This window comes from Sinocyclocheilus grahami, unplaced genomic scaffold (assembly GCF_001515645.1).
Source record: "Sinocyclocheilus grahami isolate Dianchi unplaced genomic scaffold, SAMN03320097.WGS_v1.1 scaffold153.1, whole genome shotgun sequence".
Lineage (NCBI taxonomy): Eukaryota > Metazoa > Chordata > Actinopteri > Cypriniformes > Cyprinidae > Sinocyclocheilus > Sinocyclocheilus grahami.
Genome location: NW_015505332.1, coordinates 412,262 through 475,457, shown reverse-complemented (window position 1 = coordinate 475,457; position 63,196 = coordinate 412,262). Strand labels below are relative to the sequence as shown.

Genomic DNA, 63,196 nt, shown 5'->3' with positions numbered 1-63,196 from the left:
ATATACATGGTTATCGTAACTGAGTACAACTTAAACTAAGCTCAAGCGGTTAGTCAGAAACCCATAATCTCACCTGATGTGCCCATGCTCCATCTAACCTGAGATCTAATGTGCACTTAACCCTGGACACAGATTTGCGGAAACATACGCCTTCACTTAATCTACTTGAGAAAATAACTTCAGAGTGAGTCAGAATAAATCAAATGTAACAATTTATTATCAGTCAGGTAAATATGTATTGTGCCAATTATCTCCACAGCCAATTCAACGATATCAAATCAATACAAGACATCAAATTCTCAAAGACGAATCTAAGAGTAAAATGCATACCTGAGATTAAATGTATTAGATGTATTAGAAAAATACATAGTACAGAGTATGTGGAGATACTCTGTACTACGGGCATTCTCGTTACAGAATCGCGCTGACCCTTTTGCTGCAGTTCTTTAAATACCAAACCTAAGAAAAACATCCTCCAAATGGAGGGCTGTACAAACAATTGGAATTTGCATTAAGCCAGGTCCCAGACCTGGGTGGTAACAAAAGGTAATTTGCATGGGATTGTTCTCTACGGGGATCAAAGTTTCTCTTAACTCTGAGGATCTGTATTATCTTTTAGTACGATTAAGACCATTGTACCACTTGCCCTGAAACTATTCAAATGAAACCAAACATGACTGTAAATCTTATTTGCATTCATTTAGAACATTATATTCTTGACCAGTTTGAGTGAATGAAAAGATGAAAAGGCACAGATGCATATGTGAGAGTGGTGTTTCCCGCACTACCCCTCTGTGGGGTGTCCTGAAGATGCCAGTGCATTGTTTGCCTCTCAGGAGATCAAAGTATTCTAGGCACAGATGCATATGTGAGAGAGGTGTTTCCCGCACCACCCCTCTGTGGGGTGTCCTGAAGATGCCAGTGCATTGTTTGCCTCTCAGGAGATCAAAGTATTCTAGTTTCTTTTATCCTTACAATACTTACACAGACAGAAGGCCGATCGGCCCACTGATGCATTCTCCGCCAAGCTTGAAATAGTGGAAACAGGCTTTTCTCAACTGATGCAGTGAATCTGAAAATAAACAGATGTTTTCGATATAATAAGCTACTTTAGTTGTGAACTTTATGATTTTTTTTAAACTGTGACACCGAAATATTTAAGAATGTGTTTTGACACTTACTGTCAGTCGCAGCAAACAGCTCGTACAGAGCTTGAGCCAAGATGTTCACCACAAACGAGTGAGATGATTTACGCTCCCAGTGGAATTTCTTCTTTGCCTGACAACAAAAACAAAATTTCTCCGATCTGCTATGATGATCACAGTGGCATTTAAACATTCATCCAATGCAATCTGTTCAAAAACAGATTTGTGCATTTGAGGTGCCTTACATTGCAAGTGCCTAATCTAATAAGCATAAATGTATATATAAACCACAAATACTGGGTTAAATCGTTTTCCATTTAGCAATATAAAGACATTTTACTGTGCATCTTATGCTACCTATAGTATGTAGGCAACTATGTTTTGCAACAAAGTTGATGTTAAATATGTTGTTTTGATTTAGTGTGCAGTGAAGAACCGCAATTACTGGCACTAGAAAGGTACCTAATTTTACACTCTCAGATTATTGTAACTGCATGTCTTACCTGGAGCACAGCTGTATTGTCATAGAGATCAGGGATGTTCTTGAGCAGGTCTCTCCAGATGCAGACGTCATTCAGTACCACACTCATGCCGCCACCGGTCAGAGGATGACGCATGTTATATGCATCGCCTAACAGCAGAACCCCTAATGGAGAAGACAGGTGGGTCAGCACTCGCAACAAAGTGGTTTTTACACGGAGAACTGCACCATTTCACTCTGTGCATCTGGTCAGGGTTTTTAAGGTTCAAACCTTATTTAATTTTTACTGTTCCACATTTTTGTAACGTCTACATTTGAGAGTTCTAATGCTTTAAAACTGAATTATTCCAACATTAAATTTTTCTGATTAAGTCTCTTATGCTAACCAAGACTGCATTTATTTGATCAGAGATGCAATAATATTATTACAAATTTAAAAGGCTGTTTTCTATTTTAATATATTTAAAAATGTAATTTATTCCTGTGATGCAAAGCTGTATTTTCAGCATCATTACTCCAATCTTCAGTGTCACATGTTCCTTCAGAAATCATTCTAAAATGCTGATTTGCTGCTCAGGAAACATTTCTGATTATCATCAATGTTGAAAACGGTTGTGCTGCTTAATATTGTTTGTGGAAACCATGATACACTACCATTCAAAAGTTTGGGTTAAGTAAGTAATAAACAAGACTTGCCTTCTTTATTGACTGGTGCGGGTGGCAGGAAGCTGGCAGGCATCGTTCTCAAGCGATCGTTCTGCAGTGCCAACATGAACGGCTCTTTTAAGTGCTCTGTTTAAGCAAGATACACATATTTGTGAGCATTTTGACATCTAAATGCCTAAATTGCATTGTTGTGATCTGTAAAAAAAGAAAACTGAAATAACTGTGACTGTAAAAATGGACTCGTATTAGCAATTTGGTCATTTTAAAGTCTAAATCTGTTACCTGGTAGTTGTGGATAGATTTTTTCCGTCATGTACCGCATAAGGTCTCGAGGCATCTCTCCTCTGATGTCCACCAGAACCCGAGTTTCATTGGAGGAGATCTGATAGATCAACACTGGACTGGGATTAGCTAGAACCAGCTCTGCGTGGTTGGGCTTGAACTGAGGAGAGTCCTGGAAGAGAACATCATAACACAATCAATCACTGTGTTACACTCTTAAAAATAAAGTTGCTTCACGATGCCATAGAAGAAACTTTTTTGTCTAAATGGTTCCATAAAGAACCTTTCTGTTTCACAAAAGGTTCTTTGTGGCGAAAGAAGATTCTTCAGATTATAAAAAGCTAAGAAAGAGATGGTTCTTTATTAAAGAACCATTGACTCTTTGTGGAACCAAAAATGGTTCTTCTATGGCATCGCTGTGAAGAGCCTTTTAAGCACCTTTATTTTTAAGAGTACACTTGGGAATTTTTAACAGAGATATGCAATTGTCACCCTAATATTTACCTTCATTATGCATCCAACAAAATGAGAAGACACTTTAGCTTTCCCAGAAATCAGATTATTACGGAACTTGGAGAAACATCCGTCAGCAACTACAGTCAGAGGAGCATGGACCTCCTGAGAAAGAGAGAAAGAGTATAATTGCAGCATGGAAAATCTGACTGCCAGAGCAAATCTAAATACCTGTGATCCATATACAATCATAACCAAACTTTTACAAATATTACAACCAAGTATCAGTGTGTCACTACCTTGATTATCCCTGAGTCCTTCTCTCTGTACTGAATTCCTGTCACACAACCATCTTTTTCCTCCAGGCTGGTCACCGTTCCCTCCACGAACTTCACACTGTGCAAATATGACATGTTATTAGACCCATCAGTCTCCAAATCCTTCACAAAAGCCCATACAGAAACACCACAAGAGCATCTGCCTAAACCAACAGGGGCTGTATATTCTCACCTTATATAAGGTCTACTACAGTCAAACATTTTCTCTAGCAGTGGTTTCCAAAGTTCAAACACATTCAAATTCTAATCAGAATTTTTCTGAACCACATAAGCAATGATGAGCATAACATTCGTCATCGGTTTCATTATATTCATATATTAGTAACTGTGTCAGGTATTTACTTGGGCTCAGCTAGAACAGCTCGACGCAGTCCCATGATGAAGCGTCCATGATGGAAAGCACGTCCACCCTGAATGCTGTTCTCCTGCTGGGGATACGGGATCTCCACCTCCATTCGGCTCTCCAGGTCATGAATTACGTAACCATTCACCACATGGGCATCCAGACCTTCAACAGCATCTGAGAGAAGATAAAAAGAAATGAAATAAATACTGTGAGTTTGTGAATATAAAATGCAATGCTTAAAAGTGCAATTTAATATATTACAGATCTATGCAATAAAAGCCTGCTTAGTCTATGTATTCGATATTTGAAAATATCTAAAAATATGCAAGGAGGATTTGAACGAGCATGCATTTAAAGGGGTCATATGATGCGATTTCAATTTTTCCTTTCTCTTTGGAGTGTTACAAGCTCTTGGTGCATAAAGAAGATCTGTAAAGTTGCAAAGACTAAAGTCTCAAATCCAAAGAGATATTCTTTATAAAAGTTAAGAGTCAGCCACACCTACCTAAAACAGCTCGTTCTAACACGCCCCCACATATCTACGTCACGATGTGGGAAGATTTGCATAACGCTGCCCAAATGTTCACACAAAGAAAGAAGGCGTAACTTTTATTCTCGCTGTAGTATTGTTGTTGCCGCCGCCGCCATGTCGTGAAGGCTCTGTGTGATTCGTTGTGAAAGCGAAACTACTTTGTTTGGTCTTCCAAAAGAGGACGATATCTGCTTCGTCATGCCTGGAGCTGATCCGTGCTGGTCGCTGAGGAAATACATCAACTTCAGATCGGCATTCACCGTGGACGAAGCGGAGTCCAGCCCGGGGTCGTCACATGTAGTTGCCGCAAGCCCGCCGGTTTTAATGTTTTTGTCTCGTCGCTCCGGCCGGGACACAGGGCATCACAGTATGGTAAGGGGTGTAACATTTCCATCACATGCTTCAGGTATTCAGCCAATCACAACGCACTGGATAGCTGGCCAATCAGAGCACACCTCGCTTTTCAGACCGATGAGCTTTGTAAAAATCGATGCGTTTCAGAAGGCAGGGTGTAGAGGAGAAACAATAATGTACAGTATGTGGAAAATAATGTGTTTTTTGAACCTTAAACAGCATAAACTCATTTCATTACACCAAATACACAAAATAAAGTTATTTTTAGCAACATCATATGACCCCTTTAATAGAAAGATCAGATGAAGTGTGACGGGATATGTGTACCCTCCAGGCCAAGTTCTCTGAGTGCTCGATATCCTCCCGGCTGCAGAAGTTCTCCCACTATCCGATCTGGCTCTTTCATGTCCCTCTCCACCACTGTGACCCTCCGGCCGTCCCGGGCCAGAACGGCAGCCATGGCTGACCCCAGCACACCAGCGCCCACTATGATGACCTCTGGATCCTCTGCCTGACCGGACTGACTGTCTGTCGCCCTCTTTCGCTTTACATCTCTCTAGTTAGAAAGAGTAAAGACAGAAAAGTGAGTATTATACATTTTTTTTATTCTTTAAGTATAATAGTAATGAAAATAATCATTTTTAACATAATCAAATATAACAATTTGACAGGTTTATTTCGGTGACAGCCAGGTGATCACAAATGAAATATTTAATTTTGAAAAAAAAAAAAAAAAAAAACTTATGATTTACATCATGGTTATTTTAGTTAACTACAACTTAAACTATAATAAAATGACATTGACTAAATGTAAATGTAAATGTTTAAGATTTCAAATGACGGCAGGAAATGAAAAACATTCAAATTAGTACTAAACCAAATGTAAAAGTGTCTCAGTGATACGAACAACACTTAATGAAAAAAGTAACACTGTTTTAGGCTACATATGTTCTCTGTGGGCCTCTTGATGTAGCTTGTATTATAATGTAGTAAATGTCCGGGGTTTTTGTGTTAAAATAAAATATTCTGTAATAATAATAATATGCAATATGTTTCTCATATACCCAACCCAATAAACAAACAAATCAATCTGAGAAAAAAAGATTGCACAATCCAGTTGTTTCGGTTTTTTGTAACATAGCTCCGAGTAATGACTCGTTATTAGTGGTGAAATATTTCCAGTAATATTAATAGCTCGAAATAGATTTCATGGAAATTAATTAACATCTATAAAAGCACAAAGACAATGTATGATCAAAAACACTATCTCACCTTCTTAGAAGTGCGACTACAACTGTCTGTACTGGACTTGGAGAAGAGTTTTTTGGTCGGCGGGAATGTAACGTTAGTCAAGAGTTTGAGAGGCATCAGGAGAAACTGAGGCGCTTTGAGCGTCTGGCGAAAGCCGAGACACGTGATCATCAGACCCACAGACACGCACAGCACCGCGGCCACTGACAGCGCACTGGGCGCGCGACTCACCAGGGCATCGCATTTCTTATAGATATACGTAAAACTTGCAATTCCAAGAAAGGTCCACATGTTGAAAATCAATTCAAATATCAAAACAAAAAACTTTTAAATAAAAGACAGCTTTATGTCGTTCAAAAATGTCAATAACAGTCTCAAATGACAAGCACAGGTGATCAGAAAATAGATTTTAGAGTTATTTGTCCATGTAAAAACTGTGGGGGAAAATAGTATCCTTTTTTCAAAATAATTTAGGTCATGAATTCAGTGAAAATCCTCTTATTATAAAAATTATAAATAAAAAGTAAGTATAATATCCAGCACATGCGTCCACTCGAGCTGGTGCGATGCTTCTAGGTGAAGCTGAATAATTTATGATAATGAGGGCGCGGATCCTCTTACAGTTTGTAGACAGCAGCGTCCCGCCTCCTCTGTTTAGAACGAACCAATCAGCTGCGCGTGTTCGATGAGCAGAGCTCACGCTATCTGGCCATTGGCCAATCCAAGGCTGCTGGTTGGCGAATGGACTGCAGTATGATGTGACGTCACAGAGAGGTTGCGTTTGGCAGATGTTACGAGCGTCTTAAAAGTGCAAGTTGTTTTAAAAAGGGCTAAAACACATTTATTAACTAGAAAAAATAGTTAAATGCTTTCCCAGTTATAATAAACGCAAATAATGTAATTATTATATAAAATAGTGTTATTTCTACAATCCAATATGAAAAAATAGGCTAGTTCTACAGGTTTAGCAATAACAAGTTGAGTGGTGCAGAAATTACATCAAATAAATGATAAAATACATTGATGGTTCCAAATGTCGTTATAGCAGCCTACACGCAGAACAGAACAGTAGACACACTTATGTAGTCTATCTAAAGTAGCTTATTTATTTCTGGCAAAAGCATATATAGTGTCATTTCCATTGTGGTATCAACGAGAAAAACTAATTTAGCATACATAATCTACTCAAGATCACACACTGAAGTAAACAAGGAAGACCAGAAAACTCATGATTAATAAAAACAAATGACACTATGTAAAATGACAGCTTATAATGATGAAAAAAAGAAAACCTTGACCTCACACCATAAAACAAGGGTTTTATAGGTAAGTTAGGCCTATTTTTTAGTCATGCTTGCAGAGTTGTGTATACATTCTGTTGTATTAGCTTTAATTTATGATTATTTAAATGGAGAATACAGCAAATATAATCTAAAGAGAATCAACACTGAAAATAATAACATTTTAAATAGGCTACAACAAAAACTCTGGACGCATTAAAAGTAATAACAGTCATTTAATTTTATCTAAAATTGACTTTTTTTTCTTCTTTTTTTTAAGGATGAAATGACACGGACATGTTTTCAAGAAATGTTCACCCTAAAATCTTCACAAACACAGTATTTATTTTCAACTCCTTGCAAAGGGCAGTTCCACCCCCGTCTAATGACTGTAATCATGTTTGATGCTGGCCAGCTGTGTTGTGCATTTCAAGCGTCTGTGTGTTTGAATGAGTTTGGTACGGTGGCCGAGAAGTGCAAAACAAATCACAATTCTGAAAACAAAATAACAAATTACAAACGCAAATGCAAGTCTAAAAAACAAAATAACAATTCAGAAAGCACAACAACAATTCAGAAAACATTATAACAAGTCAGAAAATACAATGACAAATCCGAAAACAAATTAACAAGCCAGAAAACTCAACGACAAATCAGACAAACCGGAAGAGGTAGGTATAGTTTGAGACAGCGCCATTGGTTTGGGATTACTCACCGCTGACTGGACGAGACATCTGTCAATCAACATATGCAGGGAAGAACCAGACGAAGAACGGCAGAGTCGTGGTAGAAAGTTCGGAGATGGTATTAAAGTAGCTCAGTTTAAATGTATTGTGTGAATTGCCCTTACTATGGAATATAAAATACGGAGTGTATATTTTCATTTAGTTAAAATCACCTGTAAATCATCAGCTCCAGTGGCGCAGATGGCTAAACACGGGTTGTTGGTATTTTGACGCGATCGACCCGGGTTCGATCCCGCCTTTTGCCGAACTTTTCTTTTCTCCCTTTTCAAATCTCGTATCACATCGTAAAGGCAGTTATTTTCAATAAAAATTAAGCAAATAATCAAAAAGTCGAAAATAAAGTATCGGGTAGGGTTAGGGTAGGTGTAGGGAGGGCTTTATTGTACCAATAAGGTGGCATCCATTTAATAATTAAAATTAAAATTATAATTTACACTCAATACGTTATTATTGCATACTGTTTTATAATGTACTACAATACTAAAGTGCAGATAATTGCCACTATTTGTAACAAGTATTATACTTGATAGTAGAAATCCTGCTATTTTAACATAGTGTAAATAGCATATTGCTAAAAATACTGCTATCTTCCCTTAGTGTAAATATAATCCATTGCTAATACGAGATTTGAAAAGGGAGGAAAAAAAAGTTCGGTAAAAGACGGGATCGAACACGGGTTGATCGCGTCAAAAAACCTACAACCCGTGTTTAGCCATCTATTAGCCATACAATACATTTAAACTGAGCTACTTTAATACCATCTCCGAACTTTCTACCACGACTCTGCTGTTCTTCGGCTGGTTCTTCCCTGCATATGTTGATTGACAGATGTCTCGTCCAGTCAGCGGTGAGTAATCCCAAACCAATGGCGCTGTCTCAAACTATACCTACCTCTTCTGATTTGTCCTTGTGTTTTCTGACTTGTTAATTTGTTTTCGGATTTGTCTTTGTGTTTTCTGACTTATTTTGTTTTCAGAATTGTGATTGGTTTAGCACTTCTCTGCCACCGTAGTTTGGCCTTTTCATTTGGTCTTCTTCACAGTCGAGTGAGTCGTCAAGAAGATGCTCTCACAATCAGAATTACTCACTGACACTGAACGTTTTCTGAGGATGTTTGGAAGCCATAGCAGCTCTGCAGCAGGAGGGACGTTCTTGTGCTGCTCAAATGAATCAGCATAGTGAAAAAAAACATTGCAAAAATATTTATTTCAACATTAAAAAGAGCTAGGCAAATTATTTGACAATTTTTGTATCTGACTTCGTCTTAATATGCAAGCTTCATTTGACCAGTGGCGGCTCGTCAGGGGAGGCACAGCTTCCCCATCATTTTGAGGTGAAAACGATTTAATGTTAATAAAATTCACAATTCATTTCAGTTCATGTCTCAGAATGTGTATTTTTTGTTTGTAATTTCACAGTTGTAATAGCATAACGTGAAAACGAGGCTTTTCTATCGCGAATGTGCCGAATCTGCTGATGTAATTACAACCGCTAGTTGATATAGAAGTTTACAGCAGTCGGCTTAATTAAATGGCGCCACAGGCAGCTCTTTTAACACAGACTTTTAAGAAGGGATGGATGTTTGCTTCAAATGATAGGCCAGGTAAGTGAAATTATATTATCTTGCTGTATGTATGTCGTTTTCTGACTAAAAGCAACCAAAAAGCCATCGGCAGGGATCCCAGACCAATACAATTAGTGTGCCTCCTCTATTTTAAAACCCACGAGCCGCCACTGCATTAGACGTGCCTTCATTTCTTACAAAAACGTGTTGTGTGGTTGTATGATTAACTGAACTATTAACTTATATGCCAGGGTGTTCACTTGCTACATGGTATTAGCCTACTGTTACTTTTTATTAAAAAAAATAAAATAAAAAAAAACTTAAATCAATTATTTAGTTCATCACTGTGTTTTTTTTTTTTTTAAATATCCAGCGTTCTTTAAAACTCGTGTTTCTCTAACTCACATACTTCTTATCATACTTCATACTTCACATAATTCTTGTTTCGTAGAAACCATAGACTGTGGTAGAAACAAATCAATGTCTGCAGTTCAACCTGTGACCACACGGTGTCTCTATTGCTTTTTACCCAATAATGTCTCAATAACAGCAGCATTTCAGACTAACGACATTTTTATTTTGTTGCAAATGAATGATAATTCCAAGTTAAATCTAACTCAGAACAAAATTATAAACCAGAATAAAGACCCATACGAAGAAGTGTAATTACATTCTAATATGGAAAAATAATTATGATACCTTTTTCTTAGTACTGTACATGCTCATTAGGAGATTTCACTCTTCTTGACTTTCCCTTAGTCATCATACTGAAAAATTAAGATTAATGCTTCAAAATATCTACAATGATGATCCACAGGAACAGACAGGCCATGAACTCTACATCAAGTGACTACACTCTCAAAGGCCTTGTCACACTGTTTTCAATCTTATCCACCTTTTCTCGTCTTCAAGAGGCATTTAAAAAGTTAACTAGACCTCAAATATAAAAAGAACGCATTATTTAAATGAAAATGAAAGCATGAAACCAGGAAAACAAAAATGAAACCGAAAGAAGCAGGAATATTCACGGACTCACTTAAGCAGAAACTCTTTTGTAAATTTCCCCAGCTGGGTATGAAATACAATACAATACAACAACTGTTTTCTGTGCGAGAAATGCTTTCGTTTTCATGCTGTTTCTCTAGAGTATGAGCCCTAAAACTAAAATAATTTAAAAAAACTGCCTCTATTGTTAAATATTACTATGTGTGTGTATATGTTTCATAACTTGAAATGTTTATGTTAATGTTACAAAATTATGTTTTCTAACCATTTTAGCATAAGAACACAAAGAAACTGGCCACTTTCACTGCTCAGGTGTTTAGTTTATTGTAATGAAGTTATAAAATATCTGATGCCGAAAAATCAACAAATGTAAAAAGAACACAGGACAGTTCCCAGACTCATAAATACAGTATTTACATATTACAGTACACAAGAAAAAAACAGCAGGGCCTTTGGTCTGGAAGGCTACATGGAAATTAAAAGAGTTTAACTCATTGCTACAGTTAATCATTTTTTTTTAATATAACCTCTATAGCTCACATAAACAAATGTTTTGGCTTAGTGGAGTAAGGGCCATTCCTTTACAGATGCTGTTTATTCAATAAACAACAAGCTTCTTTTTCCCATAATGCACCTGAAGGCAAAATGAATCCACTGAATTTACCAGGCACTGAGAGTGAGGCACTTGTGCGCCTGGCTAGCGAGACTGAGGAGTGGCACGTGGAGGATGCTACACATGTTGATTATTAGGAGTTCTCCTATGCGGTGGAATCTGATGGCTTCTTGTCTTTCTTCTTTTTCTTGGTCTTCTTGGCCTGGCAGGGTTTGCACACGCAGCACAGGATGCAGGGAGAGGCCAGCAGCAGCAGTGGTGACGTCACTAGCACGATGATGCTGACGCCCAACAGTATACCGACCACCTGAACACATCACAACGACACAAAACACACAAACTCAACTGGGATCTCACTGCATGTGAGTAGTTTTCATCTAACGTCATGATAGTAACGGTCTAAGCTTGCTGATTAAAAAAAATTGTCAACTGAAAAAGCTGCAAAGATGGGTGCTTTCTAAAACTAGACATCAAGGACATTTGGAAATTGGTAAATGTCTGACATAATGAAAAACAGTGCAAATTGGCATTCCAGCTAACCTGTATCCTGTTCCAAATGACGGAAGCTCTGGAGTGCCCCAGCTTGTTTCGGCATGGTCCTTTATCATAATGTCTCAGAAATATATCGCCCTGTAACCACAGGGATATTACTCATTTAGCAGACACATTTATCCAAAAAGGCTTACAAATGATAAATGGCAAAACAAACAAAAATGTAAAATATTATTAAAATTGAAAATTAATATTATATTAAAAATGAATAAATTTTGTTACATTATTATTATATATTATTATAAATATTTATTTAAATATATTAATATATTATCATGCATATTATCAAGAAATATTTATAAATATTTTATTAAATGTTTACATTTTTAATTATTGTAATAATAATACTTTTTTTATTTTTATCATTATTACAATTGAAAAAATAATATTATATTCAAATTGAATTAATTTGTTATATTATTCTTGAAATGTAATTAAATATTTAAATATGTCCATATATTATTATTCATATTATTATCAGTAGATAGTTATAATTTTTTTAATTAATTTTCATTTTCAATTATAATAATAAATGTGTTTTCATTTTAAACGATGTAATAATAATAATAATAATAAATGACTATTAAAATGGAAAGTTGTTGTTATTATTAGTAAAATTGTTACAAATATAAAAATTTATACAAAAATTATATATTAAAATTTAATTAATAGAAAAAAATCATCACATTTTATGGTTATTATTATTATTATATTAAAATTGAATTTAAATAAAATATTTAATGAAATATTTATCTATAATTATTCTTCTTTTAATAATACTTTCAATTTTATTAATTTTCATTTTTAATTATAATATTTAAATGTTTTAATTTTAAATTATTGTAATAATAATAATAACTATTATTGTTGTTGTTGTTATTATTATACGCATGTCCAAAAATCAAGGTGTGCCCATAGTGTATTGCTTTTAATATCATGGTTTAATCATGGTACTTAGTCCCAAAAAATATACATTAATGTGGTACTGTGATTGATCATTCATTGTAAAAACCATGGTACTTTTATAATACCATGGTATTTCTATTGTCGTAGTGTCCAAAATCTGTGATGTTGGTGGCAGAACATTTGTAAACCCCTAGAATCACTTACATCCAGATTCTGTAGGCAGTACCAGCAGAACGTGTGTTTGCAGCTCTTGCAGAGCATCTGCGCGCAGCCCTGATTGCGCTCTATATAGACGCCACACATTGGACACTGTTTAATGGCTGCATCAGTATCAGCGCTGCTCAGTGCACTGCAGAGACGACACACAGAGCACGTTTACAGGGCCGTGTTATGGAACTGAATGATGAACAGTTGTTCGTTCAGTGGTAAATCGCTCACACTGACCTGTCTGCTGATAGTGCCATCAGCGGCTGGTGCTGGGAGCAGGAGTGACCATCTATCCAGGGGCTTCTGCAGCCGCAGCAGAAGGCGGCATGGCACGCGGGGCAGGGCACAGGAAGCGGTTTGCCTTCGGTTCCGGGCGTCACACTGCACACGGCTTGACAGTCCAGCATGGGACACCAAGCCTTACTGGGGTCTAACTGAACTCCTGAAAGAGACCGAAAGAAAAACCTGAGGTTAAAAAAAAAACATTCGAAGCCAAAAAAAAAAAAAGGAATGTGGCAAAGCCAATTCACTTGCTTGCAAAATTCACTGACAATTTTTCATTGAGGTTTACTGTTCTTGCGGTCTCAGGAAGACTTCTGCAAATACTGTCACAGTTTACTCTGACACCACAGACAGTCTAGACGATTCCTAGCATTTTGGGGGCAGCTGAGATGCAGACAGAGGCAGTGGAAGAAGAAAATCCCACAGCTTCTTCTGTCTGAATAAGCTCATTGTTTACGCTTCTATAAACGCTGAGCTGGACCCTGGCGGACACAAACCAGCAACCAGCAGCACACTCACACTTGAGCCGTAGGATAAAACCGTTTCTGATTCTAAAATATACAACTATTGCCCATAAGCTCATTTTTGTGTCCGAAACTTCAAAATATTGGCATTTGTGGACAGTATAGACCAGGGGTGCCCAAACTCGGTCCTGGAGGGCCGATGTCCAGCAGAGTTTAGCTCCAACCTGACTCAACACACCTGCCTGGAGGTTTCTAGTATGCCTAGTAAGAGCTTGATTAGCTGGTTCAGGTGTGTCTAATTGTGGATGGATCTAAACTCTGCAGGACACTGGCCCTCCAGGACCGAGTTTGGGCACCCCTGGTATAGACGGACATAGGAAGCTATCAAGTCATGTTGAGTAATATCTTGTGTAAGATGACTGTTTTTTTTTTGAAGGCAGCAAAAATGCCGCCTTCTCTTGCTGTGATATCCCACAATCCAAAGATATTTCAGTTTTTATGTTTTTAGCGTTTATATTAAATCACCAAGGTACCAAGTTGTGCCAAGTTAATGTGCCAAGAAGCTGCTGCTGTGGTAAAATTACTGACTGTACTGTCCTACAAAACTATGCCAACATTGGAACTGAGGAAAATGTTTTTTGATCGAATATTGATTTCAAATCAGTTTTCACACTCTGAACAAACGGCATGTTTCACACTACAGATCACAGTCTTAAGAGATCTGATTTTTGTCATAACTTAGTTTTGATTGATTTTCAATTGCTATAATTTTAAACTAGAGATGGAAACAACACACTATATCACTAAAATCAGCAATAATCACTGACTGACATAAATAGTCTAGTAAGCATAAAATTATGCTTCTTTATAACTCACATTGCTTGTCTAGAACTGTTTGTTCCTGCCTATCATAGTCCCTCTAGGATTTTCAGTGATGGTTACAGTAACACTATGGAAAGCGGCACATAAATGCGTGCATACATACATGGACAAGCACATACCTCTTTCAAATCGGAGCCGCTGATAGAGCTCAACCTGATCGCTGGGGGCAAACAAGGCGAGCTGTACAAAGAAGGATATGAATTTATATTCAGGTCATGTCGGAACGCGTCATGTTTGAGCTACAGAACTGCATATGAATATGTAAGACATAATATACAGTCAGCTGGTCAATTTCGTGAAATGATCCTGCTTATCACACATCTACATAGTAAATAAATTAGATGTTGATTTGAGTAGAAATTATTATTATTGACTGTGAAATAAGACAAAAGAGGTCAAAAAAGTGCCATGTAGACAGTTTAGCATGTATATAAAACGTCTGAGTGTCAGAACAAAGTTTTCCAGAGACCAGAGTCATGATGCCAGGTAATATTTATATTACTGTTGAATCACTGTACTTTGATTTATGATGCATTAGTTCACAAAACAGGTTGGTGAAGATCATGAGGGGAAAATAATACTCAGACGTGTGGAAACATTCGACAGTGATGGAAAACATTCATGATGAATAAAGCCATTGTGTTCTTGCTGTGGCAACCGAAAGCAAAATGAAAATTTAGGCTAAACAAGCCCGGACAAATTTCATCAAAGCCATTTGAGTTCACTTTGAATCTATTTTAATTTGCCATGGCATTGTCATGTGGTTGCTAAGGTTAAGGCTAATTTTGTCGCTAGGGTGTTCTGAGTGGTTGCTTTTGTGAGTCAACTCCCAAACACTGTTAATTTACACTACTGTTCAAAAGATTGGGGTCTTTTAAGAAGTCTTTTATTCAGCAAGGTTGAGTTAATTTATTAAAAAGTGTCAAATGTTTCAAATAAATGCTGTTCTTTTGAACTTTCTATTCATCAAAGAATCCTGAAAAATGCATCACAGTTTCTACAAAATATTAAGCAGCTCAACTGTTTTCAACATTGATAATAATAAGAAATGTTTCTTGAGCAGCAAGTCAGCATATTAGAATGATTTCTGAAGGATCATGTGACACTGAAGACTGGAATAATGCCATCACGGGGATAATTTACATTTTAACATATAATAAAAAAAATTAAGTTATTTTAAATTGTAATAATATTTCACAATATTACTCTTTATCTGTATTTCTGATCAAATAAATGCTGCCTTGGTGAACATTTGGTGAGACTTATTTAAAAACACTGAACAGTTTTGACCCCCAAACTTTTGAACGTTTAAATGCAAGTTTTTGTTGTTGTTGATGTTGGGAAGGTAAATCGTAGGTCTAATTGATTCAAAGTAATTAAAATAGATGTTTGGTAGTGGAAGGATTTCCGTATTGCCAGTGTTTACGCAGTCAATATTTGTAGCATGTGCAACTGTGGAACTGGAAACTGTTGTTGACTGAGAAAGAAGAACTGCGAGCGAGATAGACAGAAGTACCTCAGAGTCCAGCAGAGTTCCGGTGTTCTTGCAGGCCGGATCAGGGCAGGTGATGGCACTGCCTGCGCCGCCCCGAATAGCCAGCTGGACATATTGCCTTAAACACTGCAAACACAACACAGCTGTGACTTTTGTACAGTCTGTCTGTCTGATCATGAGATACTTTTATAGTTTTTGTAATATTTTATATTTTCCATTTTCATTACAGCTTTAGTAATTTTGTTTTTGCCATTTTAGTTTTACAATTCGTTTTTGTGCTGTTTTAAGAATGTGTGTATATAGTTTTTATTATTAATTTCCGTTTTGGTTTTAGTCATGTTAGTACATCAAAAATGTTGCCTTGGCAACTAGCTGAATTAAAACAAGCTTTTTAATTTGATTTTAGTTCACTTTCATTTCAAGTAATGCAATTTTTTTTAATTCTGTTTTTAGTTTTCATTAACTATTATATCCCTAGTCAGGTTAATCGATGTTCAGAATTAGCTAAACATTGTTTTGATAGAGTATTATCAATATTTATGCTTTTCAGGGGAAGCAATTTTTGAATGGAAGTTGGATTCCAGTAGAATGTTTTAACTTAAAAATGCCACACTTCGGCTTAAAAACCATTAAAGGTCAAATGATTTGTAAGTCTGACCCACAAGATTTGTTTCAGAGAAATAGGCTAGATTTGGCTAATCTTAAACGGCATGTGAAAGAAAATATCCCCCGCTCGGCGAGACTGAACACTATTGTGCTTTGTTTACTGCATTTCCACCTTTCCCGTGAAGCTTGTGCTAATAAACCAGACCACAGCTAGAGATAAACACCTGCTTATGGAGCGATGTTTGTGAACATGATTTTCCTATATCACTAATACTTGCGTATGTAATAGCAACTACATATTCTGCTGCATGACAACACACTTCCGTTTTAAAGATAAAGATTTATTCAGCAATGCTCTTACCTGCACACAGAACACACAGTTACAGGACTGCAGTGTGCTGGACTCCAGCTCAGGACAGTCGGTCAGGCAGAGTTTGCAGAGGATCATGGCTTTTTCTGCCTCCATGCCTGCCTCCTCTTGTTGTTTAGCCCTTCAACTTCAGAAATAGTGGAGTGCCGTCCTCCATGCTTCTAAAGAGAGGAACAAACAAAGCGGAGGTGGATGGATTGCAACGTTTTAGTTCTAACGTCAGAAAGGTTTCAAAATGCTTATTATGCGCTGCAATTGGGTAATAATGGAAAGAAAGCTCTTCGGCAGAAATGTGAAATCATTCTTCTGAAGTCAGTTTTCAATAGAATCACAGGCAGACAATACAGAAGCATTTAAGGACTGGAAAAACTCACTGTTAGACGGAAGCTTTGTTATTAGCCGACTGTCTAATCTCATTTGTGTTGTGTACACCAGCTCAAAACCTGCTCGGCCTGCTCTCTTAATGGAACACCAAACGAGTCGGTCCGGAGGAACAAGAGATCTTCCACCCAGAATGAACTCACAGCTTTATGAATTCTTCCAGTCAACATTCACGTCCCGCATGGCGACCGAATCCCAAACGGGAAGAAGTCATAATAACATAATCCAGGATAAAGCTAGATTAAGAGGGCCCTGCCTGCCTCGACAGGTCAGAAAAATAGAGAACGTCATAAAAGCGTGAGGTGGAGAGAACGGTGACATTTTTATCCATGACACATCTGTGCTATTTACATTTGTCTCCTCTGTCACGATCAATGTGCATAACATCACTGCCCTAAATGTCCGCTGTCTGTCCAGTCAGTATTGATCGGTGAGACACGTGTGACGTCCACTGACACTTGCGAGTTTTTTCCTGCCACGTCATTGTACTTTTGACAGAGAGCTTGCACTGCTTTTGGAGTTTCACCCCTTGTGACCGAACAAGAATAAAGATTTAGGAAGAAATGGTATTAGAAAATGTGCTGAATCCGTTTAAGTACATGCGTGTGTGTGTGTGCGTGTGTTTGTATAAATAACTGAAAAAGCAAAAAGCAGGACTTTTTTTTTTTTTGCAAACACCAAATCCCAAACCAAACAGTATTAGGAAATGTGCCGAATCAATGTCTGGCAGGAATATGATTAACGTCCTGAATCTCTATTGATCAGCCTGAAAACACACTTGGTCACACCTCATAAAGTGGGTCACAGTTCGCAGCAGTGAACATTATTTGCATATACTTTGGTTTTGAGCACAGGGAAGTGAATCACATTTCTTTGCCAAAAATAATTAATATCATGATGCAGTGAAATCTTGCCAAATGAGGATCCAAAAATAATCCAGCTCTATGGTCATTTTAGTAAATAACTATTCAGTGCTTATTTTTGATGTTTGTCTTTTTTTAGACTTCACCGTTTGGCCAAAGTAATACAAATTTAACAGGACAGCTGATTTAAATTGTCTGATTTAATTCTTTATTATCATAACCTTTTATCTAGACAAGAATAATGCATGTAAGTCTGTAAGCAGTGGCATAATATTATACCAAATCTGCACATTTTCTAAATCCATAAAATTTGCAGTGTACAATACACTGATAAATACTATAGCTGCATCCCAAACGACATAATGTGTGAGTAGGTACTACATTTAATAAGGAACTTAGTTTGTGGCCTTTAAAGAAGTATGTTCCACATAGTATGCTTGTGTGTAGTAAGAATGCAATTTAGACATACTACATCAGCCATGCTGACATTGTCATGTGACCTACAGCATCAGTTACGCTGCTTTACTAGAATCTAGTTAAAAAGTTACTAAACCTGGCACTGTATATTTCAAATATTGTTGGCTCCTTGACGAATGGCTTTTGTTTCCCTTTTGAAAGTCGCATTTGGATAAACGCGTCTGCCAAATGCATAAATGTAAATTCATGACTCTTCTCCTGTGGCCTCATGGGATAGTTACTCTGAGAGTCCATTGGATGCGCACTTCAGAATCTTGGTGGAAGAATTAATCTGCGTACTTCACCTATTTTACGTTTACGTACTTTGTCGCCAACTGTTTAGTAGGAAAGCAGGCATACAGCATTTGGAGAGAGTGCATGTTAGATATCCCACAGTGCAATGCGTTCGATATGATGAGAAACCAGAATGCGTACATTTTAATATCTCCTTGATTCACTTAACACAAACTTTATAACAATACCTCTATTTACTCGTTGTAACCATGTGACACTGTAGCAGATTTCTCTTCATGTAAAAAGTAATAGGCAGTATGCAGTACACTAGAATTCAATTCAGGGCAAGTCCATTGTCCGATGTGACGTCGTAGATCTTCTTCCGTGTTAATAACAAACAATTCTGTCAATAAATGTCAGTGTTATTGTAACTCTAGTACGGTTACTCTCAGGCATAAAAGACACATTTAACATTCTTAATTTTCACGCAAACACACTACAAGAAAATCAGCTCAAATACAGACCAGGTAGTGCCTTAAAGGGGTCATACGATGCGATTTCAATTTTTCCTTTCTCTTTGGAGTGTTACAAGCTCTTGGTGCATAAAGAAGATCTGTAAAGTTGCAAAGACTAAAGTCTCAAATCCAAAGAGATATTCTTTATAAAAGTTAAGATTCAGCCACACCTACCTAAAACGGCTCGTTCTAACACGCCCCGACATAACTACGTCATTATGTGGGAAGATTTGCATAACCCCGCCCAAATGTTCACGCAAAGAAAGAAGGCATAACTTTTATTCTCGCTGTAGTATTGTTGCTGCCGTCATGTCGTGAAGACGCTGTGTTTCGTTGTGAAAGCGAAACTACTTTGTTTGGCCTTCCAAAAGAGGACACGACTAGAAATCAGTGGTTAAGTTGTATTTTCAACACTGTTCCAGAACAGTTCAACCCAAATATTCAGATGTGTGCAGCGCATTTTATGGATGACTGTTTCCTGATCCTGGAAGAGTAGACTACAATGCCGGCTGTTCTGACTCACAGACTGTAAATATGTTTTTATATTTAAAGAATTTGCCACTGACGATTCAAACGCGATTTTTTAGCAGTGTAGAGTAGCGTTTGTCATTTCTCCAATCAAAAATGCAGACATGGTTTTATGTTTATGTGGCGCGTTTATGCAACGCAACGCGTAAAAAGACAGTATAAATCATTATAATCCGTAATTATGTCCCCACTGGATGCAACAAATGCCTCGTTTATAATGGGTTTTAATGTTTTTGTCTCGTCGCTCCGGCTGGACAGGGCATCACAATATGGTGAGGGGCGTAACATTTCCTTCACACGCTTGAGGTATTCAGCCAATCACAACGCACTGGATAGCTGGCCAATCAGAGCACACCTCGCTTTTCAGACCGATGAGCTTTGTAAAAATCGACACGTTTCAGAAAGGCGGGGCATAGAGGAGAAACAATAAAATACACAGTATGTGGAAAATAATGTGTTTTTTGAACCTTAAACAGCATAAACACATTTCATTAAATACACCAAATACACAAAACAATGTTATTTTTTAGCAACATCATGACCCCTTTAATGGGTTGCCTACCTAGACCGCATTTTTGGGCATAACAGGCACCCCAAAATCGGAACGTGACTATAAATAGTTAATAAATTGACGACTTCAAATAGTTCGGTATTTACCGTGGGTGTGGTACAATATGTTTTGAGACGCAGTAATGAACTCACCTCATCTTTCACTGAGTCTGTGCCGCGGCTCCACCGCAGTGATTATCACACGCGCATCTGATAATGAAGATGCTGCTGAAGATTCTTCGATGATCGACAGACAGTCTGGTTTACATCCCCGCCCATCCACCTCGATCATGAAGAGGTGCAGTGAGTTACACCCGTCATGCTCCGCAAGGGTGCGTCCGTGGGTATTTGTGTGAAGTTATCGGACTGTGTTAAAGGGTTTGGCCACTTCCTGTTTTCTTCTACTGACGTTTAACGTTAACTCTTTCACAGACGAGTCTTGGAATATTTTCAAATTGTGCTTGAAATTTAAATAATAATAATAATAAATAAATTATATATATATATATGTATGTGTGTGTGTGTGTATACTGTATATATAACTCGCAGTGGTAAACAAATTATATATAAATACTGTCATTATATTTAATAATCTAAAGCACCAGAAATAGCATTAATAATTAATATATACATTATTGTAGTATACAAACAATATACATGCATATACATAGTGCATAATAATAATAACAACTACATATATTGTATATAAGTTATATAAACATTGTCTATCACAGTAGTACAACTGCTGGGGTTTCATTTCTCTCATCTTGCTTTACTCTCAAAACTATCAAACTACATTTGAAACGTAACAGGGATGTAATAATGCTTATTTCACGGTTCCATTCTAAAACCTTGGATTTTTAATTACATTAACTAGTTAAATGCATTAGAGAGCGTTTATGTTCAGTATCAGGAGATGAGGAAGCTAAAAAAAAAATGTATCCTGTAATATTATTGACTAAATATTATATAGTCATTTGAATTTCATAATAAACGAGCTTGTAGAACAGTACCCTCTAGTGCCAAAATAAAATTACTATGCAGGGGACAGACTGTTCTGGTGTCATGTTACCTAAATATTACAACCTCAACATATTCAAACCCTGACATAAGAAAGACACCGGAACTGTTTTGTGGCGTTTCCTCCTTGTATGCTTTTGAAGCAGATATGACAACTAGTAACAAGAAACATGCTCACATACTCACATAAGACATCAGCAGATGACATGATGTCTTTTCATTGCTCTAGTCTAGATCATGGGCTTGACATTCATATATCCATAACATTCCATTACAACCAATTTACTCTCCAGTACTCACCCTCAGATCCCAGTCTAATGGAGTGTTATCAAAAATGCAAAAATATGGGTTCCAAAATGATATGCCATTATGAGAAAAACTTCTTTTATGTGACTTTATGAGAGACACCATTTGTATGCTCAATGCAATGTTCATATTAGCTTGATATAAGATGATCTGTGTGAGTGTCTTTGTGTTTGAGGGGCATTTCTCATCCATCATGCTGTGCAGGTATTGCAGCTGCAGTTGCCATAAGGCTCTCATTACAGGGGAAACTGGCTGCAAGCGTTCAGGCGAGTGCTTTGGCTTGGCTCAGGCCATAGTAATCTGATGCTGCACCTTGCTTTCAGTGCATCACTGGGATTTCTCAGTCAAAATACCTCCAGGCTTTAAAAGGATGTTGGCACCATTGCAGTCCTCTAAACCTGCATGTAATTGCCTAATGTCTCTGTCAAGTTCGGGGACGAACCAGCTGAAATGTGGTCTCAATGCTTTTTGAAGCAATGTTACTAATTCTGATTTTGGTGCTTTAGTAATCATTATTAAGTTATTTTAATAAATATAGTGAATTAAAGTCATTCAGATTCATCTTTGTCTTGTGAGCTGTGGTACGTCAGCTGCTAAACCACCTGAACACTGTAATAGTATAACAATACGTAATATTTATTTATTTATGTATGTGTTTGTTTATTTGTTTGAGCCTTGTGACATTATCCCATGACAATTAGGAACATTTTACCCCCAGATTCTCATTATGGTAATACATTTGGGGATGTTTTACATTTGATGGATTTGTGTGTTCATTCCTTTCAGTTTTACTCTTTAAATAAAAAGGGGAAAAAAAGTAGAGATTATAGATAAATAATGACAGTGAAAAAGAAAAGAAAACTACCAGACTGCAGAAAAAAAGTATATTTTAATACAAATTAACAAATCGATACAAAGCATTTATTTAATTATTGTTTGTTTGATTGTTAATTTATTTGTTTATTATTACCCATTTTATTCCCAGAAACTGAGGGAAATTATTTAATGGAGTCTTCATTATCAGTGATATTGTCTTTTACTTGGTAAAAATATGCCATTAAACAAATATTTTGAATATTTGTTTAATAGCATCTCTTTTGATTTTGAGGTGAAATAAAACGTGGACAATTTATTGATAGGTGCCATGGGTTAGTTTTGGTTGAAACTATATGTAAGTTTTATTTATTTATTTGGTAGTCGGGTACGAAATTCCGAAACAGACTAATTGCTTTACGGTAGCAACAAATGCAGGTGTATAGCTAGTTACAGTGATATTTACGACAGTGAATTCCACGTACTTCACTGTAGACGGCTCTAAAGTCACAAAAATACACACACACACACACACACACACTCACACAAAATACATACAGCTGCTTAAACACTTGTATGACAGGTTGATGCACGTTGAGGCCAAATTTAACAGTCGTCCTGCAGGAATCTCTTGAAAGAGAGGCCTCTTTCATCAGTAAACTCGAGAAAGAATTGTTGTTTCTGCTGAGTGATGGACTATACAATACATCACACCTACAGAACATCAATCAGACAGAATGGTTTGAGTTTGACATGCTGCTCTGAATGCCACAGTGTGACGTAACAATGGCGTGTGGCTTTTGCACAGGTGCTGACAACCGAGAGAGGCAACAAGGACCCTTAAACATGAGATGAGTGTCAGAGATATCTGCACCTTTTTCTATTTTTATCTTTTCAGAACATCGTGGATACTATGTATTTACTTTCAAGGGTTACTTTGCTTCTACCTGTACATTAAATACCACACATAAAATGTATATTGCATTTAACTTAACATTTTTAGGGCATGGCACCAGTCAGCATCTAGTTTTGTTGATATCAGCAATAGCCATAATGTTTTGACGCACATACGACAGGAAATCTGAGATCAGATGTGTCCTTTGACACTGTTGACCTCCTGGTGAAGTTGTTAGTCTTGCATATCAGTTAAATGGTCGTGGGATTAGTCATTTTCCCACCTCCTCAAACTACACCAATCTGAAGAGACTCCTGTGGGGTTGATGGCAGGATGTAAAAATAGCAACAAACCCTATTTATAAGACACAGGAACACTCAGGAGGGAAGCAGCAGCCTTTATCAGAAGATCTGATAACTTTCTTATCCAGTTTTAATTTGGCTTCTATTTTTTGCCAGCTCGCTGGATGAGATGCATTGCCTGAGCAGGAAGCCCAGGTCATATCTGCTGAACTCCTACAGTGATTTTCAGGAGACTGATGAGATTGCCAGAGAATCATATGAGGCCACCTGGTTAGACCTACTGACGGAGACAAGGCCAGAATACAAGTATGCATTTGTGTTTCCTACTGTACATGTTGTATTTGCAGGAATCCTTCCATCCAAAATTAAAAATGTTAATATTTACTTGCTCTTTTGTTGTTCCAAGCCTGTATGCTGTTATCATAAACTCTGAAGAATTAATAGATGTTAATCGTCATTCTAACTGTCAAGCTCCGGGGCAAAAATATTGTAAAATCATAATAAAATAGTTTTTTTCACTCATGCTATACATATAGCCTTCTGAAATCATACAGACCAAAATGTATTTATTCATTAAATATCTTCCCCTCTGATGCAGCTCTCATATCTTGCATTCTGTATTTTCAAAGTGGTGCATCACATCAACCCTGGTGTGATGGATCATTTCCTGTCTCACAATGTTATTGTATGGCTTCAAAAGATTTAGAATATAATGCACAAGTCTTATGGACTTATAGTGCTTTTAAGGTGTTTTTTTTTTCTGGACAAAAACAGAATTTTTGGGTAAAATATTCCTTTATTACACTCACTTTACCTCTGATTAATACAAATTAATAAAACTAATAAAACTAAAACTAAAAAACCTTATTTTAACTCAAATGCTTGGATTTCATCAGATTTTTTTATTATATATATAATTATTATTTTATTTATTTGTTGTTCACCAAGGATGCTTTTACGTTATAAAAATACTGTAAAAACAGTAATATTGTGAAATAATATTGCAATTTAATATAACTGGGTTACATTTTAATATAATGGAATTTAATTAATTTATTTCTGTGATGACAAAGCTGAATTTTCAGCATCATTACTCCAGTCTAGTGTCACATGATCCTTCAGAAATAATTCTAATATGCTGATTAGATGCTCAAGAATTATTATTTTTTTCGAGGATTCTTTGACAATTAGAAAGTAAAAAAAAAAAAAACTATATTACAAAAAAAATATTACACTACTTTTGTCACTTTTGATCAATTTGATGCATTAATTAAATGTAATTTACTTTTTACTAACTTGTACAAGTCCTGCTTCACAGGAGGACACTTGTCGAGAAGGACTCAATGAGAAAGGAGAGCTATGAAAGCAAGCAGGTGGTTCATTTCACAGTGAGACGGTTCCTAAACCAAACCATTCACATGGGGAGGGAGGGGGAGCCACTGCAGGAATATCATTTACCTTATAGAAACATTCTTCCAATACCAATATTTGTGCCCAGAGATGTCACACAGCCTGACGTTACCCGTGAGCCCTCTCCCTCCAGAATAAAATCCATCATGGACTCTGAGACTAGTTTAAATGGTCTTTGCCTTCAGAAGAGCGAGGTCTCGTCCATCACCGAACATAAGCCAATGTTAATCCAACCCAGGAGTCCAGACTTCAGAGCGTCCAGCCTCATCTCTCCCCCACGAGACACACTCGGCTTCCAGCGACGAGAGTGATGAGCTGATGAAAGCTGTCTGCCATCATGGACACGGATACAATGACAAGAATGGTGGGTGACCTCACGCATACTTAAATACCAAAGCCTTCAAGAGAACTACATGCTCCCAATTTGTTTTCAGCTGAGACTACCAGAGAAACCTTATCAAAGGAAGATACCACAAAAAAAGTATTGTTTAAACATAAAATTAATGTCATGCTATTTAACCATATGATTTATCATTTGAAACATTATCATTGTGCTTTATGTATTTATTTACAATAAATGCCACTTGGTGTGTTATTTAACACAATAACATTATTAATTTTCTAAATGTGGCTTAAGTGTCAAAATCCTTGCAAAACAACTGGGGAAATATTTAGAAAATATTTAGTAATAGTCTTAAACCTGAATATTCTAAATGAAATGAGTCTAAATTGAATGTAATTTTTAATTGTAACCTATATTTGATTATAAAGGAGCTGTTGATCTATTTCTCAGCAGGTATACAATGAACTGCAATGAGGGCAGACATCTCTGATGGACAATCATCATCTATTCAAAACATTTAGTTCTTGGAAATAAATGCTATAAATAAACTGTAAATCTCATTTATATGTATTTATGAAACTATGGCAAACAATAAAAAAGCAAACCTGAGTCGATCAAACTGTAATATATTCTTTCGTGTCAGAAAACATATTAATTACACATGTCAGTAACCTCATATTTATTTTTGTGGTACATATTAGTTATGAACCATCTTTAGATTGAAAATGAATAAATTGTCTATTAAAGTTCATCAGTAATGCAACAAATATGAAAGCATTTGATTAGTCTGGTTTCTACTTGATCCAAAAAAACTGAAAGAAAACAAAAATAGTACTGAGAAGCACAAAAAATCTGCTCAACAAAATATACAGTAGGGATGCACGATATAGGATTTTTGCCGATATCCGATATACCGATAATTTTCAACTCATTATAGCCGATGCCGATACCAATATATAATTATTTTTCATTTTGGTTAGAATTAAATAAACAATAAATAAGTTATTTTATAATTACAGTACACTGAAGATTTGAAAATAACTATAAATAAACTATATATTAATCACTGCATTTTTTTCCCAGAAAGATGCAGTGATAACCTTAACATTTTATTTTATGATTTAACATTTGTAGATAGTCTAAAGCAGGGGTATCAAACTCAATTCCTGGAGGGCCAGAGCCCAGCAGAGTTTAGATCAGGGATCCTCAAATCTGGCCCACGAGATCCACTTTCCTGCATAGTTTAGCTCTAACCCTAATCAAACACACCTGAGCATGCTAATCAATGTCTTCCAGATCGTTAGAAAATCACAGGTAGCTGAGTTTGATCAGGGTTGGAGCTAAACTCTGCAGCGCATTGGACCTCCAGGGTAAGATTTGAGGAACCCTGGTTTAGATTCAACTCTAATTAAACACACCTGATCCAACTAATCAAGTCGGTCAGGCTTATTTGAAAACTACATGGTATGTGTGTTGGAGCAGGGCTGGAACAAAACTCTGCAGGGCTCCGGCCCTCCAGGAATTGAGTTTGACACCCCTGGTCTAAAGCAAAAGAGTTGTAAAAATTCTGAAAATATTTTAGAGCTCATAAATTGTTTAAAAAATATAACATATTACACATGAATTAATAAATCAGTATATATAGAATTATTTAATTTACAAGTGTCATGTTTGTGATTTTTTTTTATTCATGTAAGCTATAGCTTCTGACCTTTTAAATCAAAACATACTCATGATTTTATGGCATCAATTATTGCTTTATTTAATCAGAAACACAGTCTAAATATTATGTGTATTTTGCTTTCATTTTATTAGAAGTAGGCCAACAGCGCCCCCTATGGAATTAAAACTCCTTACAGAACGGGCATTAGGACCCGGGGGAGGCTGCTGCTGCTGCCGCTGCACGTGCTATTACTGTTTACTCATACACCTAACATGTAATTCTGTAAGTGCATTCTCAGTTTAAATGCAGCAATCCAAAACGTGAATATAATCATCATTCAGGCAAAACTTTGCTTTAAGAATGAGCCAATGATCTATTCGCTAGCACACCCTGAGCACATGTGAGTTAATGTTTTCCTCTTATCGGCAAGACATATCGGCATAATTTTCCATATCGGGCCGATGCCGATATTTACATTTAAAGCTATTATCGGCCGATTCCAATATTGGTCCGATAATATCATGCATCCCTAATATACAGTCATGTTCTGATATGATTGTCAAAGACTCTGGGCTCACAAAAACGTTTGGCATCATAAATAGTTGATCAATAAATCATGGGAAAACCTTGGATAAGCAAAGGAAAACATTTAAGGAAGACAATTCTTGTTTTATATCGAGATCTACACTCCTCACGGTCTGCTGGAGTTTGGCAATGCCCCTTTTAGCGTCTCTTCTGCCCTCTTGTGTTTCTGCAGGGTGACCTGGAGCTGCCAGTACCTGAGATACAGCCACATCAAATTCCCATTCTTGTGCTTATCTATGTTCAGTAAATCTGCACAGTGTCTGTCGTTCTTAAAAATGTCCCTGAGATCTTCCTCTAGGTTCAGCTCGGCACCCACCGGGTCTTTAGCCACCTTTAGCAGCAGGTTCTTCTCCATCTCCAGACGATGTTCTCGTGTCAACAGGATGCTGCAGAAAGCTTCCTGCCTCTCCACCAGCTTCACCTCCAGTTCCTGTAGCAGAGCCTGAGCCCTGCGCTGCCAGTCCTCCTCTCGCTGCAGGGCTTTCCGCAGCGCCACCCTGGCCACTCCAGACTGCAGCAGACGGTTCTTCTCCTCCTCCAGATCCTGGCGTTCCTGCTGAAGCTGCTTCCGTTCCTCCATAAGCTGCTGACTCTGAGAGATCAGGGCTTTCTTGTAGGCCTGCATGCGCTGGCGTTCCTTCTCAAGCTCCACCTCCGGTTTTCCGTCAGCGTCTCCCTGTACTTCAGCTCCAGGTCTCTGGTAATGGCTGCCATGTCGCTGTTGTACTTGTTCTTCACATCTTGGATCTGGCTCTGTGATTCTCGAGTCCATATCCAACCTTTCCAAAGTACACCCACTGACATTTTAAGTCTTAAATCTCTTTGGCAAGACCGACCAAATCAATTTAAGGAGAACATGACTTTCAACAAATACTATTAAAACAAAATAAAACCACATAAAATGTTTTAAATCCATCACAAATTAAGTACTGAAATCATTCATTCATTCATTCATCAGTGTTGTTTTTTACCTAAACCTTTTTTATTTAAAATAGTTTTGTTAACTTATTTATATAACTTATTTTTAAATTAAAATTAAGCTGAAATAAAAATAAATATCAGATGATGCCTTGGCAACTAACTGAAATACAATAAGCTGAAGTGCTAAAACTAATAAATTAAAGCTAAACAGAAATATAAAAAATGAATATAGCAGATAAAATTACTAAAATAAAAATTTAAAAATAATATAAAAGCTAATTCATGATATTAATAAAAATATATTAGTATATAAATAATATTACAATAATTAAATTATATACTATACACTACTAAAATAACTATATATCTCAACACAACCTACATAAATTACACATAAATGCATTGTATAGTTCTAATAATTTGTAGTAGATTTAAAGCATTTTTAGATGAAAATTGGGATGTTTATTGTTGACTCATTAACATGAGTCATTATGTTTGGTATGTTTTCAAAGAAGAGCAAGTCATTTTAAATCTGATAAAAGACATTTTGTCAACATTTAACATCTACTTAACACATAACATAACATATGTGACCCTGAACCACAAAACCAATCATAAGTAGCATGGATATATTTGTAGCAATAGCCAACAATACATTGTATGGGTCAAAATCATCGATTTTTCAAAAATGTTTAGGATATTAAGTAAAGATCATGTTCCATGAAGATATTTGGTAAATTTCCTACCATAAATATATCAAAACTTAATTTTCGATTAGTAATATGCATTGCTAAGAACTTCATTTGGACAACTTTAAAGGCATTTTTCTCAATATTTAGAATTTTTTATTTTTTGCACACTCAGATTCCAGATTTTCAAATAGTTATATCTCAACCAAATATTGTCCTATCCTAACAAACCATACATCAATGGAAAACTTATTTATTCAGCTTTCAGATGATGTATACATCTCAATTAAAAAAAAAATTGACCCTTATGACTGGTTTTGTGGTCCAGGGTCACATATACTTTTAAGAAGTAATACTATGAACATGTGAATTATAATTTTATTATATTTGAATTAATGTATTATAATGATTGTTGTGCAACCCCCCTTATAAACCCACATTTAATTACAACCTATAAAGTGTTTTATCTAGTATAATGTAGCACACACTCATTCAAGACATTTGTGACGCTGGCGGTGTATGAGCTGTCAAACTATATTACTATCTATTTGTCTATCTATTATCTGTCTATTAATGTCATGACATTAGCGACCTGCAACACAACACTGCTAAAGCTGCAACCCTGCAAAGGTGATGATAAATGCATTTCTCCTGCAGGTAAACACACTTATAGATTATATAGATCTGTTATCATTTGACTGTTAAAACGTGTTTCGTTTCTTTGCTTACCTTGAACAATCTAAAGTCTTCTGCATGAGATCTTCCAGACAGCTTGGACTATTATGCAATTCCATTAAAAACATCCAGCAGTCAATTTAATATTTCATAGGGGAGTTGGATACGTTTATTATCAAAATATACATATTAACTACATCGTATAGAATTATAAGCGGTCTTTAAATGAATTTCTTTTGGTATAGTCCTGAGAGCAGCGCATTTGAGATTCCAGAAACTCGCAACTGCGCAGGAGATGCACAGACTGATGGGCAGAAGAGGTTGGAGTTCCAAAACCTTCTTTGAATTACATTACGATCTCTTTTAGTTGTGGCTGTTGTGCGTAGTAATGTTCTTTAATTTATTTTTTAAAAATGACAGATTTTTGGTGCTATAGTTTTTGGACATATACTAAGGTAATGCTTTTTGTGGATATCTACAATGATGTACCATGTGCATAAATTATCATCATTTAAAATAAGAATGGTGTTTTGATATTAAACAGGAACATGGTTAACGCTGTCATGTGACTGTGATACCCACTGATCATCTTCCAGTCTGCTATATTAGATAGCAACTTGTCTTTTGAAAATCATATTTCCCATGTTACAAAAACAGCATTCTTCCATCTTAGAAACATTGCCAAGTTACGAAACATGATACCTGTTTCTGATGCAGAAAAGCTAGTTCATGCATTCATGACCTCTAGACTGGACTATTGTAATGCACTGTTAGGTGGTTGTCCTGCATCTTCAATAAACTAGCTACAGGTAGTCCAAAATGCAGCGGCTAGAGTCCTTACCAGGTCAAGAAAATATGATCATATTACCCCAATTTTACAGTCTCAGCACTGGCTACCTGTTAAGTTCCGTATCAATATCAATATTATTACTTGCCTATAAGGCCCTTAATGGGTTAGCTCCTGCGTACCTAACTAGTCTTCTACCACGCTACAATCCATCACGCTCCCTAGGGTCGCAAAACTCTGGACTTTTATTCTTTAGTTTGGGTTAAACAAATCAATTTTGCTTGGTTGGAACAGCAGGTATACTAATTATGTCTCTATTTGTTTCTCTGTTTCGGTCTAGGATTTACACAAGCTTCAGTCTGGATCCAGAACACCTGAGAAGAGATGATGCAAAAATGAGTGTTTACTATTGTCACTTTGCATTATTGACACACTATTTTCCTAATTAATGCTGTTCAGTTGCTTTGACACAATCTTTATTGTTAAAAGCGCTATATAAATAAAGGTGACTTGACTTGACTTCATATTGGGGTCCCGATCACCCTGATTTTTAAAATTATTTTTAACTTTTATTTCAACCCTTTTCCGGATTTGACCACAAAACCCTCCCCGATAGGTGTATGATAATGACTTAAGATAGTATTGATCTTGTAATTAGCCATGTCAACTCTGATTCTTTACAATATGGTACAGTATCTTATTGCATATTACTTCAATTTTCAAATCAATTTATTTATCTTAAACCATTTTATATAGTACTGTGGACAACAGCCCCTCTAGCTATGTACTGCTATTAAAATGACATATCACTCATTTTTCAACTAAAACATTACATGGACCGAGCCAAGGACTGTTATCAAACAACAACACAAGAGTATAAAAAATGATAATTGATCAATTAAAATGCTAAGCGCATTCACAAAATATTTCATGAATATGAAACTGTGATCTTTATTTAACAAAAGGCTTTATTTCACTGCAGTTACATGTTAAACCAATAAGGGCGTTTCCTGTTGCGTTCTACTATTCTCTTGTCTTTATCTGCTTCAGAGGGCGTTTCATTTTCATACAAAACAACAGACTCTACAGCAGGAGTGTTGAGAGGTCCGCCTTCCGTGATGGAGATTTGCTTTCGTATCATTGCCGTCTCCTTCCTGACTTTTTCATAGCAGAATCCACACAGAGTATGCTTCAGTTTCATGTTGCCACACTCTGGACACGGCTCAATGTTGTACTGGAAAAGAAAAGAAATATAAAAGAAGGATAAACTGCTGTTTACTACAGCACAGTATAACATTGAAAGTTATTTTAATTTATATAATGCTATACCAGTGAACCAGTGAGTTCTTACCTTGACTTTTATCAGTTTATTTGGGTGTCGTCTTCTGCAACGATTTACTTCAATGGTTCTTCTCTTTTTAGGAGCTGCCATCCAAAAGATACTGTCCAAGAAACTGGGCTCAGAGTTTCCTTCATCACTGCTGTGATGGGATTGAGGAAGAATCTGGGGACCATTTACTGCCAGAGCTGGACCTGAAGAAAAGATTTATGTGACCGATTACTAAAATAATATTCAAACTGAGTAACTAAAATTATTTTTAAACACACAGTAGCATTTTAAATATACTTTACCCCTATCACTGTCCATTTATTTTTTATTTTTTATAAGAGATAAATTCGACTTCAAAGTTATATATATATATATAACTTTGAAGTCGAATGTTGAAATGTTAAAATATATATTTTGTATATTTTAAATAATTATATATAATTATTAAAAATATAAGAAATATATATTTTAAATGAGAAACGAAAATAAAAGAAACTAATACTTATCAGTCCACATTTTGCATGCGTGTTCCATATATTTTTAATAATATGTTACCTAATTAGCCATATAAATTAAGTAAATATATCTCAAGGAAACACTGCAACATTTCATTCCGATTAAAGAGACTTTTTATTCTATTCGACCTATAGTACTTCCCCCTTAAAGATTGCGTCTCCTTGAGCCCTTCACTTACCAGATAATGACTTCCAAAACAAACACTATATTTAATATCACAAAGCAATGGTCAGTCAGAAGGGGAAAAAATGTAAAATGATATTAAATTAAGCTCAATTGTGAACTGAGTGTATGTGTGGTGATATGAGTGGAGGAGTGTAACACATGACATTAAAGTAAAGTAAATGCACTCACCGAAGCTGTCAAATCCCGCTGCTTGCGCTAAACGGAGTTCCAGACGCTGCAGAGAGCGTCCGACAAACTGAAGTAAACCCGATAATGACATTATATGCGGTATTTTATTTCAGATTAACGTAACATGTACAGACCTAACCGCCTCACGGTCACAGCCAAAAAAAATGACCTAGTGCGCATGCGCCTTGTCCTGCACCCGTGCATTCTGGGATTTGTAGTACAGCGTTATAAAAATTCAGCTTTATTTCTGAGCGGGTGTGGGCGAAATATGTTCAAAATATATGATTAAACCAACAAATGTTTTAATTAGTACATGATTTTAATTGGTGCCAGGTAAAACAAAACCAAACATCCAACGTTATTTTAAACGTATCCTTAGGCTGCAATACCCACAATTCATTAAGAAACCCAGTAACTCTTTCAGCCAATCAGATCAATTAAGCGCGTGACGTCACTTCCCCAACAGCCAGACGCAGCCATGGCAGAAAGAGGGTACAGTTTCTCCCTCACCACTTTCAGGTAATAAACATCATGATTTTGTTAAATCCAGTGTGTTCATGAAGATCAAACGAGTGTGTGTTTTAGCGGATCGCGAAGCTCGAGTTTTGTGGTGTGCGTTCCGTCAATCAGAGGCGTTATCTCCTTATCCGGCCGCTGATGCAGAGTCACTGTGTTTGTGATGCAGTGCTGATTTTATTCACGTGCATCAACATTCATGAACAAGATGAACTAAACACATAATGAATCCCAGAGCAACAAATTCTACTCTCTCATGGGTGTTTAAAGGACAGGCTGGCCTCGGTTTTGTCTTTGCGACTGCAACTTGCTTCTTTTACTTTCACTTTCTGTGAATCATGGGAAGCTGTTCTTTTATATAACTCCTGAATGCACATGAACATACAGTTTATAATGATCAGTACTGTGTTTTTTTATTATTATTATTATAATAAAGCATAACTAAACAGAACAGTTTTGTGACAATGTAAAAATATAACTTTTTTTTATAAGGACCATTGCATATTTAATAAGCCTCATTTGTATATTTGAAGTCTGTAAATGGGTGAAGTAACAATACAGCACAATGTTTTAACATTAACTCTAGTCAACATGTCAAAATATACTTCACCTTACAATCGCAACACTTTTCTTGTTTTTCTGTTTTCACTTTCACTTTCTGTGAATCATGGGAAGCTGTTCTTTTATATAACTCCTGAATGCACATGAACATACAGTTTATAATGATCAGTACTGTGTTTTTTTGTTATTATTATAATAAAGCATAACTAAACAGAACAGTTTTGTGACAATGTAAAAATATAACTTTTTTTTATAAGGACCATTGCATATTTAATAAGCCTCATTTGTATATTTGAAGTCTGTAAATGGGTGAAGTAACAATACAGCACAATGTTTTAACATTAACTCTAGTCAACATGTCAAAATATACTTCACCTTACAATCGCAACACTTTTCTTGTTTTTCTGTTTTCAGCCCTTCAGGGAAGTTGGTCCAGATTGAGTATGCTCTGGCAGCTGTAGCAGCTGGTGCTCCTTCAGTTGGAATAAAAGGTTAGTCATGTTCTTTTATGTATTTGTTATGTGTGTCTTAACTTTTCATTGTTTATAAAACTTTATGGTTTTAGCATGTGCTTATTGTGAGCTTTTTGAACTGTGTTTATACAGCAAGGAACTTTCATTTTATCATCATTTCGTTTTTCACAGCTTCAAATGGGGTTGTTCTGGCTACGGAAAAGAAGCAGAAATCGATATTGTATGATGAGCAAAGTGTTCACAAAGTAGAGCCCATAACCAAACACATTGGTATGGTCTACAGTGGCATGGGTCCAGACTACAGGTATGGATTTGGAGCCTACATGAACAAACGCTATATAATAATGATTCTTAATATGAAGCATGTGTAAGGCAGTCTTGTAAAAAAAAAAAAAAAAAAAAAGTGTAGTTGACTTTCAGAGCAATTGTTTTAATGTTTTAAAAAAAATTTAAGAATAGTTCACCCAAAAAAGAAAATGTACTCACCCTCAAGCCATCCCAAGATGTAGATGAGCTTGTTTCTTCATCTGACCAGATTTGGAGAAATGTAGCATTACATCACTTGCTCACCAATGGATGCTCAGCAGTGAATGGGTGCCGTCAGAGGAGAGTCCAAACAGCTGATAAAAACATCACAATAATCCACAAGTAATCCATACCACTCCAGGCTATCAATAAATATTTTGTGAAGCGAAATACTGCATGTATGTAGGAAACATCCATTATTAAGGTGTTTTAACTTAAAACTCAAGTCAAAATCCATAATAACATTCCTCTAATTAAAAAGTCCATCCCCTGTTTGTCCTCTCACATTAAAATGCTATTTTAGACAGTGCTTGATCTGTGCATATTTCTCTCCTGATTCAGAAGAGACCATTTTTTCACTGGAGAAAGCAATATTATGGTTTATGGACTATCTATTTAGGCCGAAAATAACAGTTTGAGGTTAAAAACGTCTTGATGGATTTGTTTATTATAAGCATGCTACTTTTTGCTTCACAAGACATTAACTGTTGGACTGGAGTCATGAGGATTATTGTGATGTTTTTATTGTGACCCATTCACTGCAGAGGATCCATTGGTGAGCAAGTGATCCATTGCTAAATTTTTCCAAATCCATTCCAATGAAGAAACGCACTGATCTGCATCTATGATGTTTGCCTGTGGCTGAGTCAATTTTCAGTAAAAATTTTGGATTTTTCATATTGTCGTAATTATAATATAAAGGTGGGATTATGGCAAAGATAAGATGCTCAATAAGAGTTGTTGTAATGGGTTTTTATCATGTTTTGCAGGGTTCTGCTGCGAAGGGCACGGAAGCTGGCTCAGCAGTACTTCCTGGTCTATCAGGAGCCGATTCCTACAGGCCAACTTGTTCAGAGAGTGGCTTCTGTTATGCAGGAGTACACACAATCAGGGTATGTGTGAAATGTCTCCGTTGCACAATTTACCACTGTTACAATTGTTCTGGAAGTTGCCCTACAAACAGCTCTTTTGCAAAATGTATAACAATATGCATGTACCAAATTGACAGTGGCATAACATGCAGATTTTGTCATGTTATTGTTTAAACACAGAGGTGTTCGGCCATTCGGTGTGTCACTCCTGATTGCTGGCTGGGATGAAGACCGTCCATACCTTTTCCAGTCAGACCCCTCGGTATGCTTGCTATTCATTTCATTTATTGTATTAGTGTAATCTTTAAATTTGAACCGAAAATAATTGTCTCTTAAAATGTAAGCTCTTTTATTATGCACTGTATTAGAAAAATAAGATGGACTTTGATCTGTTTAAGGGAGCATACTTCGCATGGAAAGCCACAGCGATGGGGAAGAACTATGTGAATGGGAAAACATTCCTTGAAAAAAGGTATAAAATGTAATAACTGAAAGCATAAGACCCTTTTAGTCTTCCTAAACGTACAGCATCTCATTGGTTTCATTTTCCTGTTTTAGGTACAATGAGGATCTGGAACTGGAAGATGCGATTCACACTGCTATTCTGACTCTTAAGGTAATAATTATACAATTTTATTATAAATATACAACCCAGCCATGTTTGCTAAAGGTCTGTTAATTGCAGTAATGTATTAGATACCGTTATTATTTGCATACAAGATCCAAGATTAACTTTTGTCTAAAATATTTGGTAGCCGTGAAACGGTCTGTTGCATTGTAAAATATTGTTTCCCTATAGGAATTACATCTCTTTATCTAGCTGTTTTTCATTGTGCATTGGTGACAAACGAGCTAGAGTCAATATCGCACTGTAACTGTCACAAAGCTTGACGTTTTATTTATTTGCTAAAGCCTCAAAATGACTTGCTGAATATTTATTTCATTTGTATTATGCATTGCATTAATGTCAAACATCAATGTTAACTATGACTACTTTTGTTACAGGAAAGCTTTGAAGGTCAAATGACTGAGGACAACATTGAGGTGGGAATCTGCAATGAAGCAGGATTCAGGCGACTGACTCCAGCGGAGGTGAAAGACTATCTAGCCGCCATTGCTTAAATCATCTTTTCAAGTTGTAGATTGAGCACTGATTGTCTTCTTCATAACTTCATTAGTACATATTCATGAGTTTGAGCAATGTAAAGGCATGGAAATAAGTGAAAGTTGTATTGTTTATATTTAGCTTTTCTGTCTTACTGAAGGAAAAAATAAACAAGTCTTTTAAAATTCTTTTGAGTGTTTCCATTTGTTCTGTTGTGCAGTGTTTTAGATATGAGCAAACTGCATAAAAGAGGACTGAGGAGGATACTTAACATTTGGTTTTATAACATTAACTTCCATCTGAAATGACAGTTATTATATACATATATATCTGGCTTCTGTGTTTGAAGGTCCAAAAACAAGCTCATTGGGGGGGGGTTGGCCTGCGTCAGCCAATCAGAATCTTGAGCGCCGCGTCACTTATAGCGCGCCAAAAAATGAGCCGGTACTCCTTTCCAACAGTATTCTTACGCAAAAGCGGATACTTTTATAGATAAAAGCCTCAACGTTTTTATCAGTGAAAGGTCCAGCAATTTCCGTTTTATAGTTTAATCATATCCATTTGAATAACACATTTAAATTTGAACAAGAAAATTAGTTGTTTGCGCGGCCATTCGCTTAAACGGCTCTAGTTTCTGTCTCGCCAGCGCATTCGTATTATGCGTTGTGTCCTTTGACTGAAAGTGACGTTTGTGGCGCCAGAAATCAAGGAGGAGTGGGGTTCATTTTCAAAACGATGCGTTATCGCTCAAAGTACTCGGCGTATTAAAAGCTTGACAAAAACTTTTTAGAAGTGAGTTTGACAGCGAATGGTCTGAGGGTCTTAAAACGCTCGTAAAAGATGGTGATGTTACGCAGTAACGGTGATATGGACTCCAGCTCGGAGTTTCTCTCTCTAAAACCGCCTCAGAGAAAGTCCGCGCGGCTGAAAAAGGCCCATGATGACAGTTTAACAAGCGCAGAGGACAGTCCGGCTAATGTGAGTTAATGTCTCTTCTTTACAAGTACTAATATGTTAGTAATTTTTTTTGTTTACCTATTTTACCTAGTAAAATATTCGCGGTAACAAAACAAAGCTGGGTGTTAAAAGAGCGCGGGATGCTTGAGTGAACTGCATGAGCGCGCGACCTGTTAACGTAACTTAACTGTTACAAAACCAAAACAAATAAGTTGATGTGCAATGTTACATCGGATATACACCGGTAATAATGTATATAGAGTATGTCTGCGGGAGTATTTTATGATTCAAAAATGCTTTCTGCATTTCTGTAGATGGATGGGTAAGTTAGTTGGCAACGCAGAGTAAGAATTTACTTTTATTGGCAAAGCAAGTTATGGCTCACTCTTACACTATGCATAATATATACACTTTAGCCATTTTAATCACCTGCAAATAGTAATGTGGTGTGACACTTATGAAAAGTGCAAATAATTATTGTCAACGTATAGAATGTGAGGTCCTGCAAATATAGTTAGAAGAAATACTGTTTAAAATGGTTATATATAGAGTATAGCATGCCAGACACTGCTACGATGTATGCATGATCAATTTTTAGGGATTTTTGACTCTAAAGGAGGACAACAACATGAGGAGCAGAGCTCAAAGAGGAAGACATATGGTCACCTTTGCTGATATGAATGGACAAACAAGCAAATCTCCTCCAAAAGATGAGAAAAGTGAGAGGCATTTAAGGTGGGAGTGTCATGGTTTGATTTCTTGTCCTTTTATATTTGTTTAATCATTAACCATCTGTTATACTGTATTTACTAGATGTTATTTGTTAATCTGTGTATTCTATTATTTATTTATTCATAGAAAATCTCCAAGACTTCAGGCAGAGGGGGAGAGGTCGGCAGATGAGCGTGAAAAGGAATAAACCTCCACAAATTCGTGACGTGTTTTCTAAAAGTCTAAACCGTTTTAACTTTGCATGGCTTTCTATAAATCTCTTGTGTGACGCGAGTGCAGCAGTTATATTTGTCCATCTAGAAAATGCGCTGAATATGCATTCTGTGTGAATGGCTTTGTTTCGGTTTTAACCTAATCAAGATCTTCTACACATTGAGCTAATACATTTCTCTAATATTTTGAATGAATAACACAGCAGCGCCACACAAAAATGTCATTTACATCATCATCACCGCATCTTGTGCTCCACTGATGAAGCTCCCTGACGCACACCTAACATTCGATTGTACTATTTTTGCATTCAAATGCAAATGTTTATTTTTTACGGAAGGAGGATTTGTTGGGAATCCACAAGGACAGGATTAAAATTGGAGCAAGTCTTGCAGATGTTGATCCAATGCAAATTGACCAAACAGTATGTATTTGCCATTTGAATTGAAATTCAAAAAATGTACAGACCTATGTTTGACTGTTTGGTTTCCATGTGCAGGTGCGCTTTGACAGCATTGGAGGTTTGGGCAAACACATCTCTGCATTGAAGGAGATGGTTGTGTTTCCTTTACTCTACCCTGAGGTCTTCGAGAAGTTTAAGATTCAGCCTCCAAGGTATGCAAAGCGATACTGATAAATATTACATTAAAATGCCTATTTGGATGACTGATCAGTGGTTTTCAAAAATGAGAGGTAATGCTAAATATCACCTTTTGCAGAATGTATGTTGATTGAATGCTATGTGTTTCCAGAGGCTGTCTGTTCTACGGCCCTCCTGGCACAGGAAAGACTTTAGTAGCTCGGGCCCTAGCAAACGAGTGCAGTCAAGGTGAGAGGAAGGTGGCGTTCTTCATGAGAAAAGGAGCAGACTGCCTCAGCAAATGGGTGGGCGAGTCTGAGAGACAGCTCCGCCTCCTGTTTGACCAGGTTGCCCACATTTAAACGTAACTTAATTTAAATTTCATTTAAAAATGGTCATTCATGAATGCCTAATTTTGTCTAAATATTTTATTTTTAAAGGCATACCAGATGCGTCCATCAATTATTTTCTTTGATGAAATTGATGGTATTGCACCTGTTCGGTCCAGCCGGCAAGACCAGATACACAGGTGTGTTAGTCTGTGTTTCTGCATTGTTTTTTTGTTTTTTTTTAATCTTTTCTTGCCATCTTGATATGAAACTGTTTGTTTATGTTGTCTGAAGCTCCATCGTGTCCACTCTGTTGGCTCTCATGGATGGGCTAGACAGCCGGGGTGAGGTGGTTGTTATTGGAGCCACTAACCGTCTGGACTCCATCGATCCTGCACTCAGACGGCCTGGACGATTTGACAGAGAGTTTCTCTTCAACCTACCAGACAGAGAGGTAGGAGTTTGGAGCTCTGTTGTTGGCTGCCTTAGCCAGTGTTTATTTGCGACTGCAGGTTTTTTTTTTGTTATAAAATAACCTACAAGACATTGTTGCTGATTTGTAGGCTCGCAAAGATATTTTGAAGATTCATACTAGGCAGTGGGACCCGCAGCTGTCTGATGTGTTTCTTGAAGAGTTGGCTGACAAGTGTGTTGGTAAGAGCTTTTCCGGTTCCACTATGTGAAACGACCTGATGAGTGCATCTCGCATAACAGCTTACCTTTGTCTCAGTTTTCTCAGTGCCAACACAGAGGCTGGTGCTTTCCAACACACCTCTAGAACATGCTGTATTTGGGTTTTAAGTAGCAGTGTTATGTAACATTCTGCTGTTCTAGTATTCCCACTCTCTAGCACTCTCAATTCTGGCATTTACAGAGCTCTCCGACTGTCTCATCCTGTCCAAGTGGGCAGTTCTTATCCAGAATAAACTGCACAATCATCCCTGATTGTATACCAATAGTCAAAACTCTCCCTGTGCTTTCAGGTTATTGCGGCGCAGACATCAAAGCTGTGTGCTCAGAAGCAGCTCTCTGTGCCTTGCGTAGACGCTACCCCCAGATCTATGCGTCCTCCCAGAAACTCTTGCTGGATGTGGAGTCCATCAGCGTGAGTGGCCGGGACTTCCTCTCTGCCACGAGGAAGATAGTTCCAGCTTCACAGAGGGCAGTGGCCTCTCCTGCTAAAGCACTCACGCCTGTTATTGAACCCCTGCTGAGCTCTGCCCTCAATAACGCCATGGAGATGCTGCAGAGACTCTTTCCTCATGTAGAGCAGGTACTCAAGAAGAAAAGAGATGCTGGTAAAGACAACTATTTTTATCACTCATCCCCATAGTAGTGCCACTCATGTTTTGTTTAGGAAATGTAAAAATCTAGTTTGTATTTTTAAATTAATGTTCAATGCAAGTAGTATTGTCACAGTACCAAAATTTCAGTATTCGGTACCGATACCAGTGAAAATCCATGGTTCTCGGTACCAATTTCGGTACCAAAGCAAAACCCAAAAACATGCTAATTGAACAACATTTTTATTAATAATGTTAAACAAAAATTAAATGTACAAAACCAATGCCATTCTTTATACTTATTTAAAAGTGTTTCAAGTTTTCCCACAAGTAATAAAAGTATGAAAAAAGTAAACAAGTTTCACCCAAAAGTTTAGTCATAGTTCTGCTGCCACTGAAAAATATCTGTAAACTGTTGTCTGTTTTAGGGTTTGTTGGTGTGTTTCAGGATCTTCCTCAGTCTGCAGTTGTAAAAGGAAAATATAATATACTTAAGTAAAGCAACGGGCTGAGTCTGACCAAATGCAACATAAGATCATTGACACCAGCTAAAATATAACTTTTCAGTAAATAACAAACCTCAGCTTTTATAATAAATTTAGATAAGATTACATATATTAACTGTATATCAAATAGACGCAAACTGTAGTATTAAAAACAATACAATAAGACAATACAACAATTTACAATAAGATTTTATTTGTTAGATAACATGACCTAACAATAAACAATAGTGATATGGCAATTATTCTTCTTAGGGTTAATTTCAAAGTTCAATCTGTTAAAATTATTTAATGCACAATGAACAAACATGAATGATCAAGTGTTTGTATTAAATAACATTCACAAACATTAATGAATATTTTTTAAAAATATATATTGTTCACTCACTGTAAGATGTTACTAGATCTAACATTGTACAGTAAAGTCTATACAGGAGATCAAATTTGACTGTACTTTTATTTAATCCAAACTGTTCATATTTCCATCCTGCTAGAGATATTCAGCCAAGAATTACAACTAACTGACAAAAAAAAAAAACTTTTTCTGACAGACTGATATGATATAAACACTGTTAACCATACATTTGTACACTCTCTAACACGCATATTTTGGTTACACAGTTAATTTAAAAGCCGATGGTGTGTAAAAATAGTAAATACCATTATGTCCTCCTGTTTTTTACGGTAATAAAAGTTATAGGAGCATTAAATAGTTAACAGAAATAATTTTGAACAAAATGAACACAATTCATTCTAATGCTCATATTAGCGTTAGCCGCGTTTATGCTAATGATTAACTAAGTATATGCTAACGGCGAGGTTTATTTCAATCCAAAATTTTAATTAAAATATGGAATAATATTCATTACAGAAGCTCTAAATATTAAAATTGAAACTTACCTGCTTGAACTTGTTCGGGGTGTTTTGTTAGTTTGATGCGTTTTGATGCATTCCAGGGGCTAAATATCACGTTAATGGGGTCGTTTTTCAACCCGCGGAAATGAAAAACAACCCGCGGCAACAGTGTTAAGCAGCCCAATTCCGCGGGAAAACCGCGAACTTGGCAACACTGGAAGAGGATAGCTTTCGTTTAGCGCATCAAGAACCGGGTTGACCGGGTACTCGGTACCACCGGTACTTAAAAAAACCTGGTACCGTAACGTTTTCTTTTTTTTTTAGTACCGACTTGGTACCGAAATACCGGGTCTTTTGACAACACTAAATGCAAGTAAATATTTTCTATTTTAGAGGGTTTGTCTGGCATCTTAGATGATCTACTACAGAGTGAAGATGAGGGGTCCTCTGTGTGCATTACTAATAAAGGCCAGAAGAACACTGGACCGTCTGCATCTGCGCTTCATCTGAACAGGTTAGAAATGCGATGAACTGACGTCTGTGCTGACTTATTCATTCTAATGCTCATATTAGCGTTAGCCGCGTTTATGCTAATGATTAACTAAGTATATGCTAACGGCGAGGTTTATTTCAATCCAAAATTTTAATTAAAATATGGAATAATATTCATTACAGATTCATTACATACAATATTCATTACAATATTCATTACAGCTCTAAATATTAAAATTGAAACTTACCTGCTTGAACTTGTTCGGGGTGTTTTGTTAGTTTGATGCGTTTTGATGCATTCCAGGGGCTAAATATCACGTTAATGGGGTCGTTTTTCAACCCGCGGAAATGAAAAACAACCCGCGGCAACAGTGTTAAGCAGCCCAATTCCGCGGGAAAACCGCGAACTTGGCAACACTGGAAGAGGATAGCTTTCGTTTAGCGCATCAAGAACCGGGTTGACCGGGTACTCGGTACCACCGGTACTTAAAAAAACCTGGTACCGTAACGTTTTCTTTTTTTTTTAGTACCGACTTGGTACCGAAATACCGGGTCTTTTGACAACACTAAATGCAAGTAAATATTTTCTATTTTAGAGGGTTTGTCTGGCATCTTAGATGATCTACTACAGAGTGAAGATGAGGGGTCCTCTGTGTGCATTACTAATAAAGGCCAGAAGAACACTGGACCGTCTGCATCTGCGCTTCATCTGAACAGGTTAGAAATGCGATGAACTGACGTCTGTGCTGACTTGGTGCATATGGGGAAGCATAAGAAATTTTCTAAGAGTCTGATGTTTTATTGTGGCAAATAATGTTCTGTTATCCCATTTAAAGGACCGACGTGAGTGATATGAAGTGTCATGTACACAATTTCCCTTTTGTTGACTTAACTCTTCATATGTGGTTTCACTCACTCTGTACAGATATGAGTTCACAGGAAGCCTTGTTATGAGATCAAATATATCATATGTAAGATTTCAAAGACAGGATGTAATTTTTCTAAATCCAGTTTATCATCAGCAACAGTTTTTCTTAATCATGCCTATATATATATATATATATATATGTATATAAATAACATTAGGTAAACGTCCAATTTTAATTAGATTATTATTCTAATAAAAAAATTACTAATTGTTATTTTATATTTTATCACATTGATTGTAAAAATTATGCTAATATTATTATTGTGCCAACTTGGACAAATAATTTCGCTCTAATGCATTCTAGGATTTGCCTGAAAAAAATATTATTTTTTTTTCTATATCTTTGTGTTGCTACTTAGTTTTTGTAACATTTTTCTTATTAGGAATGTGCCTATATGATGCCTTTTAATGCTGTGTTGGTAGGCATCTCAGCAAGAATTTGAGGCAAAGCTTGAAACTTCAAAATATAGCTTAAGAATTTCACTGATGACAGTAGGGAAACATGTTCAGCCTGTGGTATATTTTGTGTTGTTTTGACCTGCCTGTCATCGCTGTGCTTCATTTCTTTCATTACATGTATTATAGGAGTGCCCTGCAGCAGCCCACCTCATTCAGACCCAGACTGCTGCTCTGTGGGACATCAGGCTCTGGTCAGACCTCACACTTGGCTCCTGCTATTCTCCACGCCCTGGAGAAGTTCAACGTTTATACACTTGATGTTGCTGTGCTGTATGGGGTCAGTTCAGCCACCCCAGAAGAGGCCTGTGCACAGGTGAACACATAGAATTTATAGTAAAAATCAAGATACATGGATAAACTTGTTTTATTAAATGACTGTCGATCTGTATTGTACATCAGGTTTTCTGTGAGGTGAGGAGAACCGCCCCCAGCATTCTGTATATTCCACACATTCAGTGCTGGTGGGACACTGTGAGCTCCACTTTAAAGGCTACATTCATCAGTCTCCTACAGGACATTCCTTCATTCTGCCCCTGCCTCCTCCTCGCCACATGCAGCTTTCCTCACCACACGCTCTATGCTGAGGTACCATATGTACTTTATAAACAGTACTGGAGCTTGTTTGGCTTAAAGAGTAAATAAAATGGCAGTTGTGATGCATTTTATCTTCTATAAAGTTATTGTATAACATATTTTTTTTTATTGTTTACCTGTTTAAAGGTGCAGGACCTTTTCCATGTTGAGTATGGGGAAGTGTTCGATGTTCCGCTTCCATCTCGGGAGGAGAGGCACAGATTCTTTGAGGATCTAATTTTAAATCAAGCTGCTAAAGCACCGGCGTCTAAGAGAGATGCAGGTGAGTATTTTTTTCTGTAATGTTTTTCACATTGTTGATATTTTCATGCACATTTGTGATAACTCCTATTTTCTTCTTAGTCCTCCAGGCACTGGAGGTGTTACCGGTGTCCCCTCCACCACCTCCCCGCCAGCTCTCTGAGCAGGAGATGCAGAAGCTAGAGGAAGAGGAAGAGGGCACGCTCAGGGAACTCCGCCTCTTCCTGCGGGATGTCACCAACCGACTGGCTCAGGACAAACGCTTCAAGGCCTTTACAAAGCCTGTAGACACAGAGGAGGTAAGGCGAAGATGGCCTTCTGTATCAACTCTCTCCAGCTGTTGATATTTGTGAACCAGTGCCTTCTTCTCAATTAGTTTTTTTTGTTTTTTTTTGGGCAGGTTCCCGATTACACTACAGTCATCAAACAGCCTATGGACCTGTCCACAGTTCTCTCCCAAATTGATTTGCACAAGTATGAAACTGTGGTCGCTTACCTGAAGGATGTGGATCTGATCTGGCAGAACGCCCTAGAGTACAACCCAGACAGAGACCCCTCAGGTAGGCTGAGAATTTTAGATATGAAATAGAAAACCGTTCTATATCTGCATGATTGCAGATGTGATATTGACTTTATACAATAGTTGAATAAAAAAATGTAATATTGTGTTATCTTTTAGACAGTATTTTCTTTTTTGCTCCATTTCACAAATGAAAAATAGTTCCAAACAAAGCCACAGTTGAACTGTTGTGCATCTCGGAGCAACACACATCTGTTTCATTACTGAAAGAGTCCACGGTTTGGAGCCAATGATTCAGTGACCCATTCATAAAGAAAGTCACTTGTTTTGTTTTTGAATGAATCAGTCATTTGAAGGAATCAGTTAAAAAAAAATTATTCACTCATTAAGATTTGCCGCCACCTACTGGCAGTTTGAGTGTAATATTGTTTTACAATATTACTGTTTATATTGTATATTTGATTAAATATATAGTTCAGTCATGAAACTCTAGATGGTGCAGGCTGACGGGTTGTTAACGTAACTGATGATATTCAGAGAGTTAAACGACTTGGCAGTTGGCACAAGCTGATTGGTTCATGCTGCATATGCAGCCAATGAGCTTACTGCCTTGCATTTATATGGCTGGCTAGCATTCACTTGAGATTCCTGCAGCGTGCTTTCAGAGTTTCTCTGAAACCCTCCACCTTCCCCAGCTCCACCTGTATAGATCTGCTACAAGCTATTTTATTTGCTATTTGTGCAGCAGCAGTATGTCTTAAATACTCACAGCACCTTATCGCCATATGCATTGGCAGTAGCAAGTTCCTGTACTTGCTTGCAGCAGCAGCAATAATCTACAACTACAGCAATAACCAACAGCAGCATAGCATGTGGTGCTCGTTGTATTTTAAAACACAATTGCAATGTTAGCTTAATTATTTAAGTCAGATATATTTCGCATATATATTTTTTTTTTATGAAAACTAATTATTTTTATTTTAGGCCTATTACTTACATAGGCTATACATTTTCCTTAAAGCATCCCATTTTGTCCTAGGGCTTGAAAACCTATGCCCTAGGCTAGTTAGGTCCATGTAGAAACTTGTGAATGATGCTTGTAGTTGTGGCATCACCGTTTAGTGACATCATTGAATGCTCCAGGAAAACGTATAGTCAGTGTCGGTCACAGCGCCTTTTAATTGCTGTTTTGAATCCAGCTATTATTTATTTACAGATTATGACGAGTGTGGTATAAAAGCTTTGTTTATGAAAGGAATAATTGGTTAGCTGGAAAATGTTACATCGTGACCATTCTTTTATTTGAGCCCATATAGCCTACACTTATGAGGCTTTGTTCTGGTTTGCTGGTTGGTCACGAATTTACACAAATTAAATAATATTTAGGCATTGTTTCTTTTCCTAAATCCTCACCGTCTAACCCTCTAATTTTGCAGATTTATTTTATTGTTGTTCACTTTTTATCACTGTTTTCATATCTCTTACTGTGGTAAACATGCGGGAAGGGAAATGAAAGGTTTCATGGCCGTAAATTAAGAATTTGTTCGATGTATTAATTTGTTCCCTCATTTTAGTTAAATCATGGGTTATTTAAGGAATTGCAGATTTATTTTATTGTTGTTCACTTTTTATCACTGTTTTCATATCTCTTACTGTGGTAAACATGCGGGAAGGGAAATGAAAGGTTTCATGGCCGTAAATTAAGAATTTGTTCGATGTATTAATTTGTCCCCTCATTTCAGTTAAATCATGGGTTATTTAAGGAACAAAATGAATGAAACATGGACAGTGGCCACAAATTAGTCGTAAAAGTCATAGGAACGAATTAAGTTAACAAGCCTATCTGTCCTGTGTGCCGCAGCCCTGCAAAGCACAGAGCCTGATATGAAACAATTATCTGGGAAAGTTACTTAGTTGCTACAATTCTATTGCTTTCCATGTTGAAGAACTTTGTGTTGTTTCTATTTTAATGTACTTTTAAAATCACGTTAAAAGCTTAATTTGTACCGCTCGCATGTGTTTTGCGCATGAGCCACACGCAGCCCAAAATTTAATAGCTTAATCAACCATCGATAGCTTTAATCGATTGCATCTCTTATCGACAATTAATCGATCATCAATTAATCATTGACATCCCTAGTCAGTAATAAAATTAAGTAAATTAAGAGTGATATTGTCTTTTTCAATATCAATATTGTTTGATTTACAAGAAAAAAATTTTAGCATTGACTTGTATACTTAATATTTTACCAGTACTTTTGGCATTAAGTTAGATTGGTAGGCTTTCTTTCATGTGGGCTGTGAGTGAAATATTTTGTCTATCCACAGCTTCACAGATGAAAAAGAAGAGGAAAAACCGATGGAAAAATGGATTCATCCGCAGAAAGAAGTCTTGCTCAAATTTGAACTCTAAAGACAACCATAACACAGCAGAATCAGGAGACGAAGATGAGGAAGAAGAGGAAGATGGAAAACTTTCTGAGAGTGAAGATGCCGAGAAGATGAAAGATGTTGAATGTGAGTCAATGGAGACTGATGGCTGCGCTCGTACAGAGGAACCCACAGAATCCACTGCTGTAGCACAGAATTACAACATCCCTAACGAAGGACAAGAACCTGATAATACTGCCTCTGCAGAGGACGAGGTCGTAAATGTTGAGACCATCCAGAATAATGCCACTGATGGCCACAATGATGTCCAAGAATCAGAGAGCAGTGAACCTAAGAGGACAGAGCCAAGTGCAGAGAACAACACAGGAACAGGTTAGCAAATCACACACACAAAAAAATTAGCATTTAATTTTATAACATTTGTGGTGTTTCTGGGAGCATAAAGCAGTACTTGAGTTTGCATGTGATTTTCAGAGTTCAGGCTGAAGCGGATGACAAGAGGTTTTAAGACGCAGGCCGAACAGCAGAGTCTCATCAGTGTGGATGCTGCCATGAAGATCCTGGAGCAGAAGAATATGCCTCTTATCGTGGACCACAACAAACTGAAAGTAAGTCAGATATCTTCCTCTAACTGCAGGAAAAAATACAGATAGTGGGAAAACTAAAGAGGTAGTGTGCAATAACTTGACTTCTACATTGGAAAGGTGTTTTCAATCTCTGTTTTCAGGAACTTCTACAGAGAGTTATGGACATGACGGAGGGATATGAGGTCAGTCAGCTGGAGAAACTTTATGCTCTGCTGTGTCAGAGCATTTATAGACACAGGAAAGATTACGACAAAACTGCGCTTATACAGGTACATTTAGATGATGCAGTAATACATCCTGCTTCCTTATTCTGTTGTTTGTACAGTAAATGAAAACTTGCTAGTTGTCATTAACCAATGTTTTCTATATATATATATATTTATATAATTTAAATATAATAAAGCTTATTAACTTTATCTGCCTATTTAACATATATGTTCTTTTATTTTCCAGGAAATGTCAAAAGAAGTTGAAGAGTTTTCCTAGTTTTCTTTTTATAAACAAACTACAATATATTTCTTATAAGAACTGCTCTATGAATTATATTTCATGTTGTGCATATCTGTTGGCACTTTTTCAAGCTTTGAACTGCAGTTGTTTTTATTTAATGTGACAAATCCAGTTGTATGTGCCATAATATATCGGCCTCCTAGCTATAAGGACATTATTGGGGAGTTCACTGATTTTTGTAATAAAATTGTATTGAAGTATGATAAATTATTGTTAGTGGGTGATTTTAACATACATGTGTGCTGTCCTACAAATCCATTGAATATAATTGATTCTGTTAATCTTATACAGCATGTGCATAAACCCACTCATGTTCATGGTCATATTTTAGACTTGGTTTTGTCTATTGATGATGTTGAAATATCAGATTAAGTTTTTTCAGACCATAAGTCAATTATTTTTAAGACGTCGATATCACATAAAATAGTAAAACCCAGAGATCAAAGTTGACCACGACGGGTTTTAAATGTTAAAGCTGTAGAGCAGTTCAAAAATGTATTTTATGAAATCAATCCTTGTTATTTAGTGGACAGTTTTTTTTTTCTTTAATATGGATTTGGATTCCTCACGCGATGCGTTATATTCTATTTGTTTGCCCTTTTTGGACTCTGCACTTAATCCAAAATCTGATTTGTTTTCTGACCCTCCAATTATTACTTGTGGGACTTTTTTGGATTATTTTGTTCAAAAGATCTCCGATATTAGATCTTCGATCAAACCTGGTTTGTTTGACCCTTCAGTTGTTTGCCTACCATCTGTTGGTTTTGACCATTTTGAACTTATTTCTCTGCAATCACTAGCTAACGTAATCAGCCAGCTAAAACCAACTGATTTTTCACTTGAAACAGGCATTTGATGTTCTTCGCCCCAGTATTTTATCTATAATTAATAAATAGCCTTTTAACAGGAGTAGTCCCTAATCAGTTTAAACATGCTGTTGTTCAGCCAATTTTGAAAAAAACACATTTGGATCCTGCTGCTGCATCAAATTATCGGCCAATCTCAAAGTTACCTTTTCTATCGAAGGTTTTAGAGAAGGTGGCTTTTAATCAGTTACATACTTTTTTTTTGCTTCAAAATGGCTTTTTTTTTATTTTTCGGCCAGGCTTTAGGGCAGGGGTGCCCAACCCTGCTCCTGGCGATCGACTGTCCTGCAAAGTTTAGCTCCAACTCTAATCAAACACACCTGCCTTTAATGTTTAAGTGATCCTGAAGACCTTAATTAGTTGCTTCAGGTGTGTTTGATTAGGGTTGGAGCTGAACTTTCCAGGACAGTCGATCGCCAGGAGCAGGGTTGGGCACCCCTGCTTTAGGGCTTACCATAGTACTGAGTCGGCTTTGATTAGGGTTTTAAATGAATTATTGACTGCAGTTGACTCGGGGTCCTCCAGTTCTTGTTTTATTCGATACCATTGACCATGAGATTTTACTCTCACGGCTTGAAAAGGGGGTGGGAATCCATGGTATAGCGCTTACATGGTTTAAGTCGTTTCTTTCAAACAGGACTTTTTCTGTAAATGTTGGTCAAGATTACTCACAACCTGTCTCTTTACTTAGTGGGGTTCCACAGGCAATTCTTACTGTCTTTTAAACCAAGCATATAGTTTGGTAATGGTACAAACATCTCATCTACTCTGCCTAAAGTAGTTGTGTGTTGTAATCACTTGTGGCTTCTACTTTTCTGGTTCTGATGAAATCTAAAAGAAGCTAGTAGGAAACGGGGAAAATTCCACTTGAATCTATGCAGACATGCATGAGGGTCACGTGACAGCACGTTGACTCTGATTGGACCGTTTCATAGTTTGGAGTTTGTACGTTTCTAAAGTCAATGCTCTGGTTTCGTAGCGCATGGACAATTTTGAAGTCCACAAGTGTGTGCATTGCCCCCGTACAAAGTCCTGTGTGAGTGTCTTAGTTACATTAACGTCCAAACATGTTGTTTTAACGTAGATTTTACGTGACGGCGGGGAGTCGCCTGGCGATGATGTCACGACGTATAACACTGACAGCGGTGACGCCTGATGATCATTAAAAACTGCCATTAAAATGAGCGCAGATGATTATTGTGTTTACTGAGAGACACATAAAACAGCAGCGCAGTGTGCCCTGCCGAGTAACTTAACAGAGACATCCGATCGGCGTGGCATCTGTCCGGTCCATCCAGCGTTCCCCCCCTGTACGTGCGGCGAGTCTCGGTCCGCCTCGCCTCCGCTCTTCCTGTCGCTGAACCGGAGGATACTCGCACCCAGAGCGGCGATCTGACACTGAACCCCGCGGCCGGTGAGTTCCATCGCATCCCTGAAGCTCCCTCACTAACAAAAGGTACCGTGCTTTTATGTTGTTTTATTCTTTGTAGCATGGTAATAATACCATAGTAATTTTCTGAGCAACCTTGGGGTACCATACATATACAGTGTATCGTGGTACAGTGATGTCTGAAAACACCATAGTGCTTTCCTGAAATGCATGTACCAGTACCATGGTACCCAAAGGTAGTTCGCTAAATACCATGGTAAAATGATAACGATTAAGTTATTGATTATGGTAATTTATTATCATGGTTTTATCATCTGCGCCAACAGTGCATCATGGAAGCGCCACAGTGTTTTAAGAGTGCGCTCAAAACGCCCCTAACACGTCTGACATTTCTCAATCTACATCTGAACTAATTGTCCAATGGTGACGCATATTATATAGTGACACAAAAGGACCGGATACATTAACAATGGTTAATGCATTGTCATTTATATCATTTATTAGTCTTAAATGTTAATTTCTAAACGCTCGGCTTTTCATTTTCAATTCATGTTATTTCTTAATGCAATATTTAAAGTAAACATGCACAACTTTTAATGTTAGAAAGTTATGGAAAATAACTTTGACCCTTTAACCTTTTCATTTATTATTATTAGTAATATTTGTATTAATTATATAAATCTTTTTAACTTTTTTTTTGTGTGTCTGGGAGCTTATTTTTAATAATCTATAATTGCAGTCTTATATTTTGGAGTTATTGGCCGTTTTTATTTCATGTCCAGTGATTTTGAATCTGATTTTTAGGTTTAGAAAAACTTAAATGAAAAACTACACATTCAGCAGAAATGGATATCTGACAGCTGTAGGTCACTACAATGTATGCAGATGCACTAAACTTATAGGGCTATAGATAAATATGTAAAATGTTAGATAACAGATATTAAGGCTCACATTAACTGATGATTAATGTATTGTTAACGTATACAGCCTTACTGTAAAGTTCTACCTAGATTCTGCCGTGTTAGATTAGCATTGAATTCTAAATAATTGACTTTAACAGTGGAATGCAGAAGAGGACTACACTTGTGCGGTAATTTGATCTAGTGTGTTTATGAATGCATCAATAAATGTTTTTAATTATAGGTCAACTGTCCCATGTTTACATCATAACCAGTGTCTTGCATGTGTATTTTGTTTCTCTGTGTCTTTCAGGATGTTGAGTTCAAATCTTGGAATGGGACTAATGTTTAACATGTAAATTCAACCTCCTAAAGGTTCTGGCCAGTTTATATTTTCTTTTTCACATTCACAAGCACAATGTCGAGCAGAAGGAAGTCCACGACCCCCTGCATGGTGCTTCCGTCAGATGTTGTAGAGCAAGATCCTGATATGGAGGCTCTGGAAGGGAATGAAGGAGCTGAGAGTATGGCAGACGGTCCTACTGAGGGAGCAGTGGTTCCCATGGAAACAGAGACAGGTGAAGTTCACTTCTAAAGGCTTTTTTTTTGTGTCCTGGTTGGAATAGTGCTGTGTCCTTACCAAGTGCAACATTACAGGTTTATAGCGACCAAGTAACTTTCGTGTTCACATTAAGAGTTTAGATGCTGCAAAAATATATACAGATGTTTAATATACAGCTATGCTGAGTGAGATTTTGGACAAATGGAATTTCACAATGGGCGGGGCTACCTAGCAGAATGTAGTGATGGAAATTTTGATTCTTTCAAGAGATTTGTTCATTTTCAGTTCGTTCACCAAAATGATTCGTTCAGTGACCATTTCTTCATATTATATAAATACGCCAGCAGCTGGCGAAAAAGAGTCAACGAACGTATTCACTTATTACAAAAAACTGATTTGGCTTTATTAAAATGTGTGCATAATCTACTCATTAAATAAATAGTCTAAATAAGTTGTTCTGATGACCAAAGCACAAGGTTTTCTTGCATATTTAACATTTTAATTGTTTGGTCAGACATTCATAAATCGGGCATTAAACGTTGAGTTATGTTCTGTATGTTAAATATGAATATATAAACAAGTTTATTTGCACAGTACCTATAACTGCGCTTTGCATCTGCTTTCTGCTGATTGCTGATCGAGATTAACATGCTTAATGGCCGACTGACCCCAATACACTCTCATTCATTTCATTCACGAATGACATGTACCAGTTCGGTCATTTCGTTCACGAACGAGAAGATCTCTCTCTCGTTCAGACTAAAAAGAAACTCGTTCAGTGAAGGGCGTATTCGTTCACTACATTCAACAAATCACATGCTCCGTCACATCTCATACTCAAAGGCTATTGGCTCGAGGTTTAGTCGTTCTTTGACAGGATGAAACGGTTCACAGAGCTACCCGGTTCACTGATCTGCGCATGCGCTGCCAATAGCGCCGCGCTGCTCTGGAGGGAGGAATTTCAGTGAACGAGAAATATGAGTCAATGGACTACATGAACGAGAACGATTCATTCACCAAAAAGATTTGTTCAAAAAGAACGATTCGTTCACGAACGTAACATCACTAGCAGAAAGCAAAAATTAACAAAAACAAAGCAACCTCTTATCGCACATTAATGTTTGTGATTGCAGTTGGTTAGGACAAAAAGCAAGTCAAGATTCATGCACTTTTTAACCTATCAGACACTCGTGCACAATACTGATTCTAATCAAAGTAATCCTTTTACTGTCCCTACAGAATATGAAGGGATCCATTTCTCAAGTGAGGACTGTCGTTCTTCAGGAAAACGCTCCGGTCAAACACCACTAGAGCAGCCCATCTCTGATCTGACCGCTGAGGGTGGTTTTGTGCAGACAGAGATGGAAGATAGTGATGACCCCTCAGTTACTGGAATCCCTCTCAGCAAGACTCCTATAATGAAAATGAAAAGCAAGTCTGAACCCAAGAGAATAGCCATGTCTCTAAAAGGCACGAGTGAAAGTGAGGCAGTGACTGAAAGTGAGATGGAACTGGAGCCATTGGAAGCGTCAGTGATGAGCTCTTCCATGGCACCAGAACTCATGAGCCCATTGTTCACAGAGTCTGTAAAGCCCAGCGTTCTTGTCAATATTTCAAACCCTGTGGTAGCAGATCAGAAGAAGCTGGTTATGAACCCTGCGACGGTTCTTCCGGCCGGATTGGCCCAGGTGCTTTCTGCCTTGCAGGCCCAGCAGAGTGCTCAAACTCAACTTCTAATACCAGTAAGTAGTATTCCCACGTATAATGCTTCAATGGACTCCAATGCAGTCCTGGTCAACACCTACAAGAAGTTCCCCTACCCGTCGGTGTCTGAAATCATGGGACTTGCAGCCCAGACCAAGTTCAGTGAGGAGCAGATAAAGATCTGGTTTTCGGCTCAGCGTTTGAAGCATGGCGTTAGCTGGACCCCAGAAGAGGTTGAGGAAGCAAGGAGGAAGCAATTTAATGGCACAGTCCACACAGTTCCCCAGACCATCACGGTTATCCCAGCCCATCATCTTTCCACCGCTAATGGCCTGCAGTCTATTCTTCAGACCTGCCAGATTGTGGGTCAGCCAGGTCTGGTTCTGACACAGGTTGGCATGGCCAATAGCATCCCAGTGACCACCCCGATAACCCTGACAGTAGCAGGAATGCCCAATCAAAGCCAGACGCCCAAGATCGCAACCAATCAAACAAGCCCTGCGCTCAATGAAACTAAAAGAGCTACCACCGTTCAGCCCCCATCACTGACCCCTCAGGAGAACTCTGCACTCAGTGCCGATCACTTTGGCCTGCGGCCTAAGAAATCCAAGGAACAGCTGGCTGAATTGAAAGCAAGCTATCTGAAGAATCAGTTTGCCAGTGATGCGGAGATAGCTAGGCTAATGAAGTTGACCAACCTCACCAAAGGTGAGATTAAAAAGTGGTTCAGCGACACCCGATACAACCAGCGCAATTCTAAGAACACCCACGCCTTCATCGCGAATGACAATCCCAGGGGTAGTAGCAGTGCCACCATTGTTATTGACTCTAGCGACGAAACGCCACAGTCTCCGACGCCATCACCCGTGAAAGAGAAGGAAACGCGCTCCAAGACCTGGAACCCCTTCCCAGACTTTACCTTGCAGAAGTTTAAAGAAAAGACACCAGAGCAGTTGGTGGTCCTAGAGGAAAGCTTTCAGAAACGTGACACACCAACTGATGAAGAGCTTAGCCGGTTGAGGGCCGAGACCAAACTTACCAGACGTGAGATCGACGCCTGGTTCACCGAAAAAAGAAAAACCCCTGTGCCTGATTCCTCAGAGTCGAAAGCAGATGGTGAAACATCCCAAAAGAAGGGAAGCCAAACTCCACCTGGAGGAAAGAGGCTGAGCAAAGAGAAGGTTACTAAGAAAACACCCGAGCAGCTTCATGTTCTGAAGAATGCGTTCGTTCGCACCCAGTGGCCCTCGACGGAAGAATACGACCAGCTGGCTGAGGAGAGCGGACTGCCTCGTTCCTACATCGTCAACTGGTTTGGCGATACACGCTATGCCTGGAAGAACGGCAACTTGAAGTGGTATTTTTATTATCAAAGTGGAAACACGGGAGGAACGAATGGCAACAAAAACAGAAAACGGAGGATTCGAAATCGCGGTTGGGGTAGAACCCGTAGTAGAAAAGCGAAGAAGCACACAGAATCGGAGAAGAATTTGCCAATCAGGTTCAAGTCTGGACAGGATATTCTGAAGGAGTACTACTTGAAGCACAAGTTTCTGAATGAACAGGACTTGGATGAGCTTGTCGCCAAGACTAACATGAGCTATGAGCAGGTGAGAGAGTGGTTTGCGGAGATTCATCGGAAGGAGGAAATGGGTACCAACCCGTTTGAAGATAAAACGGGAAATGAAGAACAAGATGAGGAGGAGGATGAGTCACAGGGTGAAAATGAGACGGCGGTTGAGGAGCAAGGACCTGCTTTGGGTGATGAAGATGATGATGACACTGATGACAGCGATGCCTGGGAGCCTCCACAGAGCGTTCGAAAAACATTGTCCGTGTCTGAGGGTCAGTGATTTTTCTGAATTGGCTTTATTCTGAGCAATGACCCTTGGTGAAAAATGTTGGGTCTCGACCACATGCCCTCTACCACTGCACCAATTCTGCTTATATTTTACGTAGTTTCACGTAAGATTTGACAAGATCTTTTTAGCAAAACATTGAGGAGAACTGTTTTTGGTCAGAATGTTTGACTACATTCAAACCTTGAGAGATCATGCACATTAAAGGGATAGTTCACCCAAAAATGAAAATTCTGTCATTAATTACTCACCCTCGTGTTGTTCGAAACCCGTAAGACCTTCGTTCATCTTCGGAACACAATTTAAGATATTTTTGACGAAATATGAGGACTCTCTGACCCTCCCATAGACAGCAAGGTAACTACCACGTTCAAGGTCCAGAAAAGTACCAAGATGATCGACAAAGTAGTCCGTGTGACATCAGTGGTTCAACTGTACAGTTATGAAGCTACAAGAATACTTTTTTGCGCGAAGAAAACAAAAATAAGTCTCACACTCGCATCATGATACTGACGTGAAAGCGTGTCCACAAGTGACGCAGTAGAGACGAAAATGTGGAATAAAGTCGTTATTTATGTTTTCTTTGTGCAAAAAAGTATTCTCGTAGCTTCGTAACTTTACAGTTGAACCACTGATGTCACACGGACTACTTTGTCGATCATCTTGGTACTTTTCTGGACCTTGAACGTAGTAGTTACCTTGCTGTCTATGGGAGGGTCAGAGAGCCCTCATATTTAATCAAAAATATCTTAAATTGTGTTCCGAAGATGAACGAAGGTCTTACGGGTTTCGAACAACACGAGGGTGAGTAATTGACAGAATTTTAATTTTTGGATGAACTATCCCTTTAACAGGGTTGTTTTTTTCCCCTCTGCGGCTCTGAAGTGCAGCGATAACTCAAGATCCCTTGAATGATAATAATAATGTCATGCATACAATTTGAACTTATGTCCACCAGAATTGATCATGCACCTTAACCCTTGTAAATGCAAAGACATCCTAGGCCTCTATATGGTCTTTTAAATGGGCTTTTTTCATTTGGAGTCAAATGGAGAACACTTAGTGCCAAAGGTATAGTATTGAATGTTATGGTTCCCTTAATAATGGACACAATAGCGAATTAAGGGAATATGCATGAATACATTGTCAATTAGACACATGAGGCACTTTGTCAACCACCCTGATGTACGGAACTTAAAAAATGCAACCAGCCACCTTATTTGTGTAGGGCGAGACCAAACATTGCAAATTGAATTTCCAAATTCAGTGACACTAAAGTGTTTTATCGTCTACATACTGACCATGGATATCTGATATACAGCATAGTACATCCCAACAGGAAGTTGTAGGTGTTCCTGTAGTTCTGCTGACTGCCACTATGGGGCTCATCTTCAAACAATAACAGCTAATACTCATCTTGTGGGGAAAGTTATTTTGTGGAAATGGTTGTAATAAACAGCTGATGTGACTATTTTGCCGTTTTTCAACTGGACAGTTTTAAGTATTTTCTCAAATTCAGTGGGAACATGGGGAATTCCCATTTTTTGGTTGTTGTTTGCCGTTTGTTCATTTTTGAAGTAAGATCTCCCTCAGATTTCTCTTCTACACAGTTCATAAAGGGGACTTTCATTTGCTTGACACCTTTTAACGGATCATGTTAAGAAAACACAATGCGTATTTGCCCTAATCATGAAGTGTTATGTTTTCCATCTCTATGACTGCTGCAGAATTTCTTTCTCTTTTGAGGAATGTGTTTCTGGTTTCCATTAATATCTTGGTATTATAGGACTAAATGAAACATGAACCATTGATGAATAATTACAGCGTGGGTGTAATTTGAGGTTGTCTGTTTATAATATTTGTGCATGAAAACAGCACTATGACTGGTACTTTTAAAATCGCCCCTGTGTAAGACATTCACCATCTTCATTATATCAGCATGCATCTGATGGAGTGATGAGGGAAAAAATGTTCGGTTTGTACATATAGCGTTATGCTCAACCAGTAGTTTAAATCCTTTTATTATAAGTTTGTATTTATAGTGATGTTAAATTTCACCTCTACACCAGTGGGTCTGCGTGTATGGCGATCATTCAAATAATTCGTGTGATATTTTACTGATTTTTCAGAGGTCCGTGTTGTATTTTTGTTTTACGTTCTGGATTTCTTACTTTTTGGTAAATTCATTTGACTTGCTTGCATCCCTCTGCATTTTCCTGTGAATACTGTAGTGTATTTTAGGCAAGAGGTCAAAGGTGCCTCTGTGAACATGGTAAGTACTGTTTGAACAAAATAGCACATTTAAACTTAGCAAAATGTGTCCTCTCCACTGTTAACAACTGATCCTTACATGTTTTTAAGAGTTTGAGAGCCTTACTGGGATCTTGCTTTGAATGCATTTTAGTTTAGAATCAAACCACAGTTAAATGTTGTGCTTCCTTTCTGCTGTCACTAATAGTGTTTCAAAAATGGTCAGATTCAGACTGTTTCTAGGCTCTGAAAACAGATTTTTACATGCACCAATAATAGTAATACAGATCTGGAACCATTATGGATCGTGATGTGAAACTCGTGACGAGCCTTAAAATCTGTAGATGCCGCTGTGGTGGCAAAAGCTTTATTTCCCAGAGCCATAGGCCTTGTGCAATGCTTTTTATTTAATTGAACTGTTTTAATAGGCTTTTGCTTGATTTAGACTAAATATATATATTTTCTACTTGTTTGTGGACAACACAATAAATTTGGATGAAATAAATAAATGCTGTATGCTGTTCTTTTTCTCTTCAAAGTTGGTCTTTTCAATAAGTGGCCTAATGGCATTACATTCTTCTTTTTAATCTCATTAGTAATTGAGACAAGATTATAAAATATACTGGCACTATGGCATGAAACATTTTAGTATATCGTTACATTTTATATAGTCAATTATAACACTATCACAGTATACTAGAGAGTGAATTTTACTTTTGGGCATACAGAATAAAATCACAACTCTATATGGTCGGGTACAGGTGAAAGATATGCTTTAACTATTCAAAAATTGAAATAACGCAAAAGAATATTCTGTGAATATTTCTCTAATATATTGAAGAATACTATGTAAAAAAAAAAAAAAAAAAAGTGTGTTATTGCAAGAGTGAGTCTTCAGACAGAGGCACTTTTGCATAGTTCAAATGTTGAACAAAAAAATGTAGTTTCAGGATAACTAATGTCATGTGTGCTAATGGGATTTTTAATATAATAAAATGTAGCCTATAGGCTATTTGTAATGTGATGATAATGACTTTAAATTGATCAAAGTAAAAAGTTAATGTTTCTGAATTAATATACGTAAATACCAATGCTTTGGTAATGGCATATAATAAAACAACTCTCAGATCCCGAAGAATCACTCGAATAGACATCTTAATATTAAACCACCAACTGTGAATCTTTTATTTTGAAGCGGTTGAACAGTGCGTAGCCATTTAGCCTAAGCGCTGGGCGGAGCGACCAATGAGTGCTTCTCGTGACACTCACGTGATTTGTAAACAGGAAGTGTCTGATCTGTACTGCAGAGGGTGAGTGACTAGAATCTAAATTCAACAAACAAAATATAATAATGTAAACCTATTTTATATGCGGTTTTTGGCTATTATAGTGCATCGCTTCATTCATAGTGAACCGTATCTGGTGCATTCAGACTGTTTGATCAATTTTGAGCAAAATATTTTTATTGAAATATATTATGAAAACAAATAATTTGAGGTCCGAGTAATGACTGTATGTGCGTTTGTAATGATAGCAGTCAATTACGTGGGTGGTACGCAAAAGTAATGTTTTTTGTGTTATTGAATATCATCAGATCTGGCCGTCACTGAGGAGACTGAATGAATCTGTTTTCTTCCTCATCATGGTGGACTTTCTGGCAGAGAACAACCTGTGTGGTCAGGCCATCCTGAGGATCGTGTCCAGAGGAAATGCCATCATAGCAGAATTACTCAGACTCTCCGAATTTATTCCTGCAGTTTTCAGACTCAAAGACAAGAGCGACCAGCAGAAATATGGAGACATAATCTGTGATTTCAGCTATTTTAAGGTACCCTAATTGTCATCTTTAATTATGTCTAATTAAATGAACTTGATCTGGGTTTTCTAAGAGGATCGGATAGATTTACAGTAAGCAAATGGTTTTGATATGAATCTGTGTTTTCTAGGGTCCGGAGTATTATGAGAGTAAACTGGAAGCAAAGCCAGAGCTGCAGGATTTGGATGAGGAGTTTCGGGAAAATAACATTGAAATATTAACACGGTTCTACCTGGCCTTTGAGAGTGTCCATAAATATGTTGTAGACTTGATAAGGTGTGTGTTGTTTTCAAATGCATAACATATCGGAAAATTTGGACTAAATAATTTTGATTGAAATTCGGGGGAAATTCAGATCATCTTCTAATGGCAGCTCTATTAGTATTGCAATTATTTAAATGTATTTATTTGACATGATGTTCCTCTGTTATGCTTTGCCGCAAAGATCCGATGTAATTTTTCTCCCTAAATCAAATCTTAAATTATTTATTCATTTAAAAACAATGAATTGTTTCCTCTGAAGGTACTTGGATGATCTCAATGAAGGGGTCTACATTCAGCAAACACTAGAAACTGTTTTATTGAATGAAGATGGGAAACAGCTCCTGGTAAAGTCTGGTTTCTGCTTCCCTAAATACAAATAGGAGTTAAACAGGGTAAATGAGTTTATAAATGCATGTGATTTCTGTCAGTGTGAGGCTCTGTACCTGTATGGAGTCATGTTACTGGTCATTGATCAGAAGATGGAGGGGGAGGTGAGAGAAAGGATGCTGGTGTCCTACTATAGATACAGGTATTTTACCTTATACCTTTGTATTTTTTGGAGGTGATTTGTTGGCTTCGACAGCTCACAAGCAGCTCCGTTGAGGTGAAACATCTCAACAAATGGACAAACACGTCAATGTGCTACTGAATAAACAATATTTCTCATCTCCTCAGTGCTGCTCGCTCCTCGGCTGACTCAAACCTGGACGACATCTGCAAGCTCCTACGTAGTACGGGATACTCCAGCCACCCGGGGGCCAAACGGCCGCCCAACTACCCTGAGAGCTACTTCCAGAGAGTTCCCATCAGCCCCACCTTCATCAGTATGGTGATCGGTCGCCTCCGCTCTGATGACATTTACAACCAGGCAAGACAGTGGTGTGATTTAGGTCAGGGGTTTTCAAACTGGGGGTCCTCAGAGAATTTCAGAGAAAAATAGTTTTAAAACGCATATAAAAATTTATATTAATAGTAAAATTAGTTTGATGATGCTAAATTATTTTATTCTATTGACAGATAAAATGAAATCATAAAATAATCAGAATGGTTCAGAAAAAAAACAATAATAAAATAAGTTTGGTAATGGCAAAATATTTCATACTATTGACAGATAAAATAATTGGGAAGGTTCAGAGAAAATACTTTAAAACATATACATATATAAAAAATTTATAATAACATAAGTTTGATAATGACAAATTATTTTATTCTTTAGACAGATAAAATGTGTAAAAAAAACTAACCAGAAAAGTTCAAATAAAAATGTGTAAAAACTTCAATGATGATAATAATAATGTTTGATATTTACAAATTATTTCATTCTGCAAAAAAAAAAGAAACTTAAAGTTAGAAGTTGGAAAAGTAAAAAGTAAAGAAAAATAGTGTACACACACACACACACACACACATATATATATATATATATATATATATATATATATATATATATATCTGGTGTCCTACTATAGATACAGGTATTTTACCTTATACCTTTGTATTTTTTGGAGGTGATTTGTTGGCTTCGACAGCTCACAAGCAGCTCCGTTGAGGTGAAACATCTCAACAAATGGACAAACACGTCAATGTGCTACTGAATAAACAATATTTCTCATCTCCTCAGTGCTGCTCGCTCCTCGGCTGACTCAAACCTGGACGACATCTGCAAGCTCCTACGTAGTACGGGATACTCCAGCCACCCGGGGGCCAAACGGCCGCCCAACTACCCTGAGAGCTACTTCCAGAGAGTTCCCATCAGCCCCACCTTCATCAGTATGGTGATCGGTCGCCTCCGCTCTGATGACATTTACAACCAGGCAAGACAGTGGTGTGATTTAGGTCAGGGGTTTTCAAACTGGGGGTCCTCAGAGAATTTCAGAGAAAAATAGTTTTAAAACGCATATAAAAATTAATATTAATAGTAAAATTAGTTTGATGATGCTAAATTATTTTATTCTATTGACAGATAAAATGAAATCATAAAATAATCAGAATGGTTCAGAAAAAAAAACAATAATAAAATAAGTTTGGTAATGGCAAAATATTTCATACTATTGACAGATAAAATAATTGGGAAGGTTCAGAGAAAATACTTTAAAACATATACATATATAAAAAATTTATAATAACATAAGTTTGATAATGACAAATTATTTTATTCTTTAGACAGATAAAATGTGTAAAAAAAACTAACCAGAAAAGTTCAAATAAAAATGTGTAAAAACTTCAATGATGATAATAATAATGTTTGATATTTACAAATTATTTCATTCTGCAAAAAAAAAAGAAACTTAAAGTTAGAAGTTGGAAAAGTAAAAAGTAAAGAAAAATAGTGTACACACACACACACACACACACACACACATATATATATATATATATATATATATATATATATATATATATATATAT

The 63,196-nt window shown here is 37.2% G+C and overlaps 9 protein-coding genes across 17 annotated transcripts in view; 5 read left to right on the top strand and 4 right to left on the bottom strand.

Moving 5' to 3' along the window:
• LOC107592438 (squalene monooxygenase-like) overlaps positions 1-6,422 on the bottom strand; it is an 8,109-nt gene extending 1,687 nt beyond the window's left edge. Inside the window, exons 1-10 of the mRNA XM_016281949.1 lie at positions 5,870-6,422; positions 4,925-5,153; positions 3,708-3,885; positions 3,327-3,423; positions 3,079-3,192; positions 2,575-2,746; positions 2,323-2,418; positions 1,649-1,791; positions 1,182-1,278; positions 985-1,072 (exon numbers count right to left, since the gene is read on the bottom strand). Of these exons, the coding sequence (XP_016137435.1) occupies positions 985-1,072; positions 1,182-1,278; positions 1,649-1,791; positions 2,323-2,418; positions 2,575-2,746; positions 3,079-3,192; positions 3,327-3,423; positions 3,708-3,885; positions 4,925-5,153; positions 5,870-6,139 (1,484 nt within the window). The 5' untranslated portion in view covers positions 6,140-6,422. The remainder of the gene's footprint in view (positions 1-984; positions 1,073-1,181; positions 1,279-1,648; positions 1,792-2,322; positions 2,419-2,574; positions 2,747-3,078; positions 3,193-3,326; positions 3,424-3,707; positions 3,886-4,924; positions 5,154-5,869) is intronic.
• Positions 6,423-10,742: 4,320 nt separating this feature from the next.
• On the bottom strand, positions 10,743-20,712 carry LOC107592436 (E3 ubiquitin-protein ligase RNF144B-like). 3 transcript variants are annotated; one of them, XM_016281946.1, is made up of 8 exons: positions 20,500-20,712; positions 16,812-16,981; positions 15,866-15,970; positions 14,469-14,529; positions 12,959-13,163; positions 12,719-12,863; positions 11,597-11,686; positions 10,743-11,363 (listed from the first exon to the last, which is right to left on the bottom strand). In XM_016281946.1, exons 2-8 carry the CDS (start codon positions 16,914-16,916, stop codon positions 11,202-11,204), a joined length of 873 nt encoding a protein of 290 aa, XP_016137432.1. In that variant the 5' UTR covers positions 16,917-16,981; positions 20,500-20,712; the 3' UTR covers positions 10,743-11,201. The 3 variants fall into 3 exon arrangements, with proteins under 3 accessions (XP_016137432.1, XP_016137433.1, XP_016137434.1); XM_016281947.1 differs by lacking the exon at positions 20,500-20,712 and adding an exon at positions 17,195-17,836; XM_016281948.1 differs by lacking the exon at positions 15,866-15,970.
• Positions 20,713-23,762: 3,050 nt separating this feature from the next.
• On the top strand, positions 23,763-27,898 carry LOC107592532 (telethonin-like). Of its 4 annotated transcripts, none has more exons than XR_001609986.1 (3): positions 23,763-23,988; positions 25,001-25,456; positions 27,856-27,898. XR_001609986.1 is itself a non-coding variant. In XM_016282064.1 (2 exons), exons 1-2 carry the CDS (start codon positions 23,852-23,854, stop codon positions 25,401-25,403), a joined length of 540 nt encoding a protein of 179 aa, XP_016137550.1. In that variant the 5' UTR covers positions 23,763-23,851; the 3' UTR covers positions 25,404-26,038. The 4 variants fall into 4 exon arrangements, 1 of the variants encoding a protein (XP_016137550.1); XR_001609985.1 differs by lacking the exon at positions 27,856-27,898 and adding an exon at positions 25,886-26,038; XR_001609987.1 differs by lacking the exon at positions 27,856-27,898 and adding an exon at positions 25,889-25,913.
• LOC107592531 (coiled-coil domain-containing protein 127-like) lies at positions 27,613-30,040 on the bottom strand. Its single transcript, XM_016282063.1, has 2 exons — positions 30,023-30,040; positions 27,613-28,462 (listed from the first exon to the last, which is right to left on the bottom strand). Exon 2 carries the CDS (start codon positions 28,453-28,455, stop codon positions 27,790-27,792), a length of 666 nt encoding a protein of 221 aa, XP_016137549.1. The 5' UTR covers positions 28,456-28,462; positions 30,023-30,040; the 3' UTR covers positions 27,613-27,789.
• Positions 30,041-31,710: 1,670 nt separating this feature from the next.
• mrpl32 (mitochondrial ribosomal protein L32) lies at positions 31,711-33,148 on the bottom strand. The gene is made up of 3 exons (XM_016281945.1): positions 32,956-33,148; positions 32,107-32,288; positions 31,711-31,989 (listed from the first exon to the last, which is right to left on the bottom strand). The coding sequence occupies exons 1-3, from the start codon at positions 33,044-33,046 to the stop codon at positions 31,738-31,740; spliced, it is 525 nt and encodes a 174-aa protein (XP_016137431.1). The 5' UTR covers positions 33,047-33,148; the 3' UTR covers positions 31,711-31,737.
• A 222-nt stretch (positions 33,149-33,370) lies between these two features.
• On the top strand, positions 33,371-37,143 carry LOC107592434 (proteasome subunit alpha type-2-like). The gene is made up of 8 exons (XM_016281944.1): positions 33,371-33,474; positions 34,447-34,523; positions 34,677-34,809; positions 35,801-35,923; positions 36,083-36,164; positions 36,301-36,374; positions 36,461-36,518; positions 36,908-37,143. Exons 1-8 carry the CDS (start codon positions 33,434-33,436, stop codon positions 37,022-37,024), a joined length of 705 nt encoding a protein of 234 aa, XP_016137430.1. The 5' UTR covers positions 33,371-33,433; the 3' UTR covers positions 37,025-37,143.
• A 704-nt stretch (positions 37,144-37,847) lies between these two features.
• On the top strand, positions 37,848-49,347 carry LOC107592502 (ATPase family AAA domain-containing protein 2-like). Its single transcript, XM_016282035.1, has 20 exons — positions 37,848-37,985; positions 38,581-38,699; positions 39,240-39,330; positions 39,406-39,521; positions 39,659-39,833; positions 39,927-40,015; positions 40,110-40,269; positions 40,379-40,469; positions 40,799-41,113; positions 42,850-42,970; positions 44,462-44,648; positions 44,735-44,920; positions 45,056-45,191; positions 45,272-45,468; positions 45,570-45,733; positions 45,788-45,789; positions 48,018-48,452; positions 48,555-48,688; positions 48,808-48,936; positions 49,121-49,347. Exons 1-20 carry the CDS (start codon positions 37,848-37,850, stop codon positions 49,151-49,153), a joined length of 3,018 nt encoding a protein of 1,005 aa, XP_016137521.1. The 3' UTR covers positions 49,154-49,347.
• A 1,234-nt stretch (positions 49,348-50,581) lies between these two features.
• Positions 50,582-56,717, top strand: LOC107592432 (zinc fingers and homeoboxes protein 1-like). Of its 4 annotated transcripts, XM_016281941.1 has the most exons (4): positions 50,582-50,640; positions 51,128-51,457; positions 52,646-52,910; positions 54,134-56,717. In XM_016281941.1, exons 3-4 carry the CDS (start codon positions 52,751-52,753, stop codon positions 56,449-56,451), a joined length of 2,478 nt encoding a protein of 825 aa, XP_016137427.1. In that variant the 5' UTR covers positions 50,582-50,640; positions 51,128-51,457; positions 52,646-52,750; the 3' UTR covers positions 56,452-56,717. The 4 variants fall into 4 exon arrangements, with proteins under 4 accessions (XP_016137427.1, XP_016137429.1, XP_016137428.1 ...); XM_016281943.1 differs by lacking the exon at positions 50,582-50,640 and having other exon boundaries at positions 50,796-51,457; positions 52,747-52,910; XM_016281942.1 differs by lacking the exon at positions 50,582-50,640 and having other exon boundaries at positions 50,796-51,499; positions 52,747-52,910.
• Positions 56,718-59,926: 3,209 nt separating this feature from the next.
• Positions 59,927-63,196, top strand: part of LOC107592500 (WASH complex subunit strumpellin-like) — a 15,115-nt gene continuing 11,845 nt past the window's right edge. Inside the window, exons 1-6 of the mRNA XM_016282034.1 lie at positions 59,927-60,017; positions 60,302-60,535; positions 60,654-60,799; positions 61,047-61,131; positions 61,216-61,316; positions 61,463-61,655. Of these exons, the coding sequence (XP_016137520.1) occupies positions 60,350-60,535; positions 60,654-60,799; positions 61,047-61,131; positions 61,216-61,316; positions 61,463-61,655 (711 nt within the window). The 5' untranslated portion in view covers positions 59,927-60,017; positions 60,302-60,349. The remainder of the gene's footprint in view (positions 60,018-60,301; positions 60,536-60,653; positions 60,800-61,046; positions 61,132-61,215; positions 61,317-61,462; positions 61,656-63,196) is intronic.

Bases quoted from the DNA above. Each gene is read 5' to 3' on its own strand.
- LOC107592434 (XM_016281944.1), top strand. From the start codon at position 33,434: ATGGCAGAAAGAGGGTACAGTTTCTCCCTCACCACTTTCAG. The intron at 33,475-34,446 runs GTAATAAACATC...TTCTGTTTTCAG, and splicing joins TTCTCCCTCACCACTTTCAG to CCCTTCAGGGAAGTTGGTCC. The intron at 36,165-36,300 runs GTATGCTTGCTA...GATCTGTTTAAG, and splicing joins TTTTCCAGTCAGACCCCTCG to GGAGCATACTTCGCATGGAA.
- LOC107592532 (XM_016282064.1), top strand. From the start codon at position 23,852: ATGCATTGCCTGAGCAGGAAGCCCAGGTCATATCTGCTGAACTCCTAC. The intron at 23,989-25,000 runs GTATGCATTTGT...CCTGCTTCACAG, and splicing joins GAGACAAGGCCAGAATACAA to GAGGACACTTGTCGAGAAGG.
- mrpl32 (XM_016281945.1), bottom strand. From the start codon at position 33,046: ATGTCATTATCGGGTTTACTTCAGTTTGTCGGACGCTCTCTGCAGCGT. The intron at 32,289-32,955 runs GTGAGTGCATTT...TCTTTTCTTCAG, and splicing joins AGCGGGATTTGACAGCTTCG to GTCCAGCTCTGGCAGTAAAT. The intron at 31,990-32,106 runs GTAAGAACTCAC...TTTCTTTTCCAG, and splicing joins ATAAACTGATAAAAGTCAAG to TACAACATTGAGCCGTGTCC.
- LOC107592502 (XM_016282035.1), top strand. From the start codon at position 37,848: ATGGTGATGTTACGCAGTAACGGTGATATGGACTCCAGCTCGGAGTTT. The intron at 42,971-44,461 runs GTTAGAAATGCG...CATGTATTATAG, and splicing joins TCTGCGCTTCATCTGAACAG to GAGTGCCCTGCAGCAGCCCA. The intron at 44,649-44,734 runs GTGAACACATAG...ATTGTACATCAG, and splicing joins CAGAAGAGGCCTGTGCACAG to GTTTTCTGTGAGGTGAGGAG.
- LOC107592436 (XM_016281946.1), bottom strand. From the start codon at position 16,916: ATGGAGGCAGAAAAAGCCATGATCCTCTGCAAACTCTGCCTGACCGAC. The intron at 14,530-15,865 runs GTACTTCTGTCT...TTCTTTGTACAG, and splicing joins GAACTCTGCTGGACTCTGAG to CTCGCCTTGTTTGCCCCCAG. The intron at 12,864-12,958 runs GTCAGTGTGAGC...TCGTCTCTGCAG, and splicing joins ATGGCACTATCAGCAGACAG to TGCACTGAGCAGCGCTGATA.
- LOC107592432 (XM_016281941.1), top strand. From the start codon at position 52,751: ATGTCGAGCAGAAGGAAGTCCACGACCCCCTGCATGGTGCTTCCGTCA. The intron at 52,911-54,133 runs GTGAAGTTCACT...CTGTCCCTACAG, and splicing joins TCCCATGGAAACAGAGACAG to AATATGAAGGGATCCATTTC.
- LOC107592531 (XM_016282063.1), bottom strand. From the start codon at position 28,455: ATGGACTCGAGAATCACAGAGCCAGATCCAAGATGTGAAGAACAAGTA.